Genomic DNA, 72,089 nt, shown 5'->3' on the forward strand with positions numbered 1-72,089 from the left:
TTTGAGAAGATGAACAGCCCCAAGTCCATCAGCCGCATATCCTCCAGAATGTGTCGTAGATATCACTTTCCTTTATACACGCATAAAGCTTTATCAACAATTTTCCTTTATTTATTCAATAATTTTCTTTCTAATTTCAATTAAGAGTTTATTTTTAAAAACACATCAATCAATCAAAATGCGGAATTCTAGCAGACAAAGGTATAATGATGACGATGTGGTGTGACTTCCCAAAAAAAAACCTTAGAAATTTCATTGTAAAACTAAGAAGAATAAAGAAGAACGAAGAACAAGCTAGTAAACAAAACAACTCCTTTATATTTTATTTCTTGTTTGATCATTCTCTTGAGTTTCATGCATCTTCTATATTGCAAGCTTACATACAGAACTAAAAATATTTCCTTTTCATTATTTGGTGATTTGTAGAACTATTCATTAACTTGTGTATACTGTTAAACATTGAATTAAGTGATCTCTATATATGTGAGATCATGTATATATTCCTAAAAAGAGCATATAGGAACCTTCTACAAAAGATAATATATGATTTGAATCTTGTTATTAAATTTATGAGTATTTTTTATGCACTTTCAAAAGAAATTTAAGATCCTACCAACTTTCCAAATTCCAAATACTTAATACTTTACAACCACTAAAGCAAAACAAAACTCAAGTCTTATTAGCTAAACATCTACTTCAATTCTCTGACAACCCATAAAATTAACAAATCATATATTTTTGTATATATTATTATCCACATGGATCTATATCCTATTTTTTTTATAAAAAAAAATACATTAATTGACAATAACATTTGTATGAATATATATATATATATATATATATATATCCTCTACTTTATTTATTTTGTCATCGCAAAACACACGTCTAGTAAATATTTTCAATATCTATATCTAAACATATAGTAATATATATTGTGTAATCTCCATATATTCAAAGCTACGAAAAATGTACATGTACAAACTCGATCGGTAAGTAATTAGTCAAATAAATTTAAAAATTCTACAGTTTGATTGGCTGGTCACAAGATAAAAGACTTAATTAGGGGAGATTGATGGAGATTTGGGAAGCATGAATTAGTTTGCTCTTTTTTAATAATCATAAAAAGTGCAAAACACAATTTTTTTTAATTATTATTTATTTTAATAAATAGTGGGTATTTTCCATTGGAGGGCGTTGGAAAGCAACCTTGTTCACACGTAGGCAACACGGCATGGTCAAATGAAACCTATGGTTAAATACATATGCAATTATAATATAATAAAGAATTGAACTAATAAGACATTAAATATATATAATTGAGAGTTTAATTAATTTATCTATTGTTCTTAACATCAAAGTCTTATTTAGACTAATATTTTTTATTGGCCTTGAGAGAGATAGCCCCTATCTTCAAACTAAAGACGCCAGTTAATTTATTTTTTTGATAAAAAAAAAAATCCATGATTTTACCAACCTGAGCAGTGATTTTTTTTTTTTTGGTTAAAAAAAATAAGTGAATGTGAATGCTACCGTGCAGTGAGTAATGAAAATTTTAAAAATACATTATATATTATATAGGGTAGTTTCTATGACAATCATATATAATATTGATGTTGATCAAGATATCTAGATTTCAAGTTTATCTTATATTATATATGGATATTATATATGATTTTCATAGATATGTTGATCAAGATATCTAGATTTCAAGTTCATATATTATACATTATATATTCAAGTTTATATGGATGGCATATACCATATAGTATATTCTTGTGAATACACATTTTTAAAAAAAGTTATTTAAATTAATAATTAATTATTTTCACCTTTTAACTTAAAGATCATACTACAATACCTCTCAATAAATTTGGAATTTTTATATTTTATAGATATGTATATAAGATATGGAAGATATAGATGTTATTTTTTATATATATATATATATTTCAAAAGAAAAATTGATTTTTTTTAATGTTAAAAGAAAGAAATAATACCCAAGAACATCTTTATGACAATTTTAATAGTATTTTTGTTTTCTAAAATTGACATGTTTTTCGAGATCCTCATTTTCTTTTTAAAAAAATTTCAAATTAAAAATTAAGAAAAAGATGTGTTGAAAACTGTTTTTTTTTTTTTGTTAAAAAAGTTACTAATGGGGGTTTGGTAAAATTGGAAGGATTGAGTTGGGTGGACAAAAAAAGCTCACACAATGTTCGCACATTAATAAAAGAAAAACAGTGAGTTATTAAACTCGCGGTTTTACTCCGAATTTAACTCCCCTAATTCAGTGCATTTGAAATTACATTCCTCTTAACTCTCATATGTCATTTCTCTCTCACTCATTCGTCTCTTCACATTACTCCTATTCTTATCTCTTTCATCTTCTTTCTTCTTCATCCATCTGATTCGTCCTCTTAGTCTCCTCCGTTTCTCTCCCTCATATTTTCTTTTCTTGCTCGATTGTAGGGGTCTTTTCTTGTTGAGTCACTCTTTGCTCTTCTCTAAATGTTTTTCTAGGGTTATTTACATGATTTCTTTTTCAAAGATCTACCATACATATGTAGTTATTTGTTGTAGATTCGTCTAAGTTTCTTCTTCCTCTTTCATTTTTTTCATTCAGATCTACATTTTTTTTGGAGTTTTTGTTATGGGTTTTGAATTTGTCTTCTCCCCATGTTTTATTGTTCCTTGTATGTTCGAATTTTCCACAATTTTCTGAGGCGCATTTATCTACATAGCGTTTGGCCCCCAATCAGATTTATCTGTATGTTAGATCTGTAGGATTTTTTTGTTCAATGGATTTTTTGGTTTCGATGTCCCGAGTAGGTTTTTTTTCTTGGAGTTTTAGCTTTCGATTTTCTAAGAATATGTTAGATTTGTAGGGTTTTTATGTTCAATGGATTTTTGGGTTTCAATGTCTCGAGTAGGTTTTCCCTTATATTTTCAGGTTTCAATTTTCTGAGAATATGTTAGAGCTGTAGGTTTTTTTAGTGGGAATTTTGGGTTTCAATTTCCTTTGTAAGATTCCTTACTTTTATGTTTTTTTTCCTTCTTTTACTATGTCTTCACAGCCTTAGTTAGTTTGGTTCAACCCACTATTTTCCTTCTTTTTTATAGATTTCCTCTTGTTGCTTCGATAACAAATTCGTCCGTTGTCGTTTTTTTTTTTTTTTTTTGTTTTTTTGCTCTTCTTCAATTTTGTTGTGCAATTAAATTCCTGATAGGTAAACAATTTTTTTTAAAAAAAATAGTTAGTAAATAAATTTCAAAAAAATAATTGGTAAATAAATTTAAAAAAAAAAGTTGGTAAATAAATTTTAAAAAGTAGTTGGTAAATAAAATTTTTAGAAAAAAATAGTTGGTAAATAAATTTCATTGGCACAGATATACAAAAGGCGGATTATTTCCTTGTTGTATCAAAACAAGCACAAAAACAGTATTTCATCCGCCTACTTACACGGACCCTTTAATTGACCACCTAATATTTCAACCCAACAATATATATTTTGTGAACTTGTTTTTTTGAAACGGGCACATGTTTGGCCATCATATATTATTTTGTGATGTTCTAAAGAATGTAACTTTACTACACTATCACCTTCTGTACATCATATGATATGAATGGTAAATATTCTATGCACACTTTGACATAGACGATGCACATTATATATACATAAACTATTAAGTTATCGAGTGTTTGAACATTTATGTGGAGCACATATTAATTTTTTTTAATTTTTTTTAAAATAATGTTAAGTTAGTAAGATTAAATATATATAAATATATATATATATATATATAAAAGTAATTGGGAGTTAAAAAGTGATTGTCAGTCAGAAGAAAAAATGTTCATTTTATTGGAATATGCATGTATTTTGGTGGGAAAATATAATTGTTTCGTGATTAAGTGTTCAAATTGTGTAATTAAAATTAAATATGTTATACTTTTCAAAAAGAGAAAAAATGTTGTCCATGTTTTAAGATTATTTGGTGTTCATGTTTGAGTGTTAAGTATTTAGAAATGAAGAAAAAATGTGTTATGTAATTGAGTGTTCAAAAATTGAATTGAAAATTTTGTATTTAGTATATAAATACTTTGTAGAGAGTCTCTTACGTTTTAAGAACAGAAAAAAAATTGATTTTTTTTTGTCTTAAAAAAGTTAGGAAAATGGTTGTATAGTTGAAAATTAAAATCAACAATAGAAAAAAAAAACATAATCGATTTTATTTAGAAAAATTGTACCAGATACCCTAATCTAACTCAACTCAACTTAACTCTGCACCCCAAACACCAACTTTCTAACTCAACTCAACTCAACTCAACACCCAAACACACAAATAATTATCAACTCAACTCAACTTTACACCCTAATACAGACAATAACTTTTCAGATAATTTAACTCCTCACACAATAGTTATCAACTCCTTTTATCGTACACGAAATGTCCCCTAAATTTTTTAAAATCTTTTAGAGAGGGATAGATAACAAAATGAATGAAAATTATTTATGAATAAATTTGACTTCTAGAAGTACAAATATATCTTAAACAAGATCATTATAAACCAACCTTGTCCATAAAAATTTAGGTCATGTGGAAGGAAACGAGATTCTTTTGATACATTCCTCCTCAATTTATAGGTGCAAATGGAAATAATTCAAATAATATCCAAAGAATGGATCAACTGATTCGAACAATTACCTACAAAAATAAGATAGTTTTTAACACCAAATATTAATCAAATCAATTTAATTAACTATAAAACTTAAATATTATGGATCAATTTGCTTTAGATTTATTATCATTATTAATTTCAATTGAATATTTTTATCAGAAATTTTTTGATTTTATGATAGAGAATAATAGTTCATTTCATTCAATTTTATAAGAAAAAAGTAAAAATGAAAAAAAAAAAAAATCAACATCAAAATTTAAAAGATTTTTAGGCCATGTTTACTTTTCTGTAAATATAATCTATCAATGGTAGAGGATCCCATTTTACTATGTTTGTTATTGAATAGCCGTATTATGGAATCGTAATAAAATGTGGGGCGCAAAATTTTTGCAATCCACTAGCTTTAAAAAAAGTTATATACCTTTAAACCTAATACAAACCTAATTAAAAATTATGGTAAAATCTTATATTAATCCAATAATATAAATAAACATTGAAAAAGTAAGTTATTATATTATAATGTCTAGTTGCTCACATGACATAGTTCAATTGACATACACTATCAATTAAGAGATTAGGGGTCAAATTTATTAGTTTAATTTATGAAATTTTATGAGCGGATTTAAACTTAAAAAAATAATAAGTTCATGAACTTTTAGTTAGAAAATTATCATACATAATATAAAATGTTAAAATATCTATTAGCATTTTTTGAAGTTTAAAGTCATATTTGACACAGATTTGAAAATTTATGAATCTGTAATGAACGGTTTTTACGAGCACAAGATAGGTGATTTTCGAGCTAAAATTTGTTCCATGAATGACTAGAGTATACACAACCTTACTAGCCGTGAGATGTGAAAAAAAAAATCCTAATAATTAAAAGTTCACCAATTGCTTGTCCACAATTACATCAACAAATGATTGATAGTCCATTTTTATAGTGTCAATGTCATAAAAGAAACTTTGAAAAAGTGAGTGTCAACTTAAAATGGATAAAACAGGTATTATCCATACGAAATCTCAAATATGATATTCCCTCATTTCCATCTACTTTTGAGCTTTGTTGCATCAACAGTGAGCTTTAAAGAGTGAGGTAGAGGGGGATAATACGTAGATAAATTAGGTAATCATTACGTCCCATAGTGTTGATACCAATATTAGAGTCTGTTGAAGATCCAACAAATTGAAAAAAATGAAAGAACCTTACGCGGGGTATTTTTCTCACACCAACTAATTTTGAAATATAATTCATATTTATTAATTGGTACTAAGCTCAAAAATCTAAGTGAACATTTGATCCAAACTAAAATTTGACCTGAGAATGATAAACTTAAATAAATATTTCTCCTTCATTATAGTTGTGTTGAAAACGTTGTTCTTGCGGCTTCTCCTTGTAGCGAAGGATGTAATCACAAAAAAGCCTTGTTATTTGACCTACTATAATTATCATATAATAGTAATTTTTCTCATGCTAATTATAATTAACAAACTAAAATCACATGAGGCTATGTAATTCTTAAAAATATTTTGATCGACGTGGGACCCAACTTATAATAATATAAAAAATTAAATCCCATCCACGTGTCAAATTCTTATTCAATCAGATTTATGGGTCCACGCGTAGTAGATAACGCATACACATTCGTAATCAAAGACCAAAAAAAAAAATATATATATATATATGTAAAATTATAAATTAAGAAACCCAAAAGAAAAAAGACTTTATCTCCAAATTTTCCTCTTTTCGACTTTCCACACTATTCTTTTTTTTTTTTAAAAAAAAAAAAAAAAAAAAAAACTATTAAAGAGCCACTCAGTTTAAATTTTCAGAAAAGAACAAAATTATGCCGTTTCTTTCAACTTTTTTTCGTAAGAAAATAAAGAAATTAAAATTTTAACTTTTTTAAAAAAAAAAAAAAAAAAATAAAGTGCTTTTCTACAGCCCCAAGTGAACGTGGGTTTGAGGAGAGAGTTCTTGGTGTTTATATAAACAATTAACAAAAGACTCAGATTTCATTCTCAAACCTCCTCTCTTCCCTCTTCTCTCTTTCCCTTCTTCAACCACATCACTCATTTTCTTTACCAAATTTAAAGAAAAACAAAACAAAGAAATGGAAGATACAAGGTCCAGATTCAAGAGAATTTGTGTTTTTTGTGGAAGCAGTTCTGGGAAGAAGCCTAGCTACCAATCTGCAGCTATTGAACTTGGCCAAGAACTGGTATGGAATTGAATTAAGATCCAATTTTCATGGCTTTTTTTTTTTTTCATGCATGTTCATTCTTTCATTTTTGTTTTATGGCTTTTGCATTTTTTTCAATACCCATTTCAAAAAAATTCCCAAGTATCATTTATTGACTTTAGGAAGCAAATTCAACCATGTTTTGACATAAAGTCATTCCCTTGATATTCCTCTTTATTAATGGGCTAATGGAGCTTTTCTTCTTTATCTCTTTCCCTCCTCTAAAAGTCTTCTCTTTTCTTTCTACGTATATCATACTCATCGGTTTAAGCTTTTCTTATCGGGGAATATGGTTTATGAGAGAGAGACAGTGAGATTGAGCTGTAACCTGCCTGTCAGTTAAGCAGCCTTGTTGCATGATCTAAAGAAGAAGTCTTAATTATCAAAATTTGAACTTCCCTCTTTTTTTAAAAGAAAAATTTACAAAAAAAAAAATGGTAAATTAAAACAATTAAAGGGCTTTTTGTATAAATATATTTTCAACTGGGAAATTAAAAACGAAACGTGCTTACTTGACATGATGAGAGTTTGAATGAGCGTGGTTTCCTTAAACTTACCCATCTTCTCTTCACACTCTTCTATGCTCATTTCATTTCCCCAATTCCCCAATTTCTTATTTCAAAAATCAAAACCTTTTTCACTTTCCTTTTTCTTGTTTAATGATTCAACTATGACACGTGTTGATTGATGTGCTTGAATTTTCAATGTGTTCAAGGTGGAGAGAAGGATTGATCTTGTTTATGGAGGTGGGAGCGTGGGATTGATGGGTCTTGTTTCTCAGGCTGTTCATGATGGCGGGCGACACGTTCTAGGGTTTGTCTCCCTCTCTCTCTCTCCATAAATTGATTTTTTTTTTTTTTTAATTTCATCGCAACCGATAAACTTAAGCTATTAGATTGAGTTAAGTTCAGTAACTTATTAACATATTTTTAAAAGTTGAAGGTTTGATTTTCATTTCTACCATTCTTGTACTAAAAAAAGAACATTGACTCCTATCTTGTAATATCATTTTCTCGTAATTCAAGCTTAAATTTTTCAGATGAGCGATAATTTAATATAAAATACAAGACACCATTGATTATTTTTTATGATTATGATTTTTTTTTTGGGTACTTTACTTCACAAACAAACTTAATTAGCTTAGGTGTAGTTTTCGAGCTTTTATCATAAAGTTTCAATTCTTTTAACGTTCTTTTTCTAATGAATGGTAAAGATGGGAAATAAGAATGGATTTTTAACGGAGGCAAAGTCAAAAGTGTTTTACTGTTTCAGACAGATTAATTTACAGCCCAAGTTCCTTGTCTGAGAAAAGATGGGGACTTTTCAAGAATTCCACTCGAAAGCCATAGCTTTGGGGTTCGAATGTTGGGTCTTGCATTCATCACGAGGAGTGTCTATTGGATTTATGTTGTCCCCTCCATTTGTTGGGGACATAAAGCTCATGTTTTTTCAATCTAGAAATTTATGTTTTTTTAATGTTTTCTTTGGAAACCGACAGTTCTATTTCATTATTATTTGTATAACGCTGAGGAATTTATGGCTTTTGAGCTTTTATGTAGTCAATTTGAACATTACTTCCAACATTTCTAGGAAAGTTCATCAAATGATTATTAATAACCTTTGTGTTTTTTTTTTATTTGTTTTTTTCAGAATAATCCCAAGAACCCTAATGCCTGTGGAGGTACAGATTAAACACAAGTTTACATTTTTACCATTTTTTCCTTTGCTTTGAATGAATGGCTTCTAAGTTTATAAATTTCGATACGTTTAGATAACTGGAGAGACCGTTGGAGAAGTCAAACCGGTGTCGGATATGCACCAAAGAAAGGCCGAGATGGCTCGACAAGCCGATGCTTTCATTGCTTTACCTGGTACTCACACTCTTTGATTGAACATTCTTCCATATATCAAAGCCAAAAATACAATTTTTTTTTTTAATAAAAATGGAGTTAATTAACTTTGCATACAAAATTGAATCTCATAGGAGGATATGGGACCCTTGAAGAGCTTCTTGAAGTTATTACATGGGCACAACTTGGAATCCATCGCAAGCCAGTGAGTACTAATTAAAGAATCTTCACTTTTTTTGTTTCCATTTTTTGTGTGAACATACTTTGGGCTTGCTACATTAAAATTCATGGGAATTTTCACTACAATGGCAGACAGTTGAGACATTTGGTCTCATCTATAGATGACATGTCGTGTTCAAGACATAATGATATTAAATTTTAAAAAAGGAAAAAAAAAAATCCATTGTCTCTGTTTGAGAGTTGTTGAAATCATAATGGCTCTTTCACATGATATCCATGTTCTTGTTTGGTCCTCCATTTTATAATTCTATGATTATTAACCATATGGTTTCCTTTCCCCATGTCTTTTGGAAAGAACACACCAAAAAAGATCCCATTTTTCAACACCCTTTTGCTTGAGAAACAAGTTAAAAAAAAATAAAAAAAAATAAAAAAATCCCTTTTCCTCCCATTTCATTTCCTAAAAGGATATAAATTAAACCTTTGACCACAATCACAACCAAAAATTTAGTCGTTGCGTAATCGGGTTAAGTCAAATTTGGTTCGATATGGATAACGGGTCAACCCGTAATCCTAATTCGTGGGACAATACAACAATATCCTTTGGAATAGAGAATCAAAACATGTGATTTCTTACTCCCAGTTCACATGGGAAAGATTTGAAGCTTAAAAGATTTCCACTTCCAAAGTCCCAATCATGACACAATTATGGATTGGACTTGTATATATATATTGATGGAGTTTTAGAAAAATAGAATAAAAGAAATGAATTAAATTGGTGGTCAAAGGAAGCTGTTTGATTTTTTTTCTTTCAAATAAAACACTGATTAAGAACAGAATTGATTAAAAAAGAATGATTAAAATTTTGCAGGTGGGATTGTTGAATGTGGATGGATATTACAATTCGTTGCTAAGTTTCATCGATAAGGCAGTTGATGAAGGCTTTGTTTCTCCAACTGCACGTCGTATTATTGTGTCTGCTCCAACTGCCAAGGCTTTAGTCAGACAACTTGAGGTACCTTTTTTTTTTTTTCTTTCTTTCTTTCTTTTCAAAATTAATTATTATAATTATTTTAATCACTTTTTTAAGGGCACTATGTCTCTAATTCAAAAGCCAACTTCACATTACAGCCTTTAATAAGGGTAACCCCTACACCTTCCCATTTCTACGGAAATGCCCAGTGTCCCACTTGTTTAATTAAAATATAATCTATAATCTTTGGGTCTTAATTGGGGTTTAAAGGCTTTAATTATATTCTAATTACATGAACTGGCACATAAGAATTTAATTAATTAGAAACTGGCCCCTAAAGAATGGGGAATTTGTAGCTTTTTTTTTTTCTTTTTAAATAAAAGGGATTATAACTATAAGTTTATGTTTTTGTGGTAATTACGACAGGAATACGTACCGGAGTACGACGAGATAACGTCACAGTTAGTGTGGGAAGATGTTGACAGGAGAAGTTACGTGGCCGAATCAGAGGTTGCCACGTAATGATGGAAGCTAGGTCAAAGTCTTTGATGGAAAAAGGCATTGTTTTGTCGTTTTCTTGGGTATATAATATTTTTATATAAATATATAATATTATATATATTTATGAGCAAAGCATGTGATCTTTGCATAGGGCAGCAACTTCCAACACAGGGAACTATCCTTTTTCTTTTTTCTTTTTTTCCTTTTCTTTTCTTTAATTTCCTTTTGGGATTTTAGGTTTTGAAGTTTTTTATTTTTTTTTGTGGGCATTTTAGCCATTTTATGTATACATGTTGGAAGTGAAAAGAAAAAGAAATTGGAAATAGAAAGACTTTTTTTTTTTTTTCTCACACATGATCAATTTAATATTTTTAGAATACAGTTAACATGATGATACAAGAAAACATGGGACAAAATTCAAATGTTTCTATTTGCCAACTCTTTTCTAATATAATAAAAATCATCGAAACCATAACTCAACTTAAATAAAAACCAACTTTATTACGTGTAATTTATTTAGGAAAAAAGGGTAACCGAATAATTAAAGATAATAGAACAAAGATCAAGTAGACTTAATTGAGTACAAGCTGAGTAATTAATATGACTAGATTTATGGTATTACAAGGTGAATTGAATAGACTATATGGCTAGATCATTTATGACGTTGCAAATCTCAAGCATTTATGGTGGTAATTTAGTTAAATGGTATAAATTGAAATTTTTTTCCCCTAATAGAGATGCATTTTTCATTTTTATTTTTATTTTAATAAAAAAGAATACTCTTAAAAGGAATAAGATGAAATTTTGTATGGATTTGACTTTCAAGTAATGAATGGTAGGTGTGGGCATGTGAGGCACATGTTTAATCATTAATGTCCAAAATGAAAATATTTTAATTTTTGAAATAGTTCCATCCATGATAGATTGTGTGCTAAGCAATCAAAACAAATATCAACTTGTCCTCATTCATTCCTCCCCTTTTTATTTTTGAATGAAGACTCAAAAACAAAGATAATATGCTTTTCCCCAAGAACAAGCATGAAGACTTTATTTATATTTATGTTCTTTGTAAAGAATAACCAATCCTCATTTCATTAAGATAACTATTCTTTTTCTTTCTAGAGATATTGCTTAGACTTCTATCTCAATTGGGTTTAATTTTATATCAATTTATGTAGTTTTGACTATTGAAGTGTGATCACATGTTTGATCGTTTGAGGGAATTTTATATTATTACAAAAGTTAACAAGAATAATAATGATATTTCTATCTGGGTTTGATTCAAATGAAGCAAATTACAACAGAGAAATGGTTTTAATTAAAAGCTTGCAGGACTATCATCCAATTGACTCTCATCTTCTATTTCAACCTCCAAAATCTCCTGCATCAACAACTATCTTAGCTATTCATACAATAGTCCTATTCATACACCACATTATTAAGCAAAATATATACACCAAAAGCTAATCAAACACATCCAACATTCAAAATCTTTAGTTTGATATCAATTCATTTATTACTCTTCTTTTTTATCTTTGTCAAAAATTTTGACCACCACATTATTCTTTAAGCCTTCAACATTTCAAGTTGACACGAGATAAGAGATTCTCGGTGTGAAAATATCTAATAGTAGAATAGAAAAGAAAACTTCATATAATTATCATCATGTGAGACGTAGATGAAAATTTTGTTTAAATCTTATTTTGGACCTTGTTTCAATATTCAAAACATCTTATTTGGCCCTTATTTTCTAAAAAAACAAAAACAACAATATAAGCCATTACCTTTATTTTGTTTTTTTACAAACAACTAGACTTCAACATTGGGTAGGGTAATTATTTAGAATAAGAGATATGAGATTAAATTAGACATATTGAGATTGAAGAATTAAAATGGTGATTTCTTTTAAAAACTTTAGGAGCTAAGGAGATATTATGAAAATTTAAAGATAAAGATAAAATAGATAAAAGTTATGCTGATGTAAACCTAAGAAATTCTACTTGAAAGATTCAATCTATTAGGACACTCTTGGCAAGGCACTTTTGACACATGATAAAGCCACCAAAGTACTAACAAAAAGATATATGTTAAATGTACCCTACTCTAATGCAATTGGAAGCATCGCATATGCCAAGATACATTGAATTGACCTAAAAGATTCTTTTCCAAAGTTAAATTGTACAATTACTCTATAAACTTTGATGGGTGTGTGTATTAAAGCTCATTAGTTTTGTCCTTTCAACTTTTGATTTTGATTCAAATAAGTTCGGATTAAGTATAAATATTGTTATTTTAGCCTCCATTTGGTAACCATTTCATTTTTTGTTCTTGTTTTTTAAAATTAAGTCTATTTCATTCATATTTCTTACAATATTTTGTATCGTTCTTAAGTACAATGGTTAAATTTTTAGCCCAATTCCAAAAACAAAAACAACATTTTAGAAGCTACATTTTTTAGTTTTCAAATTTTGGTTTGGTTTTTTAAATCGTTGGTGAAAAGTAGATAACAAAAAGGAAGAAATTTGAAAGTAGAATTAATGTCCATAGGTTTAATTTTAAAAAACAAAAACAAAAAATGAAATGGTTACCAAATGAGACCTTAATAATTTGGTACATCATATGTGACAAACGAATTTTGGCAAATTTGATTAAGATGAGCATATGCAAGTCAAAGTAGTCTACACATATTAGACAAATGGTTAAAATCTTTCAAATTTCTCATATAACTACCTTTATTAATTAATGTGTCATATTAACCTTTCAAGTATAGTGTAATTATCAATTCTAACAAAAAAAAAAAAAAAATATTGATGTAGAAAACTTGGGCAACCCATTCCAACCAAAAATCATTAGGTTGGGAATAAGATTGCCCCAAAATTAAGTATGTCTAGAATTAAAAAGCTTGGGAATAAGATTGTTAGGAATCAAGGATTACTATGTTTGGTTATACATTTATCAAAATTTTATCTAACAAATTAGCTTTATATTTTATTTATAAAATTAATCGTGGATATCTCTATAGAATTTTGATAGATTAATTGATAAACAATCAATTCAATTCAAAGTTTTTAGCAAAATTAATTATTTAACTATCAAATAATAATATTAATTAAATTCTTAATTATAAATATTTGTAAAATGACTAATTTAAATTAAAGTTACTTGATACATAATTTGATGAATTTATATAATTGTAATGTATTAATTAATAAAACAATCAAAATCAGTTTTAAAAAAATAAATATAACATTTCGTGATTAAAAACAATGAATTATAATTAGTCAATAATAAACTAATTATAATTATTAAAACTAATCTCATAAAATATTAATCATAATGATAATTAATTAACTACATATATAATTTATTAATAAATTAATAGTATTAATGCATCAATTCTTTACGATTTTTATATTATTTATTTATGAATATGGAGGAATTAAATTCAAATATTATAATTTAAAATTTAATATAATTTTCTAAATTAAAATTTTAATAATCATATATTAATTAATTTTAATAATATAAAATAAAAAAATAAATTCATGTATTAAAAAGGGAGAGAGAGTGAACATCAAAGCACACTCTTGGATGAATATCATTCATGGGTATAAGGAATGCATAAGAATAACATATTTCCATGCCTAAACTTTTAAAACTTGTACCAAACAAGGGATACGTATCCTTTATCCATTCTCATCCTTATTTTCATCTCAATTCCCTTAACAAACAAGGGCCTGGGGATGGGTTTGGAATAGGTTTGGGATGGGTTGGGCTTGAAAACCCATGTGTTGATTGGCATGGATTTAAACGCCGGCCACTATCCCCGATTTTGCATCCCTACCATTTGAAATCCCATGGTTTACTCCCTCGGTTTCCAAGGCTTGCGTTTCTCTTCCCGGTTTGGCATTCCATCATTTCATTTTCCTTTTCCCACCGTTTCACAGACTATCTCTCTCTCGCCGTTTTGTCTTCTCCTCTCATACGCTTTCTCATTGTTCCATCTTCTCCTCTCTAAAACCATTCGTTCTCTGATTTTTCCCTTCAATGCTCCTCAGATCTTCATCTTCCTCCCTGATTTCACGTCCTTTTTTATTCCGAAATCTTAATCTGTGGAACCTCTAATGCAAAGGGAATGTTGAAGCTCTCCCTTGCCGCTCCAACTACCAAAAATTACTTCTCTTGCCGCTGTCAACAACTTGATAGGATGGGGTCTTCTCACGTTGGGAGTTTGGTAAGGGATGACTCCTTCCCAATGAAAGGTCAGTTGCTTACTTTTGAGGCTGATAATGATGATTTTAATTAGATCTAACTTTCATTTGTTTCACATGCTTTAGATGTGTTCGTATTTCGTTCTTTTTTTAAAAAAAAAAAATGTGTTAGACCTGTTCTGTATTAGCTTGCTGCTTCATATTTGTTCTTACTTTGGTTTTGATTTTTCTAGATATGTTCTGTTCTTATTTCGCCTTTTTTTGAATGGGTTGGATCTGTTCCTAATTTGATTTTGGGTTGCATGTTTCGTTTCTGATCTACTTTCATGATTTTTTGATACTTTCGAATCTGTTCTTCTCGATTCTGGTTCACATGCTTTGGATTTGTTCTTATTTCCCCTTCTCTCGAATGTGGTGGATGTGTTCCTATTTTGGTTTTGGTTTGTATGCTTCGAATCTGATATGATTTTATAATTTTTTAATATCTTCGAATTTATTGGTTCTGATTTGCATTCTTTGGATTTGTTCTTATTTCCCCTTCCCTCAAATGTGGTGGATTTGTTCTTATTTTGGTTTTGGATTGCATGTTTCCGAACTGATCTGCTTTTGTGATTTTTTTTTTATATTTTTTAATATGTTCCTCTTGGTTCTGGTTTGCATTTTTCGGTTTTGTTCTTACTAATCATTGTTTTTTAGGCCGATGATGAGAACTATTTTTTTCCAAATGTATAATTAATTGATATTTTTGCCTACATAAGGTTGTTTTTCACTAGTTAGTTACAATTTGATTTTCTTTCATGGAAAAAAGAACTTTTTTTAATTACATATGCTTTATTTTTTTTCTTTACCTAAATACATTTTAAAAATTTTAATTTGTCTTTCTATTACTATTCTCTTTCTTTGTTAAATATGTGTATGTTTGTCAACTAAAACATGTTTGACGAAGCGTAATATCTATTCAAGATATGGGACAATGACCTATCCTGAAAGATGAATTGGCAAGGGGTAGTCAAGAGAATTGTACAATGAGTTGGAATTAATCCCTAGAGTATCCTGCAGGACGACCTAGTGGTGGCACGATCATTACTTGCAGATCCTATGTTGCGAGCCACTTCATGGACTTTTCACTAGAATGTAAGTATAATTATTAAGTGGAGGTCCTTGGGCAATATCCAAATCAATGACCTTGACCCAATTTTATTAAACTATGGATTTGACGATCCCACTTGTGAACCATTTGCTACAACTTATCTTCTTTTATATGAAGTATTTGTTGTCTTTAATCTTTTTTTTTTATGAACCTTTTGTTGGAACTCTTTTTTTTTCTTTTTCTTTGTATGAATGATTAGATTTTGAATTGCATATGTGATAATTTTTTTTTATTGAGAAAGTACTAATATAATTTAAGAAATTATGATTTGTATGTGATAATTTTTTTTAATTTAGAAAGTACTTTAGAATGTACGAAATTATGATTTTTTTTATAATTTTTTTATTTAGAAAATACTTTACAATTTAGGAAATTATGATTTATATATGATAATTTCTTTTATTTACAAAGTACTTTAGAATTTAGAAAGTTATGATTTATGTGTGATGATTTTTTTTAATTTTGAAAGTACTTTAAATTTAGGAAATTATATGATATGATTTTTTTAGTATGATGTAGAATATAGATTTTAAAAATATTAAAAAGAATAATTAAAGAAAAAATAATTAAACCCAACCCAATTCTAACACTGCAATCTAATCAATAACACAACAAATCCAATTTGCCCTCCAAACACCGTAATCTGATTTCCAGTATTCATGATTACATCCTAGCAAACCACGTTGTAATTTGATTCCCAAGAATCCTGATTATATTCGGATCCCAAACGACCCCTTAATGGATACACTTCTTAAAAATCTTAGCAACTCTAAAGTGAAAGTTTTAATTGAAACCTAATGTCAACCGAACCAACACCCCAAACCACTTTTTATGGGTTAGGTTTGCGTTGGGTTCATGAAATTCACAATTGCTTCAGATCTCAAACGACCCCTTAATGGATACACTTCTTAAAAATCTTAGCAACTCTAAAGTGAAATTTTTAATTGAAACCTAATGTCAACCGAACCAACACCCCAAACCACTTTTTATGGGTTAGGTTTGCGTTGGGTTCATGAAATTCACAATTTTGCCCAAAATTTCACAAAAACTCATGTGTAAATCAACTCTTTCATGAGACTTTCTAGAATTGAATCAAAATTCAATTCAATTTCTTGCAAATCAACAACCCAAACTAGTTTTATGGATTGGTTTGCGCCCATTTGATAATCATATTGTAATACCTTTTTTAAATATATATTTATGAGTTTGCTCCCTCTAAATGTTTGTACCTTGGTTCTCACCTTTGTTATAGAAAGATTCAAGTTTTATCAAATTTTGGCTTGATTCTTCTAAAACATTAGTGGATAATAGATTAAAAACTAATAATACGGGAAAGTAGTGTTTAAAAATTTAATTTTATCACACAAAAAATCAAATAGTTACCAAATCAAGCATAAAAAAAACATAATTAAAACGTTTAAAAACTGCAGGATGAATAGAGTAAACTAAAAGTTTAGGTGACCTTGTTAGTAACCATTTGATTTTAAGTGTTTTGTTTTTGAAAATTAAGTCCATAAATATCACTTCCATCTAATTGTTTGTATGTTTTGTTGTCTATATTTTAAGAGTGCTTTAAAAAATATCGCCAAATTTTTAAAACTAAAAAGTAGTTATCCACCCTATTTGGTAACCATTTGGTCTTTTGTTTTTGTTTTTGAAAATTAAGCTTATTTCATTCACATTTCATATAATGATTTACATCTTTCTTAATTATGATGATTGATTTTTAACCAAATTCCAAAAACAAAAACAACTTTTGTTAGTTTTCAAATTTTGGCTTGGTTTTTTAAACCATTGGTGAAAATTAGATAACAAATGAAGAAAGTTGGACATGAAAGTAATGTTAATAGGATTAATTTTCAAAAACAAAAACAAACAACAAAATTGTTACCAAAAGAGGTCGAAAGAACTTATTTTTAGAAATTGGCTAAGTATTCAAATGAAAACCAACACAATTATCAAAAACTAAAAACTAAAAATCAAAAGTTTTTTTTGGTATATATTTAATTTTTGAAAATTATGCACAATTTCTTACCATGATTTTGATAAAAAAGAAAGAAAAAAAATTCTTAATCAAATTCTAAAAACAAAAACATTTTCAGTTTTCAAAACTTAGTTTGGTTTTTAAAAATGAAAGTAGATAAGAGAGAGAAATTTAAAGGTGAAAGAGAGTTTTAATCTTAATTCTAAAAAAAAAAAAAAAAAAAAAAAAAAATCAACTGGTTATCAAATAAAAATAACTAAATTGAGACCTTCAGTCAACATAGTTTCAACTTTCTTCCATTTAGATACAAATGGAAGCAAAATCACAGAATTGGATCTTAATTATTAATTATATAACAAGAAAATTTTGAAAAATAAGAATGGATAAAAACAAGTGAAAATCATATTATCATACTCTAATTTGGATCTTAATTATTAAATATATAAAATGAGTTGTGTTAAAACAAAAGTAGAGAAAGAGAGAGAGAGAGACTTACAGGGATTCTTTGCTTCAAATAATTGCCCACCCGAGCTACCACCGTGGAACGCTTATGCCAAAATCGACCTTTCAGACTAATTTTCACAAAGGGTCCGTCCAGTTCTGCCAATTCCACCACTCCTGAATCGCTTTCTTCTCTCAATTTCACATCCCACTTCAATATCCTAAATCCTACACTGACTCGCATAAATTAAAATTCCCAAACCTGTAATTCCGACGGAGCCGTCGAAGATCTGCGCTAGCTCCACACGAACTTCCCCGAGTGCCTGTCTCACGTTCTCCTCCGTCAGATCCAGCGGCCGTTGATCTGGAACTGCCGTTGCCGAAACGGTGAGTCTCCGTCTCTGAGAATCCACCGGCGTCCGCGTCCTGAATCGAAATCGCAGACTGGAATGCGGCGGTCGGAAGGTCGAAATCGAAGGAGCTGAAGTGAAGAAGGTGGCGGCTATTGGCGATGGAGACGGAGATGAGACGATGTTGTGGCGGAGAAATGGCGCCTGAAGCCGCATCGTGATGTCGAGGATAAGGGTTCGGTTTCTTCTGCAACTTGTGGCTAAGATTCCAATGTCCCCTTTTCTCTTTCACTTGGTTCGCTCTTCGTTCCGAGTCTTTCTTTGATTAAAAACAAAATAATAATAATAACCGATACAATTTTTGCTGCTGTAATGTTCATGGAAAATAAAACGATAGAAAGGAAAGGGAAATTGGTAAATTCTCTGCTTTTGATTTGATTTTTTTTTAATGTTATTGCCTTTAAAGAAGAAAATCAATACTTAGCAATTATGATTTAATCGATTTGGCCAATTGTTAATCAATTGTTCCATTTGAAATTTGGGAGGAAAAAGAGTTTAAGCATGAATGTTAAATTTTCGGAAACCAATTTTCCAAAATTGGTATCAAAAGTACGTTTATATTCACAGGTTAGTCCATAACGAAAACACAATTCAGTTGAATTGATCAAATCACACGGGGACGCAAATTCCAGCAGAGCTAATCCGAGAATTATTAAAACTGAAGATTCAGTTGGTTTCGGATTGAGTAATTTTTAAAGTTCATCGACAGAAACCATTGATGGCATAGCAAATCACGGATAATAATTCTACAAAACAAACTATTGCTGAGAGCCTATCAATTTATTGCTGCTTCATTCATCTAAAGATGACAAATTGAACACTCTATATCCAATGAGATGACTCGAGCCTCGTTAACCAATTTGTTCCACAAGCGGCAAAGCAAAATTTAAATAACTAAAATGGCAATGGCATCGCACCAGACTCAAGACTTCTTAGACCATCTCACACATATTAGGCTACAGCAGAGAAGTATTCTTTGCTACCCTTGGGGTCTGGCTTCATCGACTTCTCCCCGGGTTTCCATCCAGCAGGGCAGACTTCGTCGGGGTTCTCCTGCACATATTGTAAGGCCTGCGCAATAACATCAAAGAGAACAAAATTATAAACAAGAAATGAGATCAAGAACCCTTGATATCACTCAAAAGTCAAACAATCATTGGCCTAGAGGATGGACTGAATTTCAGTCGAATTCTTTGGTCACAAGTTCAAGTCCTAATGGGTAGAGAAGAAGTGAATTTGAGAAGAAAGGTGTTAGATGATTCAATTACTTGGAGAGTTCTCTTCGTCTCGTCAACGCTCCGACCAATAGCAAGATTGTTTATAGTGGAGTGTTGGATAATTCCTTCCTTGTCAATAATGAAAAGGCCTCTCAGTGCAATTCCCTGTTCATTAAAATTTTGTTGGACAGAGGTTAGGTGAGCAATTAAAACGATGTCACTTTACATCTTTTGCAGAGGTAAAGTCAAATAACGCAAACAAAATTGATAGTTTATAAAAACTAATGGCCTACCAATTTTCATCCAACCAATATACATACATGCATAGACACACACTGAGAAAGACTTCACAACCTCTTTTGTGCAACTAAATTCAGAATGAACCAAAAACTCTATAATTCACGATGGATCTTGTTTCAAGAATCTCACCAACAGTTTGGCCTCTTAACCCACTTTCCAGTTTTTTATTCACAACAGTTCAAATTAGAACAGTGGCTTTATGAGAGAGGTCTATTTAGTTACAGTTCTGCCAGTATGGTCCATTCCCAAACAAAGTTTTTTGCATTTAGCGCACTTTTATCACCAAAATGTCTGGTGCTGCTTTGAAAATTGAGGAAAATGATTTTACAATAAGAACAGAAACGTAGAAAATAACCAATCTTAAAATTATTACTAATAGAAAATCATAATATTTAACTATGGGCAGAAACACTGAACCAATTATCTTATAGTTTTGAACTTAAGAGGCTTCACAAAGCAGAATATTAGGATTATCTCATACCTGATCTGGGATCAGCACACCATAAGATTTTGAAATTGATTTAGTGACATCAGAAACCAGTGGATACTGAAGATCACCAAGGCCACCAGACTTTCTATCAGTTTGGACCCACGCAAGATGTGAGAACTGCAAAATGGATTCTGTTAGTATCATCATAATTCACAATCACCGATTCCCCACTGAAATTAACCATTACATTTGAAGGAATAGAAGCAGAATTCCACCAGACAAAACTTCATTTCAAAAATATACCTCTGTAGAACAAGAGAAGAAGGTAGCTACTTACAACACTGTCAATTGAAACACCCAAAACCTCTGTGTTTAGCTGCTTAAATTCTTCATACCGGTCACTGAAAGCAGTAATTTCTACAAAATAGGAGGTAAAAGAAACTTAGTTTCAAAGCAAATTAAAAATAATATTTTCTGAACTTTAATTTGGGTTAGTTTAGTGCAACAAACCTGTGGGACAAACAAAGGTAAAGTCCAATGGGTAGAAAAAGAGAATCACATATTTCTTCCCAATGTACTCAGAAAGTTTAACCTGAAATAATAGCACTTAAGATAGAATAACAAGAAAATGCAACCTTGCCAGACATAGAACTATGATGATAGATAACGTAAAATAAATATCATGGGGCCAAATGTTCCAGATTAAAGTATTGTACCCAATGTTTTTAGCCATCGAGAACTACCTTGATAAATTCCTGATCAAAAACAGCCTCTGCCTCAAAATCTGGTGCTACATTTCCAACCAATGGAAGTTCACTCTGTAAAAATAAATAATGAGACACAAAGTAAGAAGTGGAAGCCTCAAAGTAAATACTTCACATGATCCATATTTCGAGTTAAAAGATGCTGATTTCTGCCTTGCACAAGCAAATTGCAAAAAGTCAATACGCAAAATGTAGAATATCAAAATCTGTGTAATTTAAGCATATAAAATATAAATGAGCCTTAGTGTAACTACGAATGAGTTTAGAATGACTTTTACAAGTATTGTTTTTATGTAAAAAAAAATTTCTATAAACACTTCTAAGAAAAGCACCAATGAAGTACTCCAAAACCACCCCAAAATGCTTTGAAATGTTTCTAGATTTTTTTTTAAGTAATCACTCAACATAGACAAACACCACAAATATTCTAATTAATTAAACACACTTTTCATCAGTCCAAAAGTGATCTCAATCTCGAACTAACCCTCACATGACTGCAGCAATAATTTCAAAACGTGAAAGAAACTAAAATAACATAATGAAGACAGAGAAGAACTTCTGAGAAATGTGTCTTTGAAAAGATGCTGATTTTTGTTTAAAATGCGTTATGAAGACAGAGAAGCACCTTAAAATGCGTTGAGTAGTCTAGGTTTCGCATAGATAATTTTCTACAGAAAGGATAATCAACCGGTCCTTACATAATTAGTCAAAGCAATCCATCGCATGAGACCAAAGAAGAAGCAAAAAGAAAACGAAAACGCAAATCACGAACTTCAAACTTCACAAGAAAGTGTCAAACAAGGAAAACACAGTGAGAGAAGAAGGCATCACTTACAGAAGCCCGGACAGCAAAGCTCCGTCTGGAACGAAGTCCACGGGAGGAAGAGACTGAACGAGGAGCGGAAGACTGGAAGGATTTGCGAAGACCGACGAAAGATTTGGGAAGGGCTAGGGTTCGGGAGAAAGGGGTGGAAGCAATGGGAGCATTGGACTTGGCGGGAAAGGAGGAAGGATTGGAGGAGAAAAGGGCGGTGGAGGCGGCGGAGCAAGCCATACGGGAGGAGGAAGAAGGAAGGAATGTGCAGCACAAAGCGAGGGTAAGGCGAAGAAATGGATAAGTGAAGTAAAGAGAAGAAAGCGCTGGCCGCTGGATAACTTTAGCTTCACCTCCACACACTTGAGGGCAGTCTCTGGGAATATCTGTTTTAATTCCACAGTTCTGAGGATAGAGATAATCGGCCATCTACTTTTGGGCTTAATTCGATACTACTGTTGCTCGGCCCATTTCTAACTTCGTGGATCTCAGGCCCAATTTCTCTATTTCAGCCCACCCCTTCAACCCAACTATTGCAACCAATTAAATAGCTAAATCGAATTATTTTTTTAAAAAATAACCAATTCACTTTCTATTGTAAAAATAGCTAAATGTAATATAAATATATTTGTAATTAATAAAGCGATCGGTTAAAATATCCCACTCGAGAGCTAGATATCCCAAATAAAATTAAATTATTAAAATGTTTTCTTTGGAGAGCATTACATAATACTCTTCCTACGAGAACTATGGTCCTCTCTGGGGAAAAAAACTCTTCATCCATGGGAATCGGCATTGCATGCAGAGACTGGAATGGACAATTAAATGTTTATACTTTACTCCCCTGATTCCTTAGAACTTCTTATTTCAGAAATGCATGCAATCTTGGAAGGTCGTCGAATGGCAATTGAATGGGAAACTTTTGATATAATAATCAACTATGATTGTTTAGTAGCTTAGCCATTAATTTGATAAACGGCAATTCATCCTCTAACTCAGAAGTTGAATGTATCCTCATTGAAATCCTTGAACTAACTAGCACCAGCCTTCAAATTTATCTCATTTCAGCATGTCAATAGGAAGAAAAATGGTGTAATTGCTTCCCTTCATAGGCTTTGTCCCTCGTAAATGATGATGTAATTTCCAATATTGCCCTTGAGGCTTAACAAAATACTCTTTTTCTCAAAATATATACGTATATATATATCCCTCGAGAGGATTTAAAAAACTGAACCTCAGAAAAACACAATCCTAACTTTTAGGAGAACTAATATTATTGAAATTATTAAAAAAAAAAACAGAAAATATCTATATTAAAGAAAAAAAAAAAAAGATAACTTTAATATAATTGTAATAATCTCAATTTTTTTTATAAAATAAATGTATTCAAGATTGAAAATTATCATACAAATGCCTTGGTATATGTAAAATTCAAGTCCTAATTGACAATAATGGTTAGGAGTGAAAAACTCGGACCGAGTCGGTGGATAGAACATATGGTTCGATTCAGATTAATGTTTACATAACCGAACCGGTTTTGTCTTCAGTTTGCCCTAATTGAATCAATCTAAATTAATTAGAGTTTTGGCGTGAAGAAGAAGAAAAGTGACACATAAATTCAACAGTAAAGACTAAAACTATGAGAAGAAGAGATTGGGATGATAGAAACTAACATTGATAAAACTAATAGAAGTGTATCACTGATAAGCGTTGATAGAAGTCTATCATTGATAGATATTGATAGAAGTAAATGTTTTTTTTTTTTTGCTACGTCTGTAAATAGTTCGACATTTTTTCTATCTGTGAAAATTTTCCAAACCAATATCCATTTTATGGTTATTTTTTATTTTTTATTTTTGTTTTGTTTTTGTTTTTGTTTTTGTTTCCTTTTTCTTAACTTTTTGTTCTACCATTCAACTACATACATACTTTTCCAAATTCTTAAATACTCATTTGATATGTGAATTCAATTAAATAAAAATATATTTTACAATTTCTACATATAAATGTTGCACTTAAAGTAAACAAAATACTATTATTTATATAATCAATAACCTTACAACATACTTTAATAGTCATGAAACACATGAGTTGAACGTGCACAAAAAATAGGTTTTTCATTAATGGCCAACAATGAGCCAATTTGTAGTCGGAGGTGGTTGTCAGAGCCCTAAGTTGGTCGCACGAACGTAGAAGTCGGAGGTGGTTATTGAAGTTGATTATCGAAGGTGATTTTTTCAAAGTTTGTAGTCGAAAGTAGTTGTCGGAGCTCCAAGTTGGTCGCACGAAGATGTAAGAGTTAAATAACATGCAGCAGAAATATCAAGGATCCATAAACATTCAAATTCACTAATTTTGGCAGAAACTAAAGCATGCTTTTCTAAAAAGAGGGTTTTAAGATCATATCTTTGAAGAACTCTCCAAGAACTTGATTGTACAGTAGCAGTCTTCACCAAAGATCACCGTGAACCATCTCAAGATCTTCCCCACTATCCTCTTGGAGCTTTAGATCGAGTTGTGGGACTCAAGAACAGCTTGAAACGATGAAGAAAAATGAAGAACTCACAGCAGCCCAATTGGAAGAACTCTTTCTTCTCACTGGAATTTTATCTCAAAATTTTTGTATTAACCTCCTTCAAATTACTCCAAACTTCTTTATTTATTGCAGATGAACATGTAAAGAAGTGAATTGCATGGCTTGCAGCTCATGCTTGGAGTACTAATGAAGAGAAAGTAATGGACTTTGTGTGAGCATGAAGAAGATGATAATGGAAAAACAACATTTTCCATTTTGAAGGCATGCAAAATCGATTTTTCAATTTTCTTTTAAAAATCAAAATTTGATTTCAAAACCATTTTGATTTATAAAATTGAAAAAATATTTTCTAAAATTAATTTCATAAATTAATTTAAAATATTAGTTAATTTAATATCAAATATTAAATTAATTTTTGCACAATAATCATCTTCAAATATTTAAATCATATTTAAATATATATTCTCCTATTCCGTTTAATTTGGACGTTTCAACTTAATTTCTCAAGCTACTCTAAAGCTTAACCATTTACGAGCTAGTAGGGGGACCTCACGAATCTACAGATCGTGAACTCCAACGATTCAAGATTAATCGGCTAAACTAATTAGTCTGATCTAAACCCCATTCGTTAACTAATGGGACACTCCACTATAGCCTATAGTTGAACTCCCCTCACTGTAGATATATTATGTCCACTTAATAACCATAATCAGTAAGTCGACCCTTCACAGGTTGTTCGTAATCATAGCTAGGTCAAAAATATCGTTTTACCCCTGTGAAAACATATTGTTCCTTAAGTTCCTACTGATCCTCTCATGAACAATTCTGATTCATAATCTCTATAAATCAAATCCTTTCTCTACCATGAGAAGGCGGGGTCCAAATTGTTCAATACCTAGAATCAGTACTTAAGAGAATAACCTATCTGTTAACCCTAAATAGGGTAAGAGTGAATTCCTTCTTGCAAGGCTATGTCCCCAGCTATTCATCCGGTCTTATCCCCAAAATGGTAAGTTTATTGAGCAGTGTTGTAGACTACTCTCACCGTTTGTAGATAAAAGGATAATCCCGAACAAACAGGAGTTCATAGCTAGCTCAGGATTAAGATCGAGTTAACCTAGGTTATATGATAAAAGAAATAGTCAATTTTAATAGTAAAAGGTCGTTATAAAGAAAAATGACTATTTTTGTGGTCCAGTCTATATGCAAACTCATTACATAGGATACCCCCACTCACATGTCTCATCATGAATGGTTTATGGATCACATCGTTTGTAGCATCTTACAAATTCTTGTAAAAACTACAGAGTGGGCCGCATCCAATAGTGTTACCAGGATGAGATACCCAATTTCATCCATATACCTATTAGACCATTTAGGCTATATACTGTCAACTTGATCCTGTTTATATCACTACATAAAGTTACAATGTTTAGACTATAGCCAAGGATGTGTTTATTAGATTTCATAATAAGATGCAAAATCAACAAGTCATTATATTGATAAATATAATGTTTAACATGAACTGCGAGTTCTAGGACATTCCCAACAGAAGATGATATTGAAGATGGTCGTCGGAGTTTTTTTTTTTTTTTTTTTTTATTGGAAGTGGTTGTCGAATTTCAAAGTTAGCCATAGAATTGGTCATGCGAAGGTGGTCGTCGAAGTTAATCATTGAAGATGATTCTCGCCGGAGTTTGTAGTTATAGTTGGTCATTAGAGTTGGACGTTGGAGTTGTCTTCAGAGTTAGTTGTCAGAGCTCGAAGTTGATATTAGAGTTAGTGGTCGACGCTTGGAAATTTTCGTTAGACTTGATCACACGAAAGTGGTTGTCGGACTTATCGTCAAAGTTGTCGTCGGAGGTGGTTGTCAGAGCTCAAAATCGTTCGTTGGAGTTGATCGTGCAAAAGTGGTCACCGAAATTTTCATTGGAATAGTGGTTGTCGGAGCCCAAAATTGGTTGTCAAATTTGGTCACAAGAAGGTGGTCATTAAAATTGGTTGCTGAAAATATCGTCAAAGGTAGTTGTCGGGGCCCGGAGTTGGTCATCAAAGTTGGCCGTGTCAAAGTGGTCGTCGAATTTGGTTCCCAGAGAGTGGCAGTGGTAGTCTCTGATGATAGCCGATGAATGAAGTCATTAAAAATATTGAAAGAAGGGAGAGTTGAGCTCAACTCCACCAACATTTAAAGTTGGTAGGCCAAAAAATAAGTTGGAATATTATACCAACTCAACTTAACTCATGTTGGTGAACCACAACCTCATAGTGACAAAATATATGTATCTTTACCTTCTTCTTCTAATAGTATGCATGAAATTGAACATATGATAATTTCCAATAATATACATGAAATTCAACCTAGAAGAAGTAAAAGACAAATAATTGAAAAGAATTTTGGTCCTGATTTATTAACTAACTTCTTAGTAGAGATGCCATATGATATAGATAATCAATTTGCATGCTTGTACCTAATAGCTGAGGATCTCAAAACCTACCAAGAGGCCTTAAGTTCTGTAGATTCAAGTTTATGGAAAGAAGCAATTAAGAGTGAATTAGATGTTGGGTTGTATGTCCTAAAACTTGTAGTTTGTAAAATTAAACATATTCTATTTGCAATAAAGAAGTTATTGATGTTTATTCAATAAAACTGTTAATGAATATGTAAAATGCACTTATAAAAACTAAATCCAATAAACTAAGATCCATGACTAGTACATGAGTACTTGGATTTGATATGGAGACATAAGAATGGATCAAGTTCGAGTAGATAGCCAAAACGGTCTATAGTATATAGATAAGGTTGGGTACCTTATTCTAGAAACACTATTAGATGCGACCCACTTTATATTTAGTACAAATGATGTGATCCTGAATCGTTCATGTAGAGACATGCGAGTGGAGGTGTCATGTGCAAAGAGTTTATATAAGACCGAATCAAGAAATAAGTCACTTTTACTTTATAACATTGTCTACTGTTTAAGACTGGCTATTTCAAAATGATGACCTTGGTAACTTGACCTTAATCTTGAGCTAACTATGACCTCATATTTATTCGGGATTATCATTAGATTTTCATGGGCGAGGGATGACCCAACAGCGCCGGTTCAATAAGCCCCTCATTTCAAGGGTAAGACCAAGTAGATAGCTGGGGACGTAGGGTGCAAGACAGAATTCACTTCTACCCACTTTCAAGGATAGTGGAGAGGTTGTTTCCTTAAGTACTGACTCCGGATCTTGAACAAGGGGCCCCACCCTCTCATTGGCTCGAGAGGGACTCGGTTTGGTGATTGGATCACAAACCAATTGTTCATTAGAGGATCAGTGGGACTTAAGAAACAAGATGTGATCTCGGGGGTAAAAGAGCTTTTGACCCAACCATTATTACAAACAACCGGTGAAGGGTTGATTTACTGATTATGGTTACATTGAGTGGACAAGAATATATCTATAGTAGGAGAGTGCAGCTACGGGCTTTAGTGGAGTGACCCAGTAGTTAACAAATGTTGATTAATTTGGTTTAAAGAGTTTAGCAAATTAATCTCAAATCATTGAAGCTCATGATTTGTAGGTCCATTTATATCCTCCTACTAGCTCGCAAACGGATTAAACCTTAGAATAGCTTATGAGAGAATTTGAAACGTTCAAATTCGAATTAAGGGAATCAGTAATTATATATGATATAATTATATGTTTAATTATTAAATTAAACGAAATTAGAGAATTGAAAAAATATTTAAATATTAATTACATGAACGGGGATTCATGATAGGAAAATTGGTGTTTATTTAATTAAATTGTTTAATTAAATAAGACTTGGCTTTATTTAAAATTAGTTGTAGAATTAATTGTATTTAAAATTAATGGTTTTTAATATTAATTATCAAATTATTATTATTATTTTTCCATTTTATTTTTGAAATTAGATTTCAAAATAAAAAAAAAAATTGAATTGAAATTGGATTGAATTTTAATTAACTTTAAAAAAATTGCAAATATTGAATAAGTGGGTTGTTCCTACTTTTGACACTAATCTTCCACTTAAATTATTATGTTTTTATGTCAATTTCTAAACCATTTTGATATGGAAGTGGTTGATAAGCAACATGTATTCATTTTTGGCCTGGGATTTATCAGGCAATTGAAACAAAAATTAAAGAAAAAGAAAAAGGGTTTTCTCTTACAATTGTCTCTAAACCAGAAAAATCCTCAAACTTCCCTAAATTCCTATTCATTTTGTATCCCACAATCCAATCTAAGGGCCTAGAGAATAGTATGGAAGATCAAGTAATGGTCTACAACTTGTTGGAGAGGAGATTCAAGCTGAAATTTGAAGGATTGAAGAGTTCAACAAAAGTATACCTCTAAAACCCTATTCTCTTTATATGAACTTGTATGTTTTTTTACTAAAACTGGTGGAATTAGAATACTTAAGATCCTAATTACTTCCGCATGTTGAATGTCAATACCATCAATTGATATCAGAATGTGATTTAAGCACTCAGTTCGCGTTAATTTTAGCTTGATGGGTGATTTTCATAGGTTGTATGTAAATGAGTGTTGATATGAATAATTTCAATTTTGGCATTAGTTTCTCTTCGATTCAGTGTTAATTGTTGTAATTGGCTCTTTTTTTATGGGCCTTAATGTGTGATTAAGTGTCTATAAATTTGTTAGAGTCAATAGAGTTGCAATTAGGTTGTAATTGAAGAAAATTCGAAGTAAGCTCAGTAGCAAAAACTCAAAAGTGTAGTTTTTGCCTTACAGCGTTGCAACGCGAGCTAGCCCAAAAATGAAGCAAATTCCTATGGCAGCTGCAACGTTGAGATGAAGTATTGAAAAATTGGGATGAAGCATTGCAACGTTGTTCATCCCAGCCCGGAAGGCGCACGCGTACGGACCGGTAGTTCAAGTGGACTGGATCAATTAGTTCAGGTCAAGAAGGCTTAGTTTAGCCAGTTTTAGACCGGTTCAACCCATTTTAGAGCCCTGGAGGACCGGTTCGGATAGTCAAGTCCGATTCGAGTCGGTTCGTGAAGTCTAAAGGCTTTTGGAGGCTGTTTTTAATAATTATTGTAATAATTCAGGTTATTTGCTTGCTTAGGATACCAAAACTGGTTCACATTAGTGTGTGTTTTATTATTTATGCATTATGAATGTATGTTATAATTAAATCAATCTTGTGTATGCATATAGCATCCCTAATTTCGAACTAGAACGTTATAAATTCGCTCAATATTATAATCCAAGGTTTAATATTTTACGAGCTAGTAAAGAGACTTATTATGGACCTACAAATCATGAGCTCCAATGATTTGATATTAATTGGCTAAACTCTTTAAACCGAATTAATCAATATTTGTTACCTACCGAGACATACCACTATAACACGATAGTTGCACTCTCCTCACGGTAGATATATTTCTATCCACTTGATTTAACCATGACTAATAAGTCGATCCTTCACAGGTCGTTCATATCTACAGCTAGGTCAAAATTACCGTTTTACTCCTGTAAATACATCTTGCTCCTTAAGCCACCACTGATCTTCTATTGAACAATTGGTTTATAGTTCAACTAATAAACAAAGCCCATTTTGGCCATGAATTGATGGGGCCCCTTTGTTCAAGACCAGGAATCAATACTTAAGGGAACAACCTATCTGCTAATTCTAAAATGAGTAGGAGTGAATTCCATTTGTAGGACTATGTCCCCAACTATCTATCCAATCTTATCCCCAAAATGGGAGGTCTATTGAGTAGTGTTGTTGAATTACTCTCACCTATGTAGATCAAAGGATAATCCCGAATAAACAGGAGTTCATAGTTAGCTCAAAATTATGATCGAGTTACCCTAGGTAATCAAATTGAAATAGTCAATTTTAACAGTAAATGGTCGTTATAAAGAAAAGTGACTATTGCGTGGTCTGATCTTATGCAAACAAATTTTACATAGGATGCTCTCACTCGCATGTCTCCACATTGACGATTATGGGATCACATCGTTTGTATCAGTATACAAAGTGAGCCACATCCATAGTGTCCCCAAGATGATGTACTCAATCTCATCCATATACTTATAGACCTTTTAGGCTATATACTATAACTTGATCTTCTTTTATGTCTCTACATAAAGTTAAAGTATTCATACTATAACCTTGGGTTCGGTTATTGGATTTTATAACAAAATACAATTTCGATAATACTTTTATTGATAAATAGAATATGTTTCTAAAATTACGTACTGCGAGTTTTAGGACATTCTCAACAAGACCGGACCGAGAAATAAGTCACTTTTACTTTATAAAATTGTTTACTATTTAAGGCTGATTAATTCAAAACGATGATCTAGGTAACTTGATCTTAATCCTGAGCTAACTATGAACTCCTGTTTATTCAGGATTATCCTTAGATTTGCATGGGTGAAGGTTAACCCAACAGCGTTGGCTTAGTAAGCCCCTTATTTAAGAGGTAAATCGGGTAGATAGCTGGAAACATAGGGTGCAAGACAAAATTTACTCCTACCCACTTTTAGTGATAGTGGAAAGGTTGTTCTCTTAAGTATTGACTCAGAGTTTTGAACAAGGGGCCCCACCTTCTCGTTGGCCTGAGAGGGTCTCGGTTTAGTGATTAGATCACAAACCAATTGTTCATTAGAATATTAATGAGACTTAAACAAGATGTAATCTCGAGGGTAAAACAGCTTTGACCCAGCCATTAATACGAACAACCGGTGAAGGGTTGACTTGCTTATTATGGTTACATCGAGTGGACGAAAATATATCTATAGTGAGAAAAGTGCAGTTACGGGCTTTAGTGGAGTGACCCAGTAGTTAGCGAATGTTGATTAATTTGGTTTAAAAAGTTTAGCTAATTAATCTTGGATCGTTAGAGCTCATGATTTGTAGGTCCATAAGATCCCTCTACTAGCTCACAAACAGATTAAACTTTACAATAGCGTGATGAGAGAATTTGAAATGTTCAATTTCGAATTAAGGGAATCAGTAATTATATAGGATATAATTATAAGTTTAATTATTGAATTAGACGAAATTAGAGAATTGAAAAAAATATTTAAATATGATTTAAATATTAATTACATGAATGGAGATTCATGATAGGAAAATTGGTACTTAGTTAATTTAATATTTGATATTAAATTAATTTATTTAATTAAATTGTTTAATTAAATAAGAATTGATTTTATTTAAAATTAATTGTAGAATTAATTTTATTTAAAATTAATGGTTTTTTAATATTAATTATTGAATTAATATGATTGTTTTTCCAATTTTATTTTTTAAATTTGATTTCAAAATAAAAATAAAAATAATTGAATTGAAATTGGATTTAATTTTAATTCAATTAAAAAATTGGAAAAATTGAATAAGTGGGTTGTTCCTACTTTTGACACTAACATTTCACTTAAATTATTATGTTTTGGTGTCAATTTCTAATCCATTTTGAGATGGAAATGGTTGATAACATATATTCATTTTTTACCTGAGATTTTTCAGGCAATTGAAAACAAAAATTAAAGAAAAAGGAAAAAAAAAAAAGGGTTTCTCTTACAATTGTCTCTAAACCCGAAAAATCCTCCAACTTCCCTAAATTTCTACTCATTTTGGATCCCACAATCCAATTTAAGGGCCTAGAGAATAATAGAGAAGATCAAGTGGTGGTCTACAGCTTGTTGGAGAGGAGATTCAAGCTGGAATTTGAAGGATTGAAGAGTTCAACAAAAGTATACCTTTGAACCCTATACTCTTTATATGAACTTGCATGTTTCTTTGCTAAAATTGATGAAATTAGAGTGCTTAAGATCCTAATTGCTTCCGCATGTTGAATGTCAACACCATCATCAGATTCACTAACCATGAACCAAACTTGGGACTTGGTAGATCTTCCTAAAGGTAGTAGACCGATTAAATGCAAATGAACTTTAAAAAGAAAATTAGACCCGATGGCTCAATTGAAAGGTATAAGGCTAGGTTAGTAGTAGTAGGGTATACTAAAACAATAAGGTATTGACTACTTTGACACTTATTCTCCTGTTGCTAAAATAGCTAATAATAGAACTCTAATTGCCTACTGCCATTCATGGTCTTTAAATACATCAAATGGATGTAAAAAACGGTCTTTCTTAATGGTGACCTGGAAGAAGAAATCTATATGGTACAACCTGAAGGCTTTACAGTTGCCGATCAAGAAAATAAAGTATGCAAGCTTAAAAAGTCTCTTTATGGTCTTAAACAAGCTCCCAAACAATGGTATGAAAAATTTAACAATACTCTAGTAAACAACGATTTCAAGGTGAATTCTTTTGATACCTATGTTTACTCAAAATTGTTTGGAGCAGAGTGTGTGATTATATGTTTGCATATTGATGATATGATAATAATACCAAGTTGCTATTATAGTCACATTTTGAAATGAAAGATTTAGGAGAAGCTGACATAATACATGTGTTGGGCGTGAATGCCCTAGTTTATTGTATTCATATGTATATTGTACTCATATGTAATATTAATTTCTCACAGTTAAATACAACATCGTTTGATCCTACTAGGAGTTTTAGTCCAAGTGGGAGTTTGTTGGATTTTATGTCATAAAACTCGTAGTTTGTAATATCATATTCTTGTTCAATAAAGCAATTATTGAAAATCTTAAGTAAATTTAAATTCTATATTCATGAATCCAATAAACTAAGGTTCCAAGGCTATTAAGTTTAAGTTTGAACTTTATGTAGTGACATAAATGTGGATCAAGTTCAAATATATATAGCCAAAATGGTCTATAGTATATGAATAAAGTTGGGCACCTTATTCTGGGGACACTATGGATGCGGCCCATTTTGTAGTTAGTACAAACAATGTGATCCTAAACCGTTCATATGGAGACATGAAAATGGGGGCATCCTATGTAAAGAGTTTACATAAGACTGAACCATGAAATAGTCACTTTTACGTTCTAAATGTCGTTTAATGTATAAAACTGACTATTTCGTTAATTGATGACCTAGGTAACTTAATCTTAATCCTGAGCTAACTATGAACTCCTATTCACTTAGAATTATCCTTAGATCTGTATAGGTAAGGGCAGCTCATTATCGTTGACCCGATAAGCCTCCCATTTCAGGGGTAAGATCAGGTGGATAACTGAGAACATAGGTTACAAGATGGAATTCACTCCTACTCGTTATAGGGATAGTAGATAGGTTATTCCCTTTAGTACTGAATCCAGGTCTTGAACAAGGGGCCCCACCCTCTCATTGGCTCGAGAGGGGTTCAGTTTATAGGTTGGACCTTAAACTAATTGTTCATTAGAGAATCAGTGAAACTTAAGGAATAAGATGTAGTCTCGGGGGTAAAACGATTTTTATGACCCAGCCAAGATTATTAACAACTTGTGAAGGATTAGATTACTAATCATGGTTATATCAAATAAACACAAATATATCTATAGTGAGGGGAGTGCAACTATGGGACTATAATGGAATGACCCGTTAGTTAACGAATGTTGATTAGCTCCGTCTAAAGAGTTTAGCCAGCTTATCTCGGATCGTTGGAGCCCATGATCTATAGGTCCATTAGGTTCCCCTGCTAGCTCATATGGAATAAACTTAGAACAGAATGATAGAATAATTCGAATTGTTCAAATTAGGCGAAGAGAAAAAAATCGACAAGTATATGTGATATAGTGGTCGGTTTTTCAGTTTAAAGATACAACTTAATATTTAAATGTGATTTAAATATCAAGAATATGAATACGTTCATATTCGGAAGTTCGGAAACAATAGAAATGGTCAAAGATGTAAAAAGTCAAAGAGTTGACTTTTGACTTTGAAAAGTTAAACTTTGACCGACCTTATATTCAAACGTGATTTCAATTTCGAGAAAATGAATGTGGATTCATGCTCGGGAGGTCAAAATTAGTCAATACGAAAAAAAAATCATATAAAGTCAAAATGTTGATTTTTTGGTCAAAGTTTGACTTTGACCAAATGACTATTTTTCCCTTTGACTAAAGTTAGTGGGAACATCCAAACTTTTGTTGGATAATTCCACTAACAAAATAGTGGGGTGTTGACTTATAGTGGAGACATTAAGTCCACTTAGATAGTGGATTCTAGGTGTTGTGATTTTGTGAAGTTTTTTCATGCAATTTTGCATGACCCTTTTTTATAAATATGGGCTTGTGTTTTTTTGATTAAAGACTTTTGAAAATTTGCAAAATTAGTTTTTAAAATTGGGCTAAAAAAAAACCAAACTCAACCCAATTTCACTATACTATTTCATCTCTTTTTCTCTCTCTCGGGTTGTTCATCCATCGGGTCCCACAATCCGGTTCTGAGTCCAGAGGATAGTAGGTCAGCTCTAGTGGTTGTCCGGTTCGTGTTCGAGCAGAGATAGACGAGTTTTGGGAGCTTTAAAGGTATTATTTCAAAACAACCTTAATTAATTCTTTTGGGTTGTATGTTTAATTTAGGCAATTAGAGTAAAATTGATTCTCATATCCGCTGCGCATGCCGACTTTTCTATCAACATGGTGTTAAGATAAGAAAAATTACGAATGGATTATCTTTGTGTCAATCACACTACATAGAAAACTTTTAAAAAGATTTGATAGCTTTAATGACACCCTTGCAAGAACTGTTGGGGTTAATGACCTAAATCTCGTTGGGTTCTATGGTTTGTAAGCCTTGTATGAACAAACATTTCAGTGATTAATAATATATGATATTTTATTCACTTTTGTCTATGAAATATATGATATTTTAGTTGCACCACAAACCAAGAAACTAATATCCATAGTTATTGTTGTAACTTAAACATGTATGTGGAGACATACATGTGGATCATGTTTAAGTGATAACCTAAATGGTCTGTAGTAAATGGATAAGGCTAGATACCTTATCCTAGTGACACTATGAGTATGGCCCGCTTTGTAGGTGTTACAAATGTTGTAAAGTGCTACAAATGATCTGATCCTGATCATTCATGAATTAGACATGCAAGTAGGGATATTCTATACAAAGGATTTTATATAAGACCGAAACACGAAATGTTTAGTCTCGTTATATAACGATATTCATAATAGAGACTTTCATTTCACTATGATAACCATAGGTAACATGACCTTAATCCTGAGTGAGTTATGAACTCCTACCTATGAGGGCGATCATTTGATTTGCATGGGTGAGAGTGGCTAGATCGTCGACTCAACAAGCCTACCATTTTGGGGATTCGTCTGATTGGGAAGTTGGGAACTCAGCTACACAAGATGGAACTCACTTCTTCCTCGAAGTAGGGGTAAGTAGATAAATTACTCCTTTAAGGTATGGTTTCGGATTTTGAACAATGTGGCGCCACACCTTCTCTTGGCTCGAGAGGGGTTTAGTCATAGCGGGACTATGATTTATTGTTCATTAGAAGGATCAATGGTACTTAAGGAGTTAGATGTAACTACAGAGGCAAAACAGTAATTGGGCCCAGCTGTACTTACGAGCAATTTATGAAAGATTATCGTACTGTTGATTGGTTATATCCAATGGACACAGAAATATAGTTGTAGTGCGAAAAGTGCAGCTATCGTTCTTTAGTGGAGTGTCTGACAGTTAATGGATGGTGGATAATGTGATTAAAGAGTTTAATTAGTTATTCACGTATGTCCATGAGGTCCCCTTGGTAGCTCAATGGATTTAAGTTGAGAATCAGTTTTTGAGTTAATTTGAAATGTTCAAATTAATAAGAGGGAATTTAATTATATATGATATAATTAAATTAATTAAATTATATATGATATAATTGACATAATGTATTTGATACATTATTGATTAATTGGAGGAACAAATATTTGAATATGATTCAAATATATTTTCTATGAATAAGATTCATAGTTATTAAATTTATTATAAATATGATTTATATTAAATGCCATAAAATAGAGAAAAAGAAATATGGTTCTTATACTGTATATGATGCAATATTAAAACTATAAGTTATAAATATAATATGATAAGTTGGTTATCATATTTATTTATAATTTATTAATTATTTGATAATAATCATTTTTCTCCATAACCACCTTAGTGGGAAGTTATTCGGTTGTGTGGTAAAATGGAATATATGAAATATGATTTTATTATTCAAAGGGATCTGAATTACTAGATAGAGATCTTCTAGACTATAAACTTTTAGGGACTATATGATAGCCTCATCGCCTACAAGATCAAGAGACTGTAGTCTTCTACTCGATTGTCTTCCTCTTCAAACTCCAAACTCCCCTCTAACCAAAAGTAGCCAGAGCCCACCACTCCTGAATTCTCACACTTAGAATACCAAGGTCACTAAATGGTAGTGTCCCTTTTGGTTCGAGTTTCTTGTTCCTGTTATTGATGTTCAAGTCGTGACTTGTTCGACGTGTTCGTGAACGAGTACGATCGAGGGATTAACTTGAAGAACGGTTCTTCAAAGGTATAATCTCTAAACTTTTTTTTATTCAATAGCAAGTTGTAATTTAGTTTTATGTATAATCTGTTCTTGTTAACTTTAAATGTATGCGTTCAATTGAAATGGGATTTGGACGATCCGCTTCCGCTCAAAGGTTCTCTGTCAAAAAAGTTCCTTCAAGAACACCTTATGATGCTAGTATAAACCATAAGAAAAATAAAGGTGTTTTTCAATCTGAATATGCAAAGATTATACGAAGTATTATATTTTTAATGAACTACACTAGACCTTATGTATGAGTAGATTGAGTAGATATACACATAATCCTGATAAAGATCACTAGATTGTGTTTCGTCCTCTATTAAGGTACCTTAAGGGCACAATAGATTATTGTTTGCATTTTAAAAAATTTCTTGCTATATAGAAGGGTAATGTGATGTAAACTGGGTAACAGACAATGATGAAGTAAGCTCCACTATTGGATATGTGTTCTTACTAGGAAGGGGAGCCAGATCATGGAAGTATGCAAAATAGACTTGTACAGCTAGGTCCATCATGGAGTCAGAGTTTATTGCTCTAGAATTAGCAGGACAAGAGGCTGAGTGGCTTAGAAGCCTATTGAGAGATGTCCATTGTGTGGAGCATCAGTACCAATCTCTTTACATTGTGACTCACTGGCTGCCATAGGAGTTGTGAAAAATAATGTATATAATGGCAAAAGGAGGCATATACATCTCAGACATGGAGTTGTGAAACAATTGTTTAAAGGAGGAATTATCTCCTTGAAGTTTGTGAGGTCGAAGAGGAACTTATCAGATCCTCTAACCAAAGGCCTAACAAGGAGAATAATTCAGACATCTTCATTGTGCATGGGACTTAAACCCATAAAAACTTCATAGCCCTTTCTTTGGTGGTTCTAATACGGACTTGATGGAGATAACTAAAATCTTAAAGATCCATAACCCTTTCTTTGGGTGGTTCTGGTATGGACTTGATGAATAGTTGCAAAAATCTTCATAACTCAGTTTTGAGTGGTTTGTCTTTTGATAGACTTGATGAAGTTGGTCTAGGTATGGACTAGATATGAAGTCTTTGTAGATTAGTTTTAAGTGGTTTGTTGCGATAGACTTGATGAAACAATAAATATGAATGTTAAGGTGTGGTCACCTTCTATGAAAGAGTTTAAGGGTCCTTTTCTAGAGCTTTCACGGTGACCCAAGGTTTATGTGCATGACCTTATTTATCACACTTAATATCGTGGAATCAAGGAAAATTTAAGGAGTAAAAATGTGTCGTGGGGTCACAATCATAATTAGTGAAAGTTCAAAAGGTAAACTCACTATCTCTAATGAAGTTGTTGCCCACTTCACTATGCATCAATTCAAATCGTAAAATATTGATGTTTAAGTTTCTTCTTCTTTCTTAGCTCAGAAACTGCTTTTCAAAAATCTTCTTGTTGTTTTGCTTTGTTTGCTATACCAGTCATTTGTGGGGGATTGTGGGGAATGATTTTGGACTTTTGATCCATAGCAATAGCAAAAGCAAAAGGTACTTTTGAGAGAAAAGAGGTCGAAATTGTCCCACATTAGAAGATTTAGGCGTTAAAAGTGGGTATATATATAAACACTTAAAAGGGAACTTCCAAAGTGTGGTGGTGGTGGAAGTATAAGTCTTTCACCACACGCACGCGCCACCATCATGGTCCGTGCGCTTGAATGAGTGGGTATTGTGCGCTTGGTCAATCCGTTCTTTGACGAGTGCACGTCAAAATTCGGGTATTGTGTAAAATTTAGAGAGCAATCGACTTCTTTGAAATAACATAAAGAAACCTGAATGGAAAAAGACTAAATAAAAGGAACAGAAAAAAGTGTTTAATAAAAACAAAAAGGAGCGGTATTGTTGCATTTTTTTAGGTAAAGTTGAACGAGTTTTATTTATATAGTCTAAATTGAAACAACAAAAAGTGTGATGATGACATAAAGAAGACTGAGAAAATTTAAGATAAGCAAGGTTTATAAAATATTGTCAATGGACGTGTCGAGCTCAATTTATAAAATGTTGTCAATGGAAACGTTGAGCTCAATTTTACGGAAGAAATTAATGAAACTATAGATAAAATGTCAATGTAGATAAACATTTTTTAAAATATTATAACAATAATAAATTCAAAAAAATATTTAAATTAATAAATCATCGCTTTTAACAAGTAGAAATATTGATTATTTATATTATATTCATATTAGTGATCATTTATTGTTTACTTTTTTTTATATTTCATAATTTTTTTTTATAATATAATAGAAATGAATCCATAAAAAATATAATAATATCCATAAAAATAGACATTTATTTATTGGGAATGAAAAGTAATAATAAGACGAAAGAAGAGAATAAAATGAACGATAAAAAAAAGATGGACAAAAGGGACAGAGAATAAAGTATAACAAAGGAGAATCATTTTTAATTTTCTTCCTTAAATTTCTATTCATTATTATTTGCGTATTCTAATTTTCCCATCAATTTCTAATTTTTGTCACTTTTTAATTATGTGATCTTTTAGATTAAAAAATATTTTTGTTTTCTACATTTTCATAAAAGCAACCGTTTAAATCTCTGATAACGATTTAATTTTTAATTTTTGAAATTTTATGTTTGTCTCTACTCATTTTTCTATTATATAATTTTTACCTTTCAAATATTCTTGTCAAATTTTTAAAAACAAAAGGAGTTGTTAAAAACTATTTTCTTTAGTTTTCAAACATGACTTAGTGTTTTTGTTTTTAAAAACAGTAGTAGAAATTTAATAACAAACATAAATATGGAAGTTATATTTATAAACTTCATTTTTAAAATTCAAATGGTTATCAAATAAGGAGTTAGTCTTCGAACTTTATTATCAACAATTTAATTAGTCCAAAATTTTCAAATTCGTTATAATTTTATCATTAAAATTTAACATGTAATATTTTCGTCATTATACTTTTAAATTTGTAACAACATAATATATATGGTAAAAAAAAAAAATCAAAATTATGTCATACATTTAATTTATCCATCTATGTATTTACAAATCTATTAAATCTTAATATTAGTTTTCATAATTAAGATAAAATCTTTATATGCATTTTAAAATACATCAAAATTATGACATATTAAAATTTATGGACTAAATTATTTTTTTTTACCAATATATTTAAACTATTAAGTTTTCTAAAACTCTGTTAAAGTTCTCGGTAGAGTAGATTTGGAAGAGGTGATGTTTGGAAATGTATTACGTGTGTTTTTAGAGAAAAAAAATAATTTTAAATAGATCGCGAATCAATTAATTGGGGTATTTTTTTTTTATCAAATAATTAACAAAAATCCCTTAAGAAAATAACTATTATTTGGAAATTGAAGTTTCTTTAGCAATTTGATGGTTCTAAATCATTCTTTAAATATAACATCAATAACTCATAATATCAAACACTTATACTAAAACCATGTTAAAAAAAAATAGACCATTAGTTATTTAATTTTGATTTTGGTGTTTAGATTTATAATGGAGGAAGTGCTTTAACCAGAATAAAAGTGCTTTTAAATGGTCAACAATGCTTCTTACATAAAATGTTATTGTTTATCTACATACTTTTCTTAGTCTAAAGTGTTTAGAAGTGTTGTGCAATAAAGAAACTAAGCAGGGCTTTAGAAAAATGTTTATATGACTTAAAATCTTATTCTATTAATTTCTCACAATACTTTATTAATTATTTATTTTTGATTAATTACTATGGACTCAACCATTCTTTACAAAATTCATCTTCATATGCTTTTACCTCCCTTTTATTCTTTCTTGTGCTCATTTTTTCTTATGTTTTCTTTGACTTGTCTCTTCATATTATTCTCATCGATCTTTTATTTTAAATATATTTAATTTCTTTCAATAAATATTTTTTTCTTCACTTATCATCTGTATTTATAAACTATTTATAAACTTTTTTGCTATTCTCTTTCTTTGCATAGAGACTGATAACTTATAATCTCTATCTACTTATATTATTTCTCAAATTTTTCTTTTCATGCAAACTTATCTTTTAAAGTTTTTCTTACGTGTCAATCTTGTATACATATACTCGAATATAACTAAACGACAAAATGTATTTATTTTTATATTAAACAATTTGATTAAAAAAAATGTGTGCATTTGATAAATGCAATTCTCAAACATAGTCTAAACAGAGATTCACAAATGATTACGTATCAGACTATATGAGAGCCTTTGATGGTAAGTAATGCTCCTACATTTTTAGTCCATGTGCAAATATTACCATTTTTTAAAAATTATTATTCTTTTCTAAAATCACATATCATCGAATGACTCACGAGCTAAAATCTACGTAATAATACAAGTTTAAATAGTTAAAGCAACTATATTTCAATCTCAATTAATCAATCTTAAAACCAAAAGTACACATAAATCCAAATGTATGGAATCTATTTGTATACTTAAACAATTTTTTTAGAATCACACACGTGTAGTCTAAATTTAAAATTTTCCAACTGAGTTAAACTTCTCAACTTTAAATACAGGCACAAATAAGTTCAAGTTTTATTAAATCGGGTCTCGATATGAAAATATAGGACAATTGAAATTGGATCCATGAGTCATTGATGGAGAGACGTATGTGTGGCATTCTCAAAGCCACAAAGAATCCCAAAATTAAAGCAAAGCAATTGGGGGAAATGGGATCATGGGATAGAGATGGTTAGGGCCACAAAATGAAATGACTTTGTTTTTCATTTTATAGTGACAACCCAACCATGGCCCCATGTGAGGGCTTTGGCTATATAATGTTTCACCATTCTTTGTGGGGTGCACCAATGGGACCATTTTCTACACACCAATCACGTTTTTTTAAGCATCAAATTCGTTGTATAATTTGACTCTTATTTACTATTCAATCTTTTAGTTATATATATATGTGAATTCGATTCATTCTATCAAATGATCATATGTTTACCTCTATGATTCAATTTTCATTAAATTTTATCTTGTCGTATTTCTATATTGTCACTTCATCATTTTATGACTCGATTTAATAATTATTGTATCATGGCCTACCATTCTTCTCTTTCACTAATTTTATATTGAGATAGAAACGAAAATGGAAAATGAAAAAAAAAAATAGTCTCTTAGCAAAGAAAACAACAAAAAGTTTGCTAACAACCAAATCATACAGTGACATCACATAATGGCCATATGATTAAATTCACTCACTCTCTTTAATTTTTAATGAATGCATTTTATTTGCAAATTAGTTAATTTAACCATGAAAAAGGGAGTTAATTAGATATTTATTAAATTATTGTTTATGCTTAACTTATTTATGATCGATTTATTTATTAAAGCAAAAAGATAAAAGAACACTAAAACATTAAGAGAATTGTTGTAACTTTTAAAATTTGAGAAAAATCAATTGTGATCTGAAGTAAAAATATTATTTGATAAATTTTAATTTTAAATTCGAAAAAACATATTAAGGTGTTTGATAAAATTAATATGAAGTTATGATTTAGCTAAATGACTAAAGTAGACATATTATTTTAATTATATTGATATTTTATTACATACTTACTGTAAGATGATTATTTTAAAATTTTATATGCTTTAAATTGAAAATAAACTTTATTTACATCTAAATTATTTGATAAAGGTTAAAAAAAGTTGTTACTAAAAATTGAAAAGTGAATATACGTAGAAGGAAGAAATATTTGTAATTTTTTTAAAATGAGTTAGAGAAGATACAAATTTTTAGAAAGATGAATTCAAAAGTTGGTGTGAGCGTGATTTTGAACATAAGAGCAATTTGAAAAGTGATTTTAGAATAATTAATAGATAATCAAATTCTCTTACAATCGCCTTTTACTTAATCTAAGAGCTCATTTTTATTGACTCGAGAAAAAAGTATTTTTAAAAAAACTCATTTTTATTTAAACTAGCACTATAAAACTAAACTTTAATGTCGGTTTAAAACTGACATTATAGAGATACAATATCAGTTGAAAACCGATGTTGAAAATCATGTTATAAAATGTCTTTAATGTCGGTTTTAAACCAATATTATAGCTAACCAAAATTTCAATGCCAATTATCTTCAATGTCGGTTGAAAATCGACATTGTACACCATCTTCAATGTCAGTTGAAAATCGACATTGTACATCATCTTCTATGTTGGTTTTTTACCAAATTTTTTTTAAATAATTGTCTGATATTTTTTTAATGCCTCATTTTTTAAATTCTCCAATCCATTTTTAATGTCGGTCAAAGAGTTAAAAACGACAATAAATGTCTCATTTTGGGCCAAGAAATATCCGTCATCGTATTTTATTAAAAAATGAAAAAAAAAATTGTTTATTGTAATGCATACCTGTTATATTATATGCATGTTTACTGCTCTGCGTGGCAAGCGAACAATATTTCTCTTCTACCTATAAATGTACAAAACCTAAATGTAAAATATAACAACATATACAACAATACACTCTACTACAAAACTAAATACAAAGTTACCTAAAATACAATAGCACACTTCCATAGAACTGCAATAAAGCACACTTTTATAATTATTTATCCACAACAATAATCAGTACTTCCAATCCATTCTATAAGTATTTATCAAATATGAATAAATTCACTAATCAACATTTGTATATCGATAACACACTTACATAGAACAATTATTAAAATTATCATATTCAACACTTATATGGAACCACTCTCCTCTCCAAAACTACAATCAGAAATATCAAACACTTCTATAATATTAATAATTATTTCTCCCTTCACAAACATCAATTAGTACTTCCATGAGTACTTACACCAAATACCCATAAACAAAAAAACTATACACAATTCTTCCCATAAAAAGATCATGGGTAGATAATAATTTGTCTATCCACAAACAAATATCAGTACTTCAGATTCGTTCTAAACTTGCATCTTTTACTCAAAACTCATCAAGATTCATTCTAAACTAGCATTTACATTCTATTAAGACAAAAAAAAAAAAAAAAAAACAATAAGTGCATCCTCACATAAAATCGAACAACAAAACTTATCCATTGTGTTCGAATTACGTCAATCTCTTCTTGGGTATATGATTTTTTTTTTTTTTTTGTATTGAACTATAAAAAGGAAAAAAATTCAACATAAAGTTTACATCATTTATTAAATTATAGCTAGCATATAAAAAAATAAATAATTTACTTACGCGACTAGTAATGGGAGTACTAGGATTATGCACATAATACCTGCACCCTACATGATCTAATTGATGGGGACACTACATTTGAAGAAATTGAAAACAATTATTCTTATGTTTGAATGAACATAATATGTTAAAATATGATATAAATTTACCTTTATAGGTTTTCATTTTGGAGAAGACCGATGGTATTGGAGATCGTGCTTGGCTTGCCATGTTTTCAAACTAGTTTTCAAACCACGTTTTCAAACTAGTTTTCAATCCACTAAATAGTTTGAAAACATTAGCCAAACATAAATATTTGAATTAAGAGCTAAGAAAATCCAATTACACTTACATATTTATAACTCCATGAAACTCCACTTGAACTTTACTTCGCATAGAGTCCAAAACATAAACACAATTTTCTTGAAAATTGATTATAATCAATATCCAATGATAACTATAATAAGCAACAATTTTGAAATATTAGTATGCGTATAATACAAATTAAAAATAACTAAAGAAATTTGTCATTTACTTACCTTGTGTTATTGGAGTAAGAACTAATTGGTCCAAATTAGTCAATTCTAGTTGGTTGGCTAAATTTCTAGATCAAAGATCTAGAAACTTTACATGTGGCGATATTTTTATTTGGTTAATTATAAAAATGTGTTATTCCAACAACTCAGTGAAACTTTTATCGCTCCATCCAAATTTAGCTTTCAAATTATATAACTTTGTTAATGTAGATATTGTAGTAAAAATTTTACAATTTAGGCACAATGTTTTTATCGCATCATGTAGTAATTCTTCAAAATTATCGGATTTGTCATTAAAATAGTTATGTACAACCTCAAACATTCCAATTGTGTCATCAACATTAACATCAACATCAACATCATCCTCATCAACTTTGTCTCTTTCACTAGTAGACACATTTTCATTGTTTCTCTAATAATTCACGGTGAAAAATCCATATCTGATAACTTTGATCTATACCATTAAAAAATAAGTGATCTCTTATTGTGTTTACATTTAGAGTTTTTGTATTCACACACTTCAAACATAGACAACTCATGACATTCGACATATTTGAATGTTGTAGACCATTTTTAATAAACATCTCAACCCCCAAATCATACTCGATTGACATTCTATTTATTCTCATCCATGACTTATTCATGGTTGTACAATATGCGACTTGATCTATAAAAGAGACAAACAATAACAAGGAAAAATTACCTTAAGCTTGTAAACTTAACCATAATCAACAATAAGACCTAAAACTTGTTTATATCAACATGAGACAAAAACAAAAGAACACAAATAAAATATTTTCAAGACTACAATATAACCCAAGAAAATGTTCTATTAAGCATATTAGCCACCAAATAAAAAGAGGATTGCAAGACCATCAAACAAGTTCATATTCATGAACTAATTTTCATTTCAACACTTTAAAATCTTATGAACCATGATCAACAACAATACCTAAATTATTTTATATTAAATTTTGAGATAAACTCTAAAGAATAACACAAATAAAATATTAAAGGCTAAAATAGAGTCTAAGAAAATATTCTATAAGCACATTAGCCACAAAATAAAAAGATGATAGCAAGACCATCAAACAAGTTCATATTCATGAACTAATTTTCATTTCAACACTTTAAAATCTTATGAACCAGGATCAACAACAATACCTAAATTAGTTTACATTAAATTTTGAGATAAACTTTAAAGAATAACACAAATAAAATATTAAAGGCTAAAATAGAGCCTAAGAAAATGTTCTGTAAGCACATTAGCCACCAAATAAAAAGATGATAGCAAGACCATCAAACAAGTTCATATTCATGAACTAATTTTCATTTCAACACTTTAAAATCTTATGAACCATAAACAACAACAATGCCTAAATTAGTTTATATTAAATTTTGAGATAAACTCAAAAGAATAACACACTTGAACCACACTAGGCAAGAATATCAATCAAGTAAGACTATATAATTTCAAGAAGCTTAATCATTGGAATAAAAATGATTCTAATATAAAAAAAATGGTTTATATATAATTTAAATTAGTTAATATATAATTAAAATAAATGGTTCTAATATACACTTGAACCACACCAAGCAAGACTATCAATCAAGTAAATACTCTTGAACTAATTTCATTCTAACATTTCAAAATTTCAAGAAGCTTAATCATTGAAATTAAAATAAAATGAATGAAAAAACACTTGAACCACACTAAGCAAGTTTAATCAATGAAGTAAGACTAAAGTAGTTTATATATAATTTTAAAAAATGGTTCTAATATACACTTAGACCACGCTAAGCAAGACTATCAACCAATTACATATTCTTGAGCTAATTTCATTCAAACATTTCAAACTTTCAAGAAGCTTAATCATTGGAATAAAGATAAAATAAATAAAATAACTTTAAATTACTAAATTGAAAATAAATATGACAACAAAATTACCTTGAAGCAAACAAACAACTCAAACAACCCACAAGCTTGAAGAGATCTGAATCGAAGCTCGAAGATTGGAACAAATCTGAGCTAAGATTGATAGATCTAGCGAATGCACAATGCTAGCGAGCATCAGACCTGCCGAACAGAGCTGAACCACCACACCAATGACTAGATTGAAAGACCCACAAGTAAATCAAGAAAATAGACAACCAAATGAAAAAGCCCACGACTAGATTTATAGATCTGATGCCAACGATCCACCTATACGACTGGAATGAGTTGTACGATTGAAGATCTGCACGATGAGTTGAACGACACAACCGAGCTGACCAACCAAATCTCTTTATGCTCACCGTCAGAGATTTGCACGATCGGAACCAACACATGAACGAGCTAACGGTGAGCTGGACGAAAACAGACTACATGCAAGTTAGTTGAACGACACGACCAAATGACGAGTTGAACGACAACGGAGTACACACACGTTGAACGACATGATCGACGACGAGCACAATGGTGATGATCGGTATGGTCAAGGGGAAGAGGGTCTGAAGGAGAGAAGTGAGAAAAGAGAGAGAAGAAAGATAGTGAAATGGAAGAGAGATATTTTTTTACTAAAGGAAAAAAATAAATGGGTATCTACATTGTCGTTTTTAAACTGACATTGTAGCCTATCTTTAATGTCAGTTTAAAACCAACATTAAAGATTTTTTTTTTTAAAAGGCCAATATTATATATCTTTTTTACTTTTCCCCACTGACCTTAGTGCCCAAAATTCTTGTAGTGTAGGTTTGTACATGAGTTAGATTGGATTGAGGGTGTTTTTTTGGACTAACTTGAAAATTCAGGTTGGTTGGATTAGCAACCCAAAATACCAAAATAAAATCTCCAACACAAGGTTGGGTTGGTTGGGTTGTCGAGTTATAACCTACTCTTTCTTTTTAATTAAAAATATGTAAATTTATCTACAACACATGTCTAATAACTAAAATCTCATAAAATTCAAATGTTAAATACCAAATATCTATGATATTTATTACAAACTTTAAACAAAGACAAATATTATAACAATTTAAAAAATATTAAAATTTCACAAATTAATCAATACAAAGTAATCAAATTTTAAACAAAGAGAATATTATAAATAAATATATATATAATATATATATATATATTATATATATATATAATATAATATTTTATTAATATATATAATTTGGGTTAGGTTGGGTCAACCCATGACCCAACTCAACAAAAATAGAAAAAGTTTAACCCAATCCAACTCAATCCTTACATTTTTTGTAAGATAGTTCAAGTTGTTTGGGTTGTCGAGTCATTTGAACACCTCTAATTTAAAATATTTTTGACAAAATTTGTTGAAAATATTCTTCAAAAGCTATTTTGAATGGTTGTTGGACACTCTAATTTTTTTTTCTAAAATAACTTATCACTTGAAAATGTATTCCAAACACATCCTAAATTATTAGACACCAAATCACAAAACCACTTAAGGTAAAGAAGATGGAGAATATCAAAACGATTCTCCTTCATAGCTTTATGAGCTATCAAATGAGGCTAACTCATTTCGACCACCATGGGTGTGAACAAAGAAATTCATGATGTGGGTGTGACCGCTATGTTTATCATCACATGGGTCTTTGAAAAGTTAATGATGCAAAGAAATCCATTGGGTTTTGATTTAGTGTTCGTAAGTTTAATCTAAGAGATTAATCTACTATAATTTAACCTAATTAAAATCAATAATTCATTGACAGTATTAAGAATATTCATTGATCTCACCAAATTATTTAAAACTAACAAAAAAAAAACATTATTTCATTAATTATTCTTGTTCAAATATAGCATTCAATATGATATATGCTTTCGTTCATGAAACCCTATCATATTCACATATACAATCAAATTAGACCGCAAATTATTTTGTTGAAAATTAATCTTCATATTTGTTTCAAGGTCGAAAGAGACCGGACTGTGTGGATTTTACATGAAAAGAGAGGACAATATAATAGATTAATATTATGAAGAGGCAGTTCCTCGTTGATAATTTAGAAGAATAATTTAATGGCTAATTATATTTTAAATTAAATGATCTATTCGAATGGGAAAAGAAAAGATATGCTTGGAGCACCTAGAAATAAAATACAATTTTCTTGGGAATTCGAAAAATAATATTAGTTCTAGAATACAATTTTTTTTTTTTTTTTTTTTTTTTTGCCCTTTTTGACATTTAAAAGAAAAAAGTATGGGGCGCTGGTGTTGAAAAGAATAATCAACGATTGAGACAATTTATTTATTTTTAGTGCAATAATTGTTTGTTGTTTGTTCCTAATGCAAAATACGCGCCACCCACAATCACATACGATGCCTCTTCCTTCTTTTCTCTTCCATTTTCGATCTCACTCATCACCAATTTTCTCTCCCTCTCTCTAACTCTCTGTTTCCGCCGCCATGGACGAGACCTCCGCTCTAAAACCAGACCCACCGCTGTCCAATCTTCGCCGCAGGAACTCCATCACGCTGCCCGTCGCCGTGCCATCTAAATTAAACCTTCTCGCTCCCACCAAGGCGGCTTCGCCGCCGCTACCGTTGGCTTTCGAGCTCGTCCCAATAAAATCCTCCTCCTCCGCCTCCTCTCCTTCCCTTGCCTACACTTCCCTCAGAGACATTTTGCCCTCGGCCACCGCCATCAGCTCCCCCACCGCCGCCTCTGCTGCAAATTCCGGGTACGAGATCACGATCCGCAACCGCCTTGTGAAGCAGGCGGCGTGGGCCTATCTTCAGCCCATGTCCTCTTCTCCAGGCTCCTCCGGACCTCACCTCTTCCGCCGTATTTGGCTCAGATTTTCAGCTTGTCTCAGCTTCCTCAACCTGCCCATAATTTCCCGTATAGCCAACGCTTTTGATCGGATATTTCGCGTTGTTGGGGTCAATTTTGTCTAATAATGATGAACAGGGGAAATACAAATCAGCTCTTATTTGACTGAAATCAATCATCTCTGTTTCTATTCTGTTGTGTGTGTATTAATTACTGATTATATACACATACACCTCTATAGGTAGAGTTGAAAAAAGAAACCAAAAAATAAAAAAAGATGTAAATGTTTGAAGAAAAATTCCAAAATGAATCGATCTTATGCTTCCTTGGGTTGGGGGGAGAGGGTTTTCAGTTCCTTTTTTCCTTTTGTACAGTTTTGTTTGGCAACTTCTAATGGGTTTTTTTCGATCCTCTGAATCGAGCTTGGTTGTAGTTTTGATCTTCATAAAAATAGTTTGTTTGGTCATGGAGCGGAAATTGCACATCAAATTCCTCCGTCGTGCCTGTGGAACGGCGACTATTGGAACCGAGCAGAGGGGCACTAGGAAACCATTTCCTGGCCTTACTCCTGCTCGAGTCTTTGCTCTGCCTTGGAGGTTTCCGGAAGAACGAAGGCAGCTCGTTTGGAGGTGGTGGCGGCGGTNGGATGGTGCTCGTTCCTCTGCAAAATGTGAATTTACATCTCTAATTAAATGGATATAGATGCTCTTGCTGGGTTCAATTACTGGTAAGGTTTTTGTAAATGTCTTAAGGCAATGGAAAAACAAGTCCTGTTTCTTTGTAATTTGCCACTAAATCCTTCAAGGAGGAGGATTATAGAAGATTACCCTGGTTTGTGGGGGTGCTGCAGCTGCAGGCCTAGAGGGCTGAGAAGCCAAGTAGTTAAAAACTTGGACGATTGCAGATTGGCTTAGCTCAGTGCAGTTTCTCCAGTAGAACAAGGCCAAATCCCAAGCCTTGACTCTCCAATCCACCATCTTCTGTTCAATATCTATTTCGTGTTTATCTACCAAGGGCCGCAGCAAAGTTTGGAACACATAGCCTGTTCCCTGCATATTTTTAGCCCCCATTAACAAACAGAACAGCTTTGCTTGGCTTTTAGAAAGTTGTGTTCAAATTAGAATTAACAATTTACACTATTCATAGATTACGTGCTCTGTATAGTCCAAAGCTTCTCAGAATAATTCCCACCAAAATCGAGTAGATCATTCATTATCCTCAAAAGATGCCAAACAAGTTTTCTATACTTAAAAACAAAAAGATTCTTCACAAATTGAAAGCACTATACTTTTTAGTAGGATTTAGATACTCTATTTCAAATTTCATTTAGTTTTCAAAATCAACATTTTAGTTCTTAAATAGTCCTCAATCTTGTTAATGGTTAGTCACCTACCAAAAGATAACATAATAACAAAATTGTAAGCAATTCAATGGCAATGTTACACATTTAGCTTTTGAGGTTTACTTGTTTCAATTTTAGTTTTCAAGTTTGGAATTGATACAACATCTATGGGTATAAAATTTATTTCTGATTTGTGTTGATGGTTATATATAATGTAAAGAGTAATGGTTAGGTGCAGCTATCTCATGCACTCATGTTTAATTTTTTTTTTCTGATGTAAATGTCAATATTACAGGGTGATTAGAACTTTATTTTTGGGTAAAGTCTATTATTTTTTTCATTTTTCTACACGCTTCAGGTAACACATCGAGCATTAACTTCAATGATTAGATTCACTCATTTTTCTTACCTTAGTCTTTGGATACCACAAATAGATAAATAGAGCCAGCTTCAATTCTCCGTACATGGGCAACCTTGACAAGGTTTTGGACCATAAATTTTGAGCACAGGTGAAATGATGAAAAATGCAACACAGTTCAAATCCCTCAAGGAAGAAAAAAGGAAAGGAAAGAAAAGAAAAGGAAAGAAAAGAAAAGAAAAGAAAGCTACACATACCATGCGACTAAAGTGTCAGCAATTCTCTCAACAACTGTTAAAATGGCCACAATGATCCTACAAGAAATTAAATAAATAGGAATTCAAATTAAAAGTAATGTAATAGAAAAACAAAGTAGCAGACAAAGGAAAACGCCAAAGCCAAAGCAATAAAGAGAGTCAAGAAAACCCTTTCCATTGTTATTCCAAAACACAAAAATCTATGGCGATCATCATTATATTCATCAAAATTGAACATGTAAATAAACGATAATCAGAAGAATTAAAACGTAATTCGATCAATAAATTCTCGATTATTAGGAGAAACAATAAAATAATTAAGTCAACAACTACAGATCAGGACAGAAATCATCAACCATTCCACCAAATCAAAGTGCAAAAATGGATTCGTTGTTACCAAAATTGACACCAGAATTGAAGCTCACGAATCTCAATCCGGCTCTGCACAACTGTTTTGTAGCATTGAAACGCTGGATATGCATAGCCAAACAGCATCCTACATTGATACATCATTCATCAATCAAAAGAATCACCTCATGATTTTTTTTATAAAAAAAAAAAAAGAAAAAAAAAAGAGAGAGAAACCAGAGAAGCTCTCTTAGAACATCGAAAAGAACTTACAGAAGGCATCGGACCATCAATTCTCCCAACATTGTGAATCGCTAATTCACTAGCAGAACACAATAAATTCCCGCCAAATTTAACCTGAAACAGAGTTGAACAACAGAGCACCAAAACACTCAATAAAAAAAGAAAAAAAAACTCAATCCCACGGCAACCGAGTAAAGATCCAATATCAAAAGTCCCAAAACAATAACTAGTAATGAAACAAGATTAACAAAGAGAAAGGCAGGAATGATTGACCTTACCAAACTCGGCAAGTTGACTCAGCAGAAACGGAATCCCCCAAATTTTCTGAGCAAACACTGCCAAAGAAGTCACATTGAGCGAATACTGTCCGATCAGAAGCCAGAGGAGAGTCGGAAGCTATGGAAGATAAAGAGGAAAGTGGAGTTTGAAGGATTGGGGGAAAGGATTTGAGATGGCGTGAAGGAAATGAGGATGGAGAAGAAGAGAAGATATAGTTATGGAGTTTCGAGAGAGAGAAAGAGAGAGGATTTCTTGCGGCGAACGCCTTCGTCGATCTCTTTGCACGCGATTCAGTGAGGCCAGACCGGATTTTCTTGGGATTCTTCTTTAAGAAAAATAAGTTTGGTTCTTCAGGCAGTTATTATGGAGGGTAGTTTCGTACTTTTGTACAACCTCCTTATTCACTTTCTTTAATTAACACATAATTTTAGGCCCTTCTCATTCAAATTTTAGGCTCCTAATTTTACCTTTTTTTATATATACTAGAAGATAAAATCAAATTGTGTTTTTTTTGGTTTCCTTTTAAACCTTACATAGTTTCCAAAACATTGCTTGGACAAAAATTTGAATCATTCATCCTTTACTCAAACATACAATATTTTAATCAATTCAATTATACTTAAGTCAATAAAAAAAAATAAAATTTTCAACACTTAACGATTAAAAATAATTCTGAGAAAATTATTTTAAAACAGTGCTTTCAAATCCCTTTTTGAAATATTGCATTAAAAATGTGAGACAATGGATTTGAAGTGATTCTGTATCAAAAGAGAAAGGTTTCCTAAACTTTATTATGTATTTATAAATTCAAAATGGACCAAATTTGGCCAATTTCATTGTCATCCCTTACGAACTTCCCTCATTTCATCTCCATAATCCCTTTCAGTATACACAACTAAAAAAACAATATAACGTGGAAAAGAAAATTTGTAGTTTTTTATTTGCAATTATGACGGGGAAGTTATTTGAATTAGTCATGTGAGTTTAATTATATATTTTTCCCTTCTTTTGTGATAACGTAACTTGGAAGAAGTTGATTAATGATATAGAATTTAGGGATACGAAACTTTGGGTCCAAAAAGAAAAGCAAAATTTTAAATTTAAATAAAATTTGAAATTCCAATTATGCCTCAAGTTTTAGACTCACTCAAAACACATAGGAAATAACGCTTATTTATTTATTTAAAAAAAAAAATTGTTGAAGTTAGTTGACCGTCTTCCCACTTTCCCAAACCCTCCAATTATTACAAAGCATTTGATGTTTTTTTTTTCTTTTAATAATAATAATAATAATAATGAAAAGGAACTGGAAGCTTCCATGTACACTCCACAGCGACATTTTAAAAATTCTAGCCTTTTTGACCCTCTTTGGTTTTCCCTAACTAATCTTCTTAAATTAATGAAAATAAAATAAAAGCGTATATATCAATTTATACTAGTTTCCAAGATTTTATCTGTTAAATTTCTAAGTGTTTGTTATATGAATAATTTACCAAAAAAAAAAAAAAAAGAAAAAGAAAATACATCATCTTGTATATCAAAAGAAAATCTAATCCAATGACTTCACGTTATCCTTTTAAGACAAATTTACTCACTCTAATACCTGAGTATCATGAATAATTGTCTCACAGATAAAACAGATCAATTTTCTTATGAAAGTAGCACCGTTCACAACATTAACAAATTATACTTTGCGAATATACTGAACTTCAACGAATTTTGAAATTTAGAGAATTTTTATTTAAGGAAGAAAAATCTTATGAAATATGTTTTTTTTAAACCTTTTTGAAGAAATGTCATATTTATAAACTAATTCGTGACCATTCAAATAATCGTGACTTTTCTTCAAATTAGTTATTTATTGAAAAGATGCAACCCTTAACGAAGGGTTACATACCATTTATTTCAAAGTTAAGTTAATGATTATATCCATTTAAATATTAAAATTTCATAAGTATATCAATTTTCACATTTCTTCTGAATTTGTTTGACCTATATTATGTGAAACTTATGATTTATGTTAATTAAACTCTTAAATTTTCATAAGTCAATCAATCTGAATCTTTCATTACAATTATCTTTATAAATCCTTTTTGAACTAGATCTCAAATTTTTGTAGAATTCTTCAAATGTCGACGTAACAAAATAGATGAGTAGAGTAAATACATGGACGATTTTCAAAGGAATTATGTCCAAGAATTTAAATTGATTCATTTATGAAAGTTTAGGGATTTAATTGATATAATTATAAATTTCACATGAGGTTTTTCCAAACGAAACATAATAGAGTGTGTAAATTGATATATTTACAAAAATTCAGAATTTAAATTGATACAATTATTAGTTTATGATTTAAATCAATAGTATAAATTGATATTTAAAAAAAAAAAAACTGTTGACTTTTAATTTATATCAAATTTAACTAATTTGTCCATTAATTTTAACGGAAAAAGAACTAATATAAAATATTTATAAACTTATTAAACTTCAATAAAATAAAATTTTGCAGGAAAAAACGTTTAACCAATCTACAAAATAATCATGGGATAAATACATAAATTTCCACAAATGGTAGCTCCATTACTATTTATCTCTAAAATTTTATCAATTTCATTTTGTTTATACATTCTAAATTATATGGTATGGTAAAAAATAGTTATACAATCTTGAAAAGGCATGTTGAGAGTTCCACATTAGATAAATAAGTTAAATAAGTTATTTTTTCAATTGTTAATTAGTTTTGAGATGTAACCTTTTACTATTAAATATAATATCAAAATCCATAAGATTCAACAAAGGATTAATACAATTATGTATAAATACAAGAAGTGTAGAATTCACTTATGCTTTTTTGATGGAGGTATAGGCGTAGAAGGAATGCTTTGACGCTGAGAAGCGATGTAATTAACAACTCGAAGCAATGCAGATTGGCTCAACTCAGTGCAATTGTTCCAGTAGAAAATGGCCAAATCCCAAGCCTTTACTCTCAAGTCCTTTAGCATCTTTTCAATATCTTTGTCATTTTTATCAACTAAGGGCCTCAACAACGTGTCAAATACATACCCGGATCCCTGCATTTTTATATTTTGTTATTTACACTTCAAGAACGTATCTAATATACTGGAATGCTAATTGAGATTTACTCGGTTCGGCCTCCTATTATATTTTCCATATTAAAATAAGATGATAAAATTGATGCAATGGCTAATTTCTAAAAATTAAGATTAACAAATTTTTAAAAAATAGATAAGTCAACCCAAGGCCAAGATTTTTATTACCTATGCGGGTTTTGCTAAAATAGTTAAAGAAGAAGAATACACAAGAAATTTCAAGAAAAAAACTCGTCACTCTTACAATAATTTTCAAACTCTTCAACATAAGTAATAACATTTGCCAACACAAAGATACAAAATCTCACCTCGTGACCTTTTCTCTTAAAAAAAAAAAAAATTAGATGCACCATCTCTATACAACCAGGTTGCACACCAATAAAACTTTCCCATATGATAGATTTTTTTTAAAAAAATTATTTTTACATATATTGAAATGGATGACATGCAATTAAGTTTAATTTAGATTACAGCTAATCATTGTCCATTTTCTCCCGTACACACACATAACATAAAACCACACGAAAGAGAAGTTGATGTTTATTTGTGTCGTGTGCAACACACCACCAAAGCCAATCAATTTTGGTGAGCATGCGAGTGGGTTCAAATGGGCCATATGCCTAAATTTTGATTTTCATAACTTATTCTCTTGTAATATAGGCTAACCACATAGTTAAACAAATGTATTTTGTAGAGTGTAAAGTTATTGTTACCATAGTCTTTGGATACCACAAGTAGATAAAGAGAGCCAACTTCAATTCTCCATACATGGGGAACCATCCCACAAAAGCATCAGCAATCCTCTCAACAATGGTTAAAATGGCCACAATGATCCTGCAGCAACAAATTACACAAGTTTAAAATCAAAATAAGCCTACACTAATTTGGAAATTAAAACTCGAATTGGTTGATTTGATTGTTTGTATTACCAAAATTGACACCAATATCGAAGCTCTTGGACTTGAATTGGGGATTTCACCACCGCCTTGTAGCATTGAAACGCAGGATAAGCATACCCAAATATCATCCTGTAGTTCAAAATTCCATCATCATTAATTAACTAATCACAAGCAGAATTCAATTTCTTACACAAACACAAAGAAATCGATGAACTCACAGAAGGAATCGAGCCAAGAAATCACCCAACATTTTATGTTTTTTTTTCTTTTTCTTTTGCGTGTGTTTTGATCAATCGTTACAAACCGAGTTCCCCCATTCGGAGAGAGGATTTATATAGTTTTTTAAGTTGTCAAGAAAGACTTGGTTTTGTGGAATATTTCTTTTTGTTGCACGAGATTAAGTCAACTAAGTAAAAATCATTAATAATGATTAATCATCCAAGTTATTTAATTTTTATTCTTCTGTTTTTAAATATTAAGTTTAGAATCAATTGTTTAAATATTTATAATTTTAAATTTTTTATCTAGATCGATATATTTTTTTTGTATGTTCATGTAAATGTGTTTTTAAAAAAGATAGAGAATTTACTGAAAATTTTGGATGAAAACCTAATGTTAGAACTAAGTACTTTCTTTTGAAAGTTGAAGAAATTCAGCTAAATTAAGTTTATGAATCACTTTTACCTTTTTAAAAATTTGAAAACTGAAAAAAAATATTATATAAAACTTCAATGGATCTTTTTTAATTTTTATTTTTGAGAAAAAAAAACAGAGATATTAAAACCTTAAACAACAGTTGAAAGTATATTACTTTATTAGCCTATCCAGTTTGTATATTTCACATTATCATGATCAAACTAATTTAAATCAAAATAGACAGGGCTAAACCAAAATATATCTAAAATTTTACGTTATAATTGTAATTTTATTCTATGATTGAAAACCGAACGAAACAGAAGTGAAAGTCTTAGGGACTAAATTTATTATTGTCAAGAATTAAAAATATCGATATTGAGATTTTAATTTTACGGATATATCAACATATTGACAGATATTTCAATTCTTTATAATGATTTAGATATAATTTTAGTTCTTATTTTTGTAATTTTTTTTTCATTTTAATCTCATACTTTCAAATATCTATTTTGTTTTAGTACTTTTGTTGTTTCTGTTGACAAGATTATTTTATATGAACTTATTATACAATAGAAATCATTTGATACGCAAAATTATTATTTCCTTTTAAGAAATTTGATGAATATAATATTGTACTAATTAAAATGCTTTTTTTTTAAAAAATAATAATAATAAAGTAATCACTTCTTAAAGTACATATATTCTATTATAAAGACTGTTTAAAAAATATGAAGACTAAAAATAAAAAGTAGAAAGAAACCAAAATAGATATTTTGAAATTACAAGAACATGGAGGCTAAAAATACACCTAGTATTGATTACCATTTATAATATTCAACTTTAAAAAAATGGTATAAACAAATAGTTATTTTTAAATATAACCTAGAGAAAAAAAATCAAGTTGGTTGTTATTTAGAATATCACATCACAAATTATAAATTACTAATGGAGAAATTAGAATATCCGAACACAACTATCCAAACTCAATTGGATAAATTTTGGCCAATTTCGTTGTCATTTCTCATACATTTCTCTCTTTCTTCTTCGTAGGGTGGGAAAAAAAAAGAAGATTGTCAAATAACAATTTGTTGATTTTTTCCATATTCAAACATAATTAAATTGAAACAGTCATATTAGTCTATTTTAAATTTCAATATTCTAAGCCATAACTTGGAAGAAATTGATTTATGATCATATTGTATTTGCAGAGACGTTAGATGGGTCCGAAAAGAAAAGTAAATGAGATTATAAAAAGACTCTTAAAATTATAAATAAAGACTTAGAACTCCGAATATGTTATTGGACGTCGAGTGTGTTTGAAATATATTTTCAAGTGTTTAATTTAAAAAATAAATCATTTTTGAAGATATTGAAGTGTTTGGCAACTACTCAAAGTAGTTTTTCAAATGCATTTTAATTGGTTTTTATCAAAAGAGTTTAAATAAAAATGGATTTATTGAAAAACTTTTTATTTCTCAAGTCAATCCAAACAACCTTTAAGTCAAAATTTACGGAACTATTTTAGACACTACATAAAATTTAATTCAATTATTTATTTTTTAAAATTTTGAATATGTCGATAACATACTAAACACAAAATTAAAAAGTTCAGGAAATGTATTAGATATGAAAAAAATAGGATGGATCTAACACATGATACAATGTCAAGCACGATGTCAAAGGTGGGCAACACGAAAGGAAAAAGGAATATAAAGATATAGAGATTGATAACTTAGTTCGGTGCAAATTCACCTACATCTGGGGTTGGTGCTCGGTGGAACGAAATTTCACTATATAAGAGTTTAGAAATTATAACGTAAGTACTTATCTGATAGACTCCATCTTCAGAGACTCACGTACAACTATCTCTTCAGTTTCAACTCAGGTTCCCCTAAGTTTAAGCTCCCCTCACTTTCATAAAGAAGCTTCTCCAAGCTTTGTATGAGATCCCCTCAATACAACATACTTAAGCTCCCTTAAGAGTAAGATTCCTTCACATTCTTCAAATTTAGGCTCCCTCTAAATATGAGTTTTCATTATCTTCAACGTACTTAGGCTTCTCCTAAATACAATATCAAATCAAACTCCTCCCAAGTTCTACAATGGCTGCAAAACCAAAAACTCAACGATAAATACAAGGATTTTCAATAATAATACAAGCAGGTTATTGCTTAGACAAAATCCTAAGCTCAAAACTCTTAATACACACTGTTCTAATAAGACAGCTAACCCTAAAATTGAATAAGAGTACAATAAAAATAAGGTTAGCTTTGAGAATATCTTTTAGGGTGAATAAATATTTTGTGCTGGAGAATAAAGAAAGCAACCACGAAAATATGCAAATCAAGGCAAATAAATAAGGAAAAGAATTCCGACGAATATGTTGCTAGACATGTAACAATGTCAATAACAATGTCTTTAACATGTTGCACAACATGTTGCTCGAGTTTTTTCTATAAACCAACCACACTGCAATCTTATGATAATATCATCCAATCACACTCCAGTCACAATATCCCCACTTTGGCTATTTTTTAAGGCAAAACAAACCAATCATCAAGCCATGACAGTGGAAGCAAACCAACTAGACTAGAGCAACACACACATAACTACAAACCATCAGACAAACTAAATCAACAATCACAACCACAAACCATCAGAATGGTGTTGAACCAAACTTCTTCTCCTCCTTTTGTTTGGCTTACAAAAATAGCCAAAGGTAACAAAAACCACGACAATAGAGACAAGCAACCAACCATAAAAAAGTAAGAGTAATATGAAAGCACAAAACCACTAACCTATCAGTAGAGTTATTAATATAGCCGTCAGAGTGCACATCATCCAACATGTGTTCAGAGTCTTCAGCAACTAGCCCTGCTTAACACAATAGGCAACATAAGGAGAAATAGAGAGAGCTCCATCCAAGACAATAATATCATCAGTAGGAAAAATATCCCCATCAACCAGTAGAGGAATGCCCTGAACGATGACAGGCATATGTCGTGAAGCAGATTAACACCAACATTAGTAACACTGAGATCAACAACACCCACAAACACCTCTAGAGAGTCTGTCTCTTTTATATAAACTTTTGTAGAACAACTTGCACAACAATATGTGGCTTACTCTAAAACCAAAAGCAATAACACCTTTAAATTCAGCACACAAAAGGAAGGAATATCACAGACAGAAAAGAACAAAATTAGAAAGAATCACCCCAACAAATCTGCAACCAAATAAGGAATGAAAACCAAAGCAAAAAATATGCCCATAAAGCTAGAGACAAAAAAATCCGACAAGATAAATAAGAAAAATATTATTTGCCAACCAATCACAACAACCCATACCAAACAAACCAAAATAGAAACATATCACGATCTCCGATCTATGATATTTATTGCAAACTTTAAGCAAAGATAAATATCATAACAATTTTAAAAAGAAAAATTATTAAAAAATAAAAAATTAATCAATACAAAGTAATCAAACTTACAAAGATGTATATATATTATTAATATATATAAAATTTAGATTGGGTTGGGTCAACCCAAAAATTTTTTAGCCAACCCACGACCCAATCAAACTCAACAAAAATAGAAAAAGTTGAACCCAACCCAACCCAAGAACAAAACTAACCAACCTAACCCTTACATTTTGGGTTGGGTAGTACGGGTTGTTCGGATTATTGGGTTATTTGAACACCCTTAGCATAAACTAAGACTGGGGCAACAACATTTTCAAGAATATTTTTTGAAACATCATCAGTCATATAGGAAGAAACAATATAAGCACACTTACTCTCCACATAATCACGAGCCACATTTGCCAAAACAACAAGAACACTACTTTCAAGTACCCTAGTTTCTTCTTGATTAACAATAGACTTATTTGTAACATCATGCAGACCAATATTTGAGACAGATCTATCAACATTTTCAACAATAACATTTTTACTAGCATCTGAACTACAAATACTTACAACCATTTTTCAACAAGACCACTATCAACAATCAATTCTCAAGCACCCTAAAAACAAAAGACCAATTTTCAGTAGTAACACTAGTAGGTACATTAGTAGAAGCAATGTCATCCTTTAAGACATTGACATAAAAATCATCCAATTGACTAGTTAAAGTAATAACTTTATTCACCTAATCTACACAATTGATGCTAGTAGAAGTATTATGAAAAACCTCATAAACAATTAGATCAACAGTTTCTTGGGAATAAAACTCAGTATCAAATGAAACACTGAATTCAACTTGATAAACAATCAGAGAGTTAACATTTTCTATATTTTCAGATGAAATAATAGGCATATGACTTATATTTTCAACTCTTCTAGTTGGGACAATAGATTCAATAGCAATATTAGGAGACACAAAGACTTTACTCAAAGATTCAACAAGAATAGTATTAATAACGTCATCATACAACACATCCTAGGTTGTATTATTGATTGTACTATATTCATTTTTTCTTAATAACCCTAAATCCAATAAACTAACATCCTAGGTTCTCTTATGAGTCTTAAAATGTATGTGGAAACATATAGGGATCAATGTTCAAGATACAACCTAAAGGGTCTATAGTATAGGGATAAGGTTGGGTACCTTATCCTGGTGACACTATGGACACAACCCACTTTGTATTTGATATAAATGCAATGATCCAACGTGTTCATATAGGTGATATGCGAGTGAGGGTATCCTATACAATGAGTTTGCATAAGGTCGGACTGCGAAATAGTAACCATTAGATGCAACTCTGTTGACTAGTTAGGTTTTTATTTCAATGGGGTGACCTAGGCAAGTTAGTTTTAATCCTGAGATTATTATGAACTATTGTTCAAAAGGGAATATTATTTGATTTATATGGGTGAGAGTGGCCAATTCGTCAACTCAATATGTCTATCATTTGGGGACAAGACCGAGTGGGGAGTTGGGAACTTAATAATACAAGATGAATTTCACATTCCCGATTATGGGGTAAGTAGATGAGTGTTTTCTTAAGTAGTGTCTTTGGGACTTGAAAAAAATGTACGAATAGCATTGCTGATAGATGCCATCCGATCAGACACAAACATTAGATTATCGTGTTCTCCGATACTGTATTTCAAATTTGACATAAACCATTTCCATGATCGATCGGTTTCATTGTCCACTATTGCATATGCTAATGGGTATAATTGATTATTCCCGTCCATAGATAATGCAACCAACATGGTCCCTTTGTACTTTCCTTTCAAGTGCAACCCATCAACAATTATCACAGGTTGACAGCTTGCAAAACCTCTAATACAAGGCCCTAATGCCATAAACATACACTTGAAATGCACATCATCTTCGAGTTCGATCTCAAACATTTCAAAGTGTTTGTTTCCATAAATGCCATCTTCTTGGAAGAAGACCACATGAGGGATCATAAGCCATGAAGTAAGCTCGTTTTACGTGAGATCTCAAGTGAGACTGAGACTGTTGAGGGTTCAACAAGAGTTATTGAATAGGCCGATAGATCAACAAGAGTTGTTGAGGTTGGAACGTCTGGTCAACCAGCTCAAGAGTTGAGACTACCTCAATGTTGTGGGAGGGATATAAACCCACTGGATCGTTACATGGGTTTGACTGAAGCCCAAAATGTCAATACAAATGATGGGGTTGAGGATCCGTTGTCTTTTAAGAAAGCAATGGAGGATGTTGACAAAGATGAATGGGTTAAGGCCATGAACCAGGAAATGGAGTCTATGTACTTCAATAACGTCTGGGAGCTTGTTGATCCACCTAATGGGATAAGACCTATTGGGTGTAAGTGGGTCTATAAGTGAAAGAGAGGTGTAGATGGAAAGGTACAAACCTTTAAGGCTAGACTCGTGGCAAAGGGTTATACCCAGGTTGAGGGAGTTGACTATGAGGAAACATTCTCACCTGTTGTCATGCTGAAGTCTATCAGGATTTTCCTGTCCATAGCCATATTTTATGATTATGAAATATGGCAAATGGATGTCAAGACTTCCTTTCTAAATGGTAATCTTGAGGAGACTATCTATATGACTCAATCAGAGGGGTTCGTAGTTCCAGATCAAGAGCAAAGAGTTTTCAAGCTGAATAGGTCCATTTATGGGTTGAAACAAGCATCTAGATCTTGGAACATCAGATTTGACACGGCTGTCAAGTCGTTTGGCTTTGATCAAAATGTTGATGAATCTCATGCATCATACTCTACTAGATGTATCTCATACTCATTATATCATATATAATCAAAATACCTCTTGTCAATTTGAACATTTCAAGTCAACACCAAGAACTGATTCTCAACTGAATCCATTGAGCTACAAAGGGGACCTTATGAACCTGTAGCTCGAAGCTCCAACGGTACGTGAATAACTAACTAAACTCTTTAGTCACGGGATCCACCATCCGTTAACTGACAGGCATTCCACTAAAGACCGACAGCTGAACTCTTCTTACCACAGATTTATTATATGTCCATCTTAACCAATTAGCACTGCGACAACCCTTCACAGATCGCTCGTAAGTACAGCTGGGCCAATAACCGTTATGCCCCTATAGCTGTCTCTTATACACATCTAGATGTGTATAAGAGACAGGTCTCCTTAAGTACCATTGATCTCTCTAATGAACATAAGTTATAGTCCTACTATGACTGAGTCTTCTCTTCCAAAGAGAAATTGTGGCCACTATGTTCAAGCCCCGGAATCTGCCCTTAAGGGAGCAATCTTTCTACTTATCCCTGCTTCGGGAAAGGAGTGAACTCCATCTTATGGCTTGAGTTCCCAGCTCCCAGATAAAACAAGTCCCGAAAAAGGTAAGCATGTTGAGTTGGCAATCTGGCCACTCTCACCCATACTAATCAAAGGATCGCCCTCAAAGGCAGGAGTTTCCAAACATACTTAGGATTGAGGTCATGTCACCTATGGTCGTTTAGGTGAGATGTAAGTCTCTAGTATTAATGGTGTTATATACATAGTCTAGTCATCTCGTGGTCTAGATCTTATACAAACTCTTTGTATAGGACACCCCTACTCGCACGTCTCCACATGAATGGTCAGGATCAATCATCTGTAGTAGTTTACAACACTTGCAAACCTCTACAAAGTGGGTCATATCCGTAGTGTCACCAGGATCAGGTATCCTACCTTAATCCTTATACTACAGACTTATGTAGGTTATCACTTAAGGCCTGATCCACTTGTATATCGCATATACATGCTTAAGTTCACATAAGATAACCAAGGAGCTTTGTTTATTGGATATGAGTAAATTCCAGAATTAAATAACACTTATTTTATTCATTGAACAATGCGTATCTTTACAAAACAACGAGACTCTGGGAAAATTAGACACCAATCCCAACAATACCTGAATTCTCTATTTTTAATGCTTCCTCATAAGCATGTAGTGGAGTATGAGTACTTTAGAGTACCTCTAGTGAGATCATGTGCGGCTTCCCTTGCACGCCACGCTTTATCATAACTTATGTTCACGCCATAATCTCTTGTTATATCCTCAACGATATGATAAGGTTTATACATACGTCCTATGCTTGTAAACTTTTTTTTAATCAACTGACCGACAACTGTAAGAGTTGCTTGTCTATGGTCGTGATTCAGAATTCCAATCGAACATGTGTGCAAACTGTAATACTCTGTGATCTTGAATATATCAGACCATTCCATTTGTACTGCACGAAGGCTCCACTTACAAGTCTCCTCAATACATTTGACAGTGAACAAAGATTTGGTTGACTTTCTCACCTTAAATTCAAAATTTTTGTTGATGAACAAAATAGATAATCACATTTTCAAGTCCTTTTTCCTCAAAAATAGTCGACCAACTTCAACGTCTATTCCAAATGAAGAGGTACCAAACATAATCAACTCTCTCCTATGACTTGAAGACACAGATGGTGGAACCACTGAAGCTACTGTAGAACAACGCATATCTCTATGATCACGATTCATTTCATTCAATCCTGTTGGTTGCTCATTAGGACACCAATCCCAACAATACCTAGATTCTGTATTTTTAACGCTTGCTCATAAGAACGTAGTATGGAGTATGAGTACTCTGGAGTACCTCTAGTGAGATCATATGCAGCTTCCCTTGCACGCCACACTTTATCATAACTTATGTTTACACCATAATCTCTCCTCATATCCTCAATGATATGATAAGGTTTATAAATACATCCTATGCCTGTAAATTTTTTTTTAATCAACTGACCAACAACCATAGGAGTTGCTTGTCTATGGTCGTGATTCAAAACTTCGATGGAACATGTGTGCGAACTGTAGTACTTTGTGATCTTGAATACATCAGGCCCTTCCATTTTCACTACATGAAGGCTCCACTTACAAGTCTCCCCAATACATTTTACAGTGAACAAAGATTTGGTTGACTTCCTCACCCTAAATTCAAAATTTTTGTTGATAGACAAAATAGATAATCGTATTTTCAAGTCCTTTTTACTCAAAAATAGTTTACCAACTTCAACATCTGTTCCAAATGAAGGGGTACCAGACATAATCAACTCTCTCCTATGACTTGAAGACACAGATGGTGGAACCGCTGAAGCTTCTGTAGAACAACGCACATCTCTATGATCACGATCCATTTCATTCAATCTCGTTGATTGCTCATTAACATCCACCGAAGGACCACAACGTTGCTCTGGATGACCACAATCCATATAATCATCAAGTCTAGATGATCTCTCATTACCAACAGCTGTAATACCACTCAATTCTGTATCACCATAATTCATTGAATTTAATCTTGCTAGATTAGTGCTGTCGTTGTCTAGTGATAATGTTAACGGTACAGTATTGGTAGACAATAGAATATCATCCTCTTCCCAACGAAACTCTTATGATTCCTCGTATTTTCTGTCCACAGTCGTATAATCATAACTCACATTTCCAAATCCCATTCTAATATTTTTGTCCTAATTCGATTTTAGCATTACAGATAACTGAAGTCTACTAAGCTCTTCTCGGAAAAGAAGAAAGCGAACATCATCATCATTCTTTATGTATTATGGAGGAGCTTCATATTCAAGCTTATTTAACTCTCATTATAAGCTCAAACTCTGAAGAGCTGACATTTGTAACTTTGTAAATGTGAGATTTAAGTTCTTCATACTTCAATGTAACAGACACAATGATTCCTGTCAACTCTCCCCCAATATACGAACTTTCATTCTCATCTCAATCACCTCCATATCGAATAAGTAGACACTTTTTTGTCATCCTACAAAGCAAGAGAACAATTGTCATTAAGTTGTATAAGCAATTGAAGTATACTCTCGCTCTCTCTTAATCTCACTCTCTCTCTTAATCTCGCTCTCTCTATTACTCTTGTTCTCTTTCACTCTCATTCTATCTCTTACAAAATTTTTAATGATCAATTCCTACATTTACAGAAATAACACAGCAAAAATAATGAAACATATTCGAAATAATGAAACACCGTTATGAAAAACTTGTTCCGTTCTGAAAAATCCTTGTCTTGGTAATCCCTGTTCGAAAACACTCCATTCAACAAATCATTGTCAAAAACCAGGGAAGTAATCACAATTGAAATGGAGTTTAGAGTTTAAAGAAATCACCATTATATTGTATTTAGGTATTATTGATTTGAGACTTCAGTCGTGAAAATTGTCAAATCATTCGTACACTGACAAACAATCACATCAAACTAGGAAATTAAGCGAGTGCGAGAGTGTTTAACCAGATGAGAGCGAGACTTATAATGTGAAGCACTTATGAAGGCAGTTTACGTAATTTGGTATGGCGATTATGTCTGCAGAGAGTTAATTGACATTATTTTTTAAAAATGGGGGCCCAAAAAATGGGTCATCCATACAAATTTTCCTTCCAAAACAAACACGGGTAAGTAACGGAATATATCAATGCTCACTTATGTTCATCTTGTATACATGAAATCCACATCTGCCCATTTGACATCGAATTTACCGATGACGTAGTCCTTGTACGTGTCTTCATCCTCTCATACTAGGGCAATTTCCAGTCTCGTCTTATTTTTTATTTGTTTATAATACCCCACTACAAGCATTAAGATGACTCTGCAAAATAAATTGAGAAGTTAAGTAACGAAATATATCATTGTAAAATGACTCTGCACAACAAAATATATCAAAGTTTACCGTTACTCTAATTGGCAAGATGGTGAACGTGTGCATGCACATGTCAGGTCGGGTATAAAACTTTTATTTCATAAAATGAAATAAAGTATTTATCGTCTACACAAAATAATACTATGTCAGTCGAAGTACAAGATATCCAATTGTAAATAAGTCAAGACTAGGAAACTTACATCGCACTCAACCCATGAACTCGTTTCAATCAATTCCTTGAAAAATTGCTTCGATAATGGCTTAAAGGAATTCTCTCAAACCTCGATATCGGTATTCTCATTTGTGATCCAACCCATCATTCTTGTAAATAAATTAAGTGGAACATCATGTGCTACGTTGCACCCGACAATCACTTTGAATAGTGATGTAGGCACACCCGGTAGAGGATACTTAACTTTTCAAACGGAAGGTGTACCCTAGAATCCACACTTTTCGTCTTTACTTGAGTTGGAGGTGTATATTTATCAACACCTTTCCTCTTACGAGTAGTTCTTTGAGATTCCTATATAAACAGATAACAAAAAATTACTCATCAAGAAATAAAAAATAATAATTTCAAATCACGAAATATAAACAAAGATTATCGACCAATAAGTTACTCACCAATGTAACTCCTTCCGTGGTCGTAACAATATTAGAAGTGTCGGCCTCTATATGTGGCATCGTGAGTAAGTTAGACATGTCGGCTTCTGTATGTGGGACGTTGGCCTCTATAGGTTGGACGTCAGTGGGTGATGTGGTATCGGGCTCTAAATAGAGGATGAGAGTAGATGTAGTGGTGGTATTTTGAGGCGCTACGGGGGGATGGGAGTATGAGAGGCAGTCGCATTAGTGGGTTCGGGATCCCGAGATGGGATGAGCGGCATCATGGCATCGTAACCTATATATGGGATGGGTGACCTTGTCGTCTCCTCAATCACTTGTGGAACCCTTCAATTAGTAAACTAAAATGATGAGTTCTCGAACACGTTAAAAACTAAACATGTAAGATATAAAATTTATAGTAAATGCAAACCTTGAGATAGACTGCAACAGTGACAGAATGGCTGACAATTGTCCTTCAATGTCTGTCATGTTTCCCTCGATCTTGGATACACGACTATCTAAACTCGATATACGGCCATCCAACCTCAATAGTGAGCTGTCAATGGTTTGCAAGTATGAATAAATAGAATCGTTGGGATTAGCTCCCTCCTTGCGAGCAACACACTCGGGACACTCTTCATCTATAGATCACTCTCGATGGGAATCCGGAAAATGGACATCATGTGGGTTCAACTCATCCTCATCGCGTACGTCTTACACCACATCATGGAACATATCATCACTAGATATGTATGTCCCTCCCTCCACCCTTCCCCATTCAGCATCCTCGTGCTCAGAATGCTCGTGTTCATCATTATTACCTCCAAGATGATCATCACTGATGCTTTCAGAACTACCCTTACTACTCGACCTACTGCCACTTTCAGTACTATCATCATTGGCACCTAGATCGAATATAGGTCTTCTATCCACTAGGGTATCCCGAAACTCCCTCTCAGCGTCGGTCATGACAAGATCCTCTTTAACCTTTGTCTGCATTAACAACCTAGTAAAATGGTTATTGTCAATTTAAAAACTAAATAAACATACTATGCATAGAGTAAACGTACATCGTTAGACTCGAATATATCTCTCTCGAGTACTTTGAAGGACACTGAGTGGGAGCATGACCATTGTAATATGTGAGGCAAAGCCACCTTACTCCTTCATTCTACAACGTTCCCAGCTATCAATGTTACTAGGCTCTCGTACATCCATACCTAAATAAAATTTAACATATATTAAGAACAATAGTAATGTTAAATCAAACAACACAATAGTAATGTTAAGAAAATTTACCTGGAACAGTTGTGGAAATCCATGCAAAGAGTACTTCACGATGTAATTTTTATTTCCTTTCACCTTTGTCTTGTATAAACTACTCTTATCAGTCAATGCAGTCTTTAGGACACTGAGTGTCCTCTCCCAAATAATGGTACCCCAGTCTAGACAGTTGTAGTACTCTATGTTCTGAACGTCCTTAAAACGTTTAAGGTCCACTGTATTTTCTGCTTGTTCTTTCCCATCATTACAACCTCTGTGTAGTAGACTAATGTGATCTTCAAAGCATCCTCGTCATCTTCAAACTCCAACTCCGTGTATTTTTCTTCTAGTGGACGTAAGGTGTCCTTCGTTACTTGATTATTGAAATACTTGATTGCAAGTTCATATAAAGACTGCTCATTTTGATCAACTCGTGTAGGGGATCGCCACAAACAACATATGATGGATAATTACGCTGTTGAACACCATGTCAATGTCTACAAATCGCCCAAAAACTATTCTCTTGAACATCTCTAACTGCCTTGGGGTAAACTTCTCCTTCACAGTCATGTTCGCATTAGCAATGTGGGCCAAACGCGTTACTTGACCGGAAAATCGGTCGACTACAGTTATTTTGAAACGTGTTGACATCTTAAATCACTCTTGCATGAAATAAAGATTCAATCAGTAAACTCATTCAGAAAAAAATTATAGAAAAACTTTCTATTTAAGTCTCGCTAGAACACTCTACCTGGTCTCGTTAGTATCGCTCTCGTTGGTATCGCTCTCGTTGGTATCACTCTCTCTAGTATCGTTCTCTCTAGTCACTCTCATTTATCTCGGTCACATTCTCTCTTTTTACTCGTCTTCAACCATAGAACACATTGAAAACCAAGAAAACAAACAAAAAACCATAGGTTCACAATATTTCTAAACCCATAACGACCCACCATTTCCGATGTTGCTCTTTCTAGCATCGCTCTCGCCGATTTCACTCTCACTTATCTCGCTCACATTCTCTCTTTTTACTCGTCTTCAACCATATAACACATTGAAAACAAAAAAAAAAACAAACAGAAAAAAACATAGGTTCACAGTATTTCTAAACCCGGAACGACCCACTCTTTCCCCATTACCGATCAGTTTATGACATTTTTAGGTATAGATTGAAATCACCAATCAAATTTGATTTGTCAGTGGCAGTGGAGTCTTTTACAAGCCCAAATCATGGATTTTAAAATGCAGCGAAACTGTCTGGAGCTTATGAGCGATACAAAGCCGTTACGCTTGAATAGTTTTTAGTTTTGATTGGTTTTCAGTAAAAGGGTCAGAAGACAAAGAGTGAGGGAAATTTACATAATTTGGTATGGTGATGATATCAGCAGGGGGTCAATTGATATTATTTTTAAAAAAATAGGTCATTTGACATTTGGACCCAAAAAATGGGTCATCCATACAAATTTCCCATGTTATACCTACAAAATAAGAATATGTTGGCAAATCGAATTCGAGTGTGTATAACATATTTGTCTTCCCATATCTAACTTCCCTTATATGTATTTGTTTAGAGTTATCAGTTTGTTCAAACTTATGTCCTAATTGTAGGCTAGAAATTAGATGAGTTTCTGTATTTTTTGTGATTTAATTTTGATTTAATTTGTTAAGATATTAGATTACTAGATTTGATATCATTGGATTAGATTTTGTTTTAAATACCCTATATTTTAGAAGGGGTACATTTGTCCTTTTAAAGTTAAATAAATTTAAAGAATCTACACATTTTGACATTTTTGCATTTTTTGAATGGGAATAGAATTAGTAGATCGTTTTCAAAAAAGTATTTTTTAATTGGGATTTTTACCTAACAAGTCTGACCATATAATTTCATAAATGCCTTTAAATTTGTTTTAAAAAGTTCTTTAAATTTGATTTTTTTCCAAAAATGTCTTTTAATGTTATTTTTGGACGGTTTTACCCCTTTTTTATATTTATTTATATTCGATATAATATATATATATATTATATATATATATATATATATATATCTACCTTAGAAGCTATTTTAATGATGGAGAGAGAAAATAAATTTATTATAAAGAGAGAAAATGCATTTAATATAGTTTTTCTTATTTATCAATTGGAGAGAGAAAACATTTATTTTTTCTATTTTCCAATTTGGAAAAGATGCATTTAATAAAATTTTATTTTTCTATTTACGTTGGTTTTCACATATCAATTTATTAGTTTTTTTTTTTTTACGAATTAATGGTTATTTTAAATATATCTTAGAACATTTTGACGGTTTCATGACTATTTTAAATATACCTTAGAACATTTTGTTAGGTATTTGAAAATATTCTAACCAATATATGAATATACCATAGTATATAAATCTTCATAAATTTCATTTACACCATAGTATATATAATCATAATATAATAAGTCTAAATAAAAAAAAATCACTCATTTATATCAAATAAATGAATATATATACCATAGTATATATCAAATTTCTTACCAAAGCTAATATATATATTATATTTATATATATAGTATATATAAAAAATAGGAAAAAAAAATAAAGTCCATTTTTATATGGGGGTTATAATACATAACCCTCCATCTTCATCTCTTCTTCTTCAGCCATGGTCGTCATGGATCTCTCTTCCCATCATCGACCGGATTTGCTCGCCCCGTTGTGTCGTCGACCAAATCTTCTCAACCCATCACCATCGATTCACCCCATGCCATCCGTGCATCGATTTGTCCTAAGCCATTCGTGTCAAGCCATCAATTCGTCTCATGTCGTCGTCTACCGCCCGCAACTCACATCGCCGTAAGGAGAAAAGATAGGGAAGTGGAAGAAATGAGTGAATTATGGGGAGAGAATATATGAAATATGTTATTGGGGAGAGA

The 72,089-nt window shown here is 31.6% G+C and overlaps 5 protein-coding genes and 1 pseudogene across 7 annotated transcripts; 2 read left to right on the forward strand and 4 right to left on the reverse strand.

The window, feature by feature from the left end:
* The first annotated feature begins 6,539 nt into the window (after nt 1-6,539).
* On the forward strand, nt 6,540-10,753 carry LOC120090205 (cytokinin riboside 5'-monophosphate phosphoribohydrolase LOG7). Of its 2 annotated transcripts, none has more exons than XM_039047747.1 (7): nt 6,540-6,903; nt 7,640-7,737; nt 8,575-8,605; nt 8,696-8,795; nt 8,909-8,979; nt 9,826-9,969; nt 10,354-10,753. In XM_039047747.1, the coding sequence occupies exons 1-7, from the start codon at nt 6,796-6,798 to the stop codon at nt 10,447-10,449; spliced, it is 648 nt and encodes a 215-aa protein (XP_038903675.1). In that variant the 5' UTR covers nt 6,540-6,795; the 3' UTR covers nt 10,450-10,753. The 2 variants fall into 2 exon arrangements, with proteins under 2 accessions (XP_038903675.1, XP_038903676.1); XM_039047748.1 differs by lacking the exon at nt 6,540-6,903 and adding an exon at nt 7,145-7,258.
* Nucleotides 10,754-11,562: 809 nt separating this feature from the next.
* Nucleotides 11,563-18,996, reverse strand: LOC120090394. 2 transcript variants are annotated; one of them, XM_039048023.1, is made up of 3 exons: nt 18,477-18,996; nt 18,270-18,391; nt 11,563-11,821 (listed from the first exon to the last, which is right to left on the reverse strand). In XM_039048023.1, the coding sequence occupies exons 1-3, from the start codon at nt 18,778-18,780 to the stop codon at nt 11,747-11,749; spliced, it is 501 nt and encodes a 166-aa protein (XP_038903951.1). In that variant the 5' UTR covers nt 18,781-18,996; the 3' UTR covers nt 11,563-11,746. The 2 variants fall into 2 exon arrangements, with proteins under 2 accessions (XP_038903951.1, XP_038903952.1); XM_039048024.1 differs by having other exon boundaries at nt 11,566-11,809; nt 18,477-18,991.
* Nucleotides 18,997-19,273: 277 nt separating this feature from the next.
* LOC120090392 (2-Cys peroxiredoxin BAS1, chloroplastic-like) lies at nt 19,274-22,525 on the reverse strand. Its single transcript, XM_039048022.1, has 7 exons — nt 22,171-22,525; nt 21,315-21,389; nt 21,082-21,163; nt 20,909-20,988; nt 20,623-20,748; nt 19,893-20,006; nt 19,274-19,695 (listed from the first exon to the last, which is right to left on the reverse strand). The coding sequence occupies exons 1-7, from the start codon at nt 22,387-22,389 to the stop codon at nt 19,576-19,578; spliced, it is 816 nt and encodes a 271-aa protein (XP_038903950.1). The 5' UTR covers nt 22,390-22,525; the 3' UTR covers nt 19,274-19,575.
* A 26,785-nt stretch (nt 22,526-49,310) lies between these two features.
* Nucleotides 49,311-49,802, forward strand: LOC120090813. Its single transcript, XM_039048520.1, has one exon. It carries the CDS (start codon nt 49,311-49,313, stop codon nt 49,800-49,802), a length of 492 nt encoding a protein of 163 aa, XP_038904448.1.
* Nucleotides 49,803-49,837: 35 nt separating this feature from the next.
* LOC120092009 lies at nt 49,838-52,816 on the reverse strand (annotated as a pseudogene).
* A 2,525-nt stretch (nt 52,817-55,341) lies between these two features.
* Nucleotides 55,342-56,817, reverse strand: LOC120090814 (HVA22-like protein i). The gene is made up of 4 exons (XM_039048521.1): nt 56,732-56,817; nt 56,544-56,642; nt 56,328-56,448; nt 55,342-55,575 (listed from the first exon to the last, which is right to left on the reverse strand). The coding sequence occupies exons 1-4, from the start codon at nt 56,761-56,763 to the stop codon at nt 55,342-55,344; spliced, it is 486 nt and encodes a 161-aa protein (XP_038904449.1). The 5' UTR covers nt 56,764-56,817.
* Nucleotides 56,818-72,089: the final 15,272 nt, after the last annotated feature.

This window comes from Benincasa hispida, chromosome 11 (genome assembly GCF_009727055.1).
Source record: "Benincasa hispida cultivar B227 chromosome 11, ASM972705v1, whole genome shotgun sequence".
Lineage (NCBI taxonomy): Eukaryota > Viridiplantae > Streptophyta > Magnoliopsida > Cucurbitales > Cucurbitaceae > Benincasa > Benincasa hispida.

What these genes read in the sequence shown, in the direction of transcription:
- LOC120090394 (XM_039048023.1), bottom strand. Translation starts at nt 18,780, where the DNA reads ATGCGGCTTCAGGCGCCATTTCTCCGCCACAACATCGTCTCATCTCCG. An exon ending in CGGCTCCGTCGGAATTACAG is followed by an intron (nt 18,392 to 18,476) that starts GTTTGGGAATTT and finishes AAAGCGATTCAG; the next exon opens with GAGTGGTGGAATTGGCAGAA. An exon ending in ATTTGAAGCAAAGAATCCCT is followed by an intron (nt 11,822 to 18,269) that starts GTAAGTCTCTCT and finishes TAGCTAAGATAG; the next exon opens with TTGTTGATGCAGGAGATTTT.
- LOC120090392 (XM_039048022.1), bottom strand. Translation starts at nt 22,389, where the DNA reads ATGGCTTGCTCCGCCGCCTCCACCGCCCTTTTCTCCTCCAATCCTTCC. An exon ending in GCTTTGCTGTCCGGGCTTCT is followed by an intron (nt 21,390 to 22,170) that starts GTAAGTGATGCC and finishes TTATTTTTACAG; the next exon opens with AGTGAACTTCCATTGGTTGG. An exon ending in GTGTTTCAATTGACAGTGTT is followed by an intron (nt 20,749 to 20,908) that starts GTAAGTAGCTAC and finishes TCCATTTTGCAG; the next exon opens with TTCTCACATCTTGCGTGGGT.
- LOC120090814 (XM_039048521.1), bottom strand. Translation starts at nt 56,763, where the DNA reads ATGTTGGGTGATTTCTTGGCTCGATTCCTTCT. An exon ending in TTCTTGGCTCGATTCCTTCT is followed by an intron (nt 56,643 to 56,731) that starts GTGAGTTCATCG and finishes TTTGAACTACAG; the next exon opens with GATGATATTTGGGTATGCTT. An exon ending in CGATATTGGTGTCAATTTTG is followed by an intron (nt 56,449 to 56,543) that starts GTAATACAAACA and finishes TTGTTGCTGCAG; the next exon opens with GATCATTGTGGCCATTTTAA.
- LOC120090205 (XM_039047747.1), top strand. Translation starts at nt 6,796, where the DNA reads ATGGAAGATACAAGGTCCAGATTCAAGAGAATTTGTGTTTTTTGTGGA. An exon ending in TGCTTTCATTGCTTTACCTG is followed by an intron (nt 8,796 to 8,908) that starts GTACTCACACTC and finishes TGAATCTCATAG; the next exon opens with GAGGATATGGGACCCTTGAA. An exon ending in TTGGAATCCATCGCAAGCCA is followed by an intron (nt 8,980 to 9,825) that starts GTGAGTACTAAT and finishes AAAATTTTGCAG; the next exon opens with GTGGGATTGTTGAATGTGGA.
- LOC120090813 (XM_039048520.1), top strand. Translation starts at nt 49,311, where the DNA reads ATGGACGAGACCTCCGCTCTAAAACCAGACCCACCGCTGTCCAATCTT.